Source organism: Dromiciops gliroides, chromosome 2 (genome assembly GCF_019393635.1).
Source record: "Dromiciops gliroides isolate mDroGli1 chromosome 2, mDroGli1.pri, whole genome shotgun sequence".
Taxonomy (NCBI): domain Eukaryota; kingdom Metazoa; phylum Chordata; class Mammalia; order Microbiotheria; family Microbiotheriidae; genus Dromiciops; species Dromiciops gliroides.
In genome coordinates, this window is record NC_057862.1 from 495,416,771 (window position 1) to 495,488,859 (window position 72,089).

The 72,089-nt window shown below is 38.0% G+C and overlaps 1 protein-coding gene and 1 pseudogene across 1 annotated transcript; both read left to right on the forward strand.

The window, feature by feature from the left end:
* The first annotated feature begins 1,620 nt into the window (after positions 1–1,620).
* CMPK2 (cytidine/uridine monophosphate kinase 2) lies at positions 1,621–25,117 on the forward strand. The gene is made up of 5 exons (XM_043980050.1): positions 1,621–2,449; positions 6,297–6,411; positions 6,927–7,128; positions 11,124–11,357; positions 22,838–25,117. Exons 1-5 carry the CDS (start codon positions 1,718–1,720, stop codon positions 22,959–22,961), a joined length of 1,407 nt encoding a protein of 468 aa, XP_043835985.1. The 5' UTR covers positions 1,621–1,717; the 3' UTR covers positions 22,962–25,117.
* Positions 25,118–45,087: 19,970 nt separating this feature from the next.
* LOC122738114 lies at positions 45,088–45,440 on the forward strand (annotated as a pseudogene).
* The last annotated feature ends 26,649 nt before the right edge of the window (positions 45,441–72,089 follow it).

Genomic DNA, 72,089 nt, shown 5'->3' on the forward strand with positions numbered 1-72,089 from the left:
TCACCGTTTCCTTGAACCCAAGTTGGTCAGCAAATCACTCATCATCCTAGTCATGCTCCAGCTTGAGAGTGAACAGGACTGCCATTGAATTGCTGACCTTTGAATTGGTTCAATAAGTAACTGTGGTGACAAATGTCATTTATCCTTCAATCCTTCCTTTAATTCCCCCTGTAGGTAAACTAAAGATATCTTCAGTTTCACTTTTCTGTTTAGGTTTCTATTTCATACCAATTTTTTTCTACAGCTCTTCCCTCTTCCTTTACCTTAATATTTCTCTGTGTAAGCTACTGTTATAGTTTTCTACTTAGTCTTTGAGGGATACAAAAAACTTCCCCATATTAGCCCTTCAAACACTTGAAAACACCTAACTTTTTCCCATGAAATCTTCTCTACCCCAAGCTGTCAGTATTTTAGGATGCTGCAGGGCTAATAAGTGAAAACACAGGCACTGCCACTTTTGCCAGAAGTCTCTCTTCCAATCTTCTGCATTTAAATGTTGATACAGGCACAAGAAGGGGGAAAAAAGTGATTATAAACTAACAGAGGATATGAAGGAACAGGAGGAAGTAGTGTAAGATGTAAATACTTTGGAGGATTGAGATTCTGGTCTGAAGGTTGTGAATGTGGTAGCACATACCAAGGTGCAGTAGTGATGAGGTTCCCAGGTGGACATTTTATAGATGAGGAAACTGAAGTTCAGACTCCTTAAGTAATTTGACCAGAGGCAAACAGGGAATGAGGAAGGACTTTAACCTAGGTCATTAAACTCCAAATTTAGTCTTCTTTCCATTGTACCTTAGTACCTTATATAAGAGAATCCTTAACTTCATTGACTTTACAATCTAATGGTACGGGGTGTGGGTGTGTGGGGGGGGAGAACACCACTATCAATCATAAATTAGAGCCTAGAAGGGAACTTAAGCCCATTTATTTTAATTCCCTTGTTTTACAGATGAGGAAACTGAGACCCAGGAGAGGTAAAATGTATAAGATCATATATATTTTAGCTGAAAGAAATTTCAGAGGTCATCTAGTCCCCCTCTTTATGTAGATGAAGAAACTGAGGTCCAGAGAAATTAAATAATATGCCCTAGGTTATATTAGTAATAAGCGTCAGGGGGCACTTCCTTTGACTCCAATTCCATATGATAATAGTGTAAGGAAAAGTAACCTTAAGACTCAGGGAGTCTTAGTTCTTAGACTAGCTCTGATACAATAGCCTTCTCAGCTCTAAATCATAGGCTTCTAGCTAGTCAGGTCCAGAAATCTCACCTCTGGGCCTAGCAGCTCAAAGCATCCCCTCAAGGGGATACATAGAAGCCATATCCTCCAGCCCCACCCACCTCAGGCTTCCAGGCAACCCAGCTAGGCCTAGGTCCTTGGGTTTCACTGTTTTCAGCATTTGTTTCTATGTCAGAGCCCCAAAAGAAAAAACTCAACACTGCCTGTGCTCCTTTCCCACTGCTCTAAAGGAAAGGGCAGGGCGTCTGAGGCTTCTGCAGCGCGGGACATGTCTGGGAGCTGACCGCGCGGCCCCTGCTGTGCCCAGCCCCCGCCCACCTCCGAGCTTTCGTTTCTTCGCGAGCCGTGCCCGCTCTGGGGCCTCCCCTCCCCCCACGCCCCAACCCCAGTCCCATCGTTAGTTTCGTTTCTGGGTCGGTTTCCTTTTTCCCACTCGGGATTTCGCCCCTCGGGGCGGAGCCAGCGGTCCCTAGAAATGGCCTTTGTCCCGCTTCCGGGCGTCTTCATTCTCAGATTCTTGGAAAGGATGCGGCCGTCGCAGGTGTCAGCTGTCCGTCGCCAGGCCACTTCTATGTGCCAGTCTGACCGGGGCCGAGACCGCTTCTTTGTCCTGGAGCTGCCAGACTTTGGTCTGGCTCATTTCACCCTCTGCGGTGACTGCGGTGACAGCGCACACAGGATCGCCTCGACCCGCAGAGACACCCGCCTTGAGACGTTCCTCCTCGCGCCCGGGCGTAGCTACTCCCTGTACGTGCCCATAGCCCCAGGTTCGGGCTACGGAGGCCGGATCCGCGCTGCGCGTCTGCACCAGCATCTGCTAAAACAACTTAGCCGGGAACCTTTCCAGAAGTGCCAGCTGCGGCGCCTGCTCTCCTACTCCCCTGACAGTCCACCAGGGAGCACGGAGAAGGGCTTCGTCCTGTGGGATCCCCAGGACTGCCTAAAAATACAGAAAGCCTTGGAGGGGCTGCTGGCCGCCTGCAAAGCTCCGCGTCCACATCTGGGCATGTTCGAGGCTGACCACAGTGGTCAGATCTGGCAGAGTCTGTGGGAGCTGCCAGGGGGAGTAGGAGATGAAGGGCGGAAGCTAGTGGGTAAGCTGCGAGTGGTGTCTACTGAGGAGCCTCCTCTGCACCCTTCAGTGCCAGACCTACAGGGCTCTGTGGTTTTTCCCAATTTAGAGGAAGCCCGAGAGGTTATTGTGCAGGTAAGAATTCAGCACCAACCTAGGATGGACAGTCCTAAATGAAAACCAAAACCCCAAATCATAGGGTTTAAGGGATCATAGGTCCATAAATTTAGAATTGGAGGAGACCAGAAGAAAAAACTCATTTTACATATAAGGAACACAGCTTTCCTTACATGTAAAGAAAGCCTTTTATTTATTTATTTTTTAAACATAGAAGCTTAAATGACTTCTCCAAGGTAACACAGGTGGTGAATGCCAAACTTTGGGATTTAGACTCTGAGGCCATTCATTGTTATTTACCAGTTTTCTAGAAATCATCTACAGGTGAGAAAGCCTGGGTCAGGAAAGGTTTGTAGTCCTTGCTGTTGTTCAGTCGTACCCAACTCTATGACCACTATTTGGGGTTTTCTTGGCAATGACACTGGAGTGGTTTGCCATTTCCTTCTCCAGTTCATTTTACAGATGAGGAAGCTGTGATAAATGGAGTTAAGTGATTTGCCGGGAGTCACACAGCTATTAAAGATCTGAGGCCAGAGTTGAACACAGGTGTTCCTGACTCCAGGCCTAGCACTCTATCCACTTTGCCACCTAATTGTCCTATCGGTCATAAGAGAATAAATTTAGATGTAGAAAGGACTTTGTAGATAAAATAGTCAGGTATCCCTTCTCCTTTCTTGTGGAGGAAGAAATTGAGGCCCAAAGAGCTAAAGTGATTTGTCCAGGATCGTATAGGAAGTAAATTGCAGAGGTGGAATTCCAACCCAGCTACCTCTGACTCTAAATCTGGTATCCTTTCCCACTGAACTAGATTTGCTAGGCATTTCACATTTTACCCCCAGAAGCTGGTGGCTGCTTCTTCTTCTTCTTCTTTATTCTTTTTTTTTTTTTTTTGGTGAGGCAATTGGGGTTAAGTGACTTGCCCAGGGCCACACAGCTAGTTAAGTGTTAAGTGTCTGAGGTCCGATTTGAATTCAGGTCCTCCTGACTCCAGGGCCAGTGCTCTATCCACTGTGCCACCTAGGTGCCCCTGGTTGCTTCTTACTAATAATTTTTCTTGGTCTTAGTTTTGATTTTGGTTACCCTACCTGTAACTACTCCGGCCTAATAGATTTCATGCAGAAGGTTATACTTTGGGAAAATGAGATCTCTTTGTTGGTCACAACTATGAGAAATGAAGGTTCTGGAGATTTGGGTTTTAAACAGTGCTCTGGTGGTAATTGATTTTGTGACTTTAGGCCAGGCCCAAGACCTCTTTGTAAATTACTATGTGGGAGGATGAGATCTCAAAGGACCATAGGACAAAAACATGGAACTGGGATGTAACTTTAGAAATGAATTAGTACAATCCCCTAAAGTAAAGACAGAGCATGGAGGAAAAATGACTTACTGAAAATTTACCTCTTCCCTCCACACTTAATAGAAAGAAGAGAAGATCCAGACTCATCTCTCAAGATACTTAGTTTAATAGATTACAAAAGTGACTGATTACCAAGTGCTTTGTGACTGTACCAAATATAGGCCACAATTAGTTTTGCTTTGTGCTTATTATGATCTTGGTCAATTCATTTCACTTTTTTGAGCTTCAATTAATTATTTCACTTGTAAAATGGTGTTAGTAACACATATAGTAATAAGTTGGCAGGCACATTTGTGAGGATCAAAAGGAGATAATTTATATAGTGCATTTTATAACTAAAGCCATTTATCATCAGTCAAACAACTGATCAATCAGCAAACATTTATTAAATACCTATTATGTGTCTGGGGGCAGCTAGACTGCACAGGGAAAATAGAGTGCTGGGTCTGGAGTCTGGAAGATCTGAGTTTAAATCCAGTTTCAGACACTTACCAGCTATGTGACCCTGGACAAGTCAATTAACTCTGCCTCAATTTCCTCATCTGTAAAATGAATGGCAAACCACTCCAGTATCTTTGCCAAGAAAACCCCAAATGGGGTCATGAAGAGTTGGACACACTAACAACAACAGCAAATCATGTGTCCAGCATTGTGCTATGTCCTAGGGATAGAAATACAAAGAATGAAACAATACTTTGAACTAACTTGCATTTCCATGAGGGGAACACACACATATTTGCAAATATACTGAATAAATATAAAGAGAAAAAATACAAATAAATAATAGGTAGTTAGTAGTTAAGTACAATTTATATAAAACATGAAGGGATCTAGGTGTGGACATCACACTCAAATATCATCTATCCATGCCCCTGATTTACCAGAGGAGGAAACCGAGGCCCAGAGGTGTTAAGTGACTCACTCAGGGTTGGGTAGATAGAAAGAAATAGAGCTGTGTGATTTGAATGCTGGTTATCCAACTTTAGAACCACTAACAGATCTCTCACTATGTCTTGCCGATACTTCTGCTTATACAAATATTAGTTGTTTGTAATTTTATTATCTGTTATTATTAATCCTTCATTTTCAAGGAGTAACAGTTTCCATCAGAAAGAAAGGTAACAATTCTAACCTTAGGAGGAATATGTCCCTTCTCCCCAAAGGGAGAACAATTTTAAGTTAAAGTATAAGTTTGGAGGACGTCGAAGCAACATGCCCATTCTAGCCATGCTTTTTGTCTCATTTTGAGATGGTAAACTTCAAGGTAGGCTTTTCCTCTTGAAGGATCTTCCTGAAAAGTTGATGCATTTGGTGACACAGATTTGATCAGTACAAGTCCCCAGATTCATACCATTCTCAGTTTTCATTTCTAAAGCTAGAGTCCTCACATAGATAGTACAAGCATTATTATTCCTATTTTTTCAGATGGGAACACTGAGATGTACAGATGTAAAGTATTTGCCCTGAGTCAGTGAGCGCCATAACCCAGTTATCCTGAACCCATCTAGGACTCTGTCCAGTGTTCCATTGTTGATACCTAAAGTTTTTTGTTTTTTGTTTGTTTTTTTACATTTGTTTGGGTTTGTTTCATAATTGCTGAAAGAAAGGCCAGGGTACTTACTGAAAAATGAACCTAAACAGTCCTACGAAGAAGTTAGGAAAGACAAAAAAAAGGGTGGGGGGAAGAGAAGCCTTTAAACAGGAGTAACCTAGAAAGCTGAGGGGTTTGTTTGTTTTTCTTTTCCAGTTTCCTTTCCCAAGGATGAAAGCCTCACTTGGACCCTGTCATTGATAATAGTAATTACATAGTAACAGAAGGTTTTGATTCATTCCAGAAAAATCTTTCTTCTAAATCTTTCAACAGCCAGAGTTACAATTATAGCTTTGAGTGCCCATTTTGATTGTTCTACTGAAGTACGGAGATGGTGTGACTGTCCTGTGAGGAAACGTCTTAATAACAGTAATGATATTTCAGACCAACCAGAACTCCAAATGTGTGTTGTGCTTCAAAGTTATACATATTTAAGGCTGTACAAAGAAGATTTTTTGAAACTCCCATATAGTAGTTTCCTGTATAAACTCTTTTACTGTAGCCAGAAAAAGATCTTAGAGTCACCATTTTCATTTAAAAATAAGTTTTAATACCATACTCACCATCAACAAACATGACCATTTTGTTATACTAAGAAAATTAATGAAAAAAGAAATTGCATATGAAACTTATCTTCTGTTATGTACACTGTATTATTGCTCTCTTTGGAGTATATACCTAGCAATGAAGTCTGGGTTCAAGAGCATGAACATTTTAGGCACTTTCTTCATATAATCCCCACTTGCTTTCCAGAATGGTTGGACCATTCAGTACATTCAAGACCTGCAGTACTTGTTTATTCTTGGTCTTCATAGGTCTAGATAATATGGTCCTAATAAAACTAAAACATGTTTGATGGGGGTGTTTCAAGGAAGGAGGCTATTTCAAGAACTCATGAATGGAAATTGTCATTACAGTGTACATCTTCAATTCCTGAAGCCCAAGAAGTTCTTAATTTGGTGGATAAATGCCCGAAGAATGCCCAGAAGGGAAAATTCCCTGTCATTGTTATTGAGGGTTTGGATGCTACTGGTAAGCAACTATTCCTTCATTCATAAAGTACAATATTAATTATAGAATTTGAGTTCATTTTCTTTCTTTCTTCCTTTCTTTCTTTCTTTCTTTCTTCCTTTCTTTCTTTCTTTCTTTCTTTCTTTCTTTCTTTCTTTCTTTCTTTCTTTCTTTCTTTCTTTCTTTCTTTCTTTCTTTCTTTCTTTTTTTTTTTTTGCGGGGCAATGGGGGTTAAGTGACTTGCCCAGGGTCACACAGCTAGTAAGTGTCAAGTGTCTGAGGCAGACTTTGAACTCAGGTACTCCTGAATCCAGGGCCGGTGCTTTATCCACTGCGCCACCTAGCCACCCCCATGCCACCTAGCCGCTCCTGTTCATTTTCAACTGATCAAACGTTCATTAAGTAATTTTGTGCAAAGCAGCATAAGTGGACTTTGGAGATAACAAGGATGAAAAATGATATAGTACATTTTAATTTTTGTGCTTTGCCTGATCCCAGGAAATAAAACATTCTTTTGTTTTGTGTTTGAAATACAGGAAAAACTACAGTGACCCAGAGAATTGCAGAAGCACTGAATGCTGTGTTCTTAAAGTCACCTCCACCCTGTGTCATCCAGTGGCGAAAAATATTTGATAATGAGCCAGCAATCATTAGACGGGCATATTACTCCCTAGGAAATTATATCATGGCTTCTGAAATAGCAAAAGAATCTATGCAGGGTCCTGTTATTATAGACAGGTAGGCATAAATCACATATCTTTTTTATTTTATGAACTTTTATTTATGGACAATATTTTTGTTTGTTTCTTTTTTGTGGAGAAATGAGGTTAAGTGACTTGCCCAGGGTCACACAGCTAGTAAGTGCCAAGTATCTGAGGCCAGATTTAAACTCATGTCCTCCTAAATCCAGGGCCGGTGCTTTATCCACTGTACCACCTAGCTGCCCGCCATGGGCAATACTTTTAATGGAATAAAAATTACAATTCACATATGCATAGGAGTTTAAGGTTTTATATATCCCTCTTCACTCAATAACCCAGTCAGGTATAGGGAATGCAAGGAGCAGCAGATAGTATTGAGAGATTTTGATTGAATGATTTCTAAGGTCCCTTCCCACTCTCAGTCTATAAATTATTATTATCCCCATTATACAGATAAAGGAAACTTTCATTTACAGTGAAATGATATGACCTGTCATTCCAGTTCACAGAGTTTATGTGTCAGAACTAAGACTCAAACTCCAGATCCCTAAATTCAAGTCCTTCTTAGCACCTTACCAAATAATGATATTGTTATTATAGCTTGCATTTATATATAGGGCTTTACGGTTTACAAAGCACTTTTATTTGCAGGGCAATGAGGGTTAAGTGACTTGCCCACAATCACACAGTTAGTAAGTGTCAAGTGTCTGAAGTCAGATTTGAACTCAGGTCCTCTTGAATCCAGGACTGGTGCTTTATCCACTGTGCCACCTAGCTGCCCCCTACAAAGCATTTTACAAAATATTATCTTTATTGATCGTCACAATCCTTTGACATATGTGCTACTATTTACTATTACCCCCATTTTACAGATGAGGAAACTGAGATAAACTGAGGTCAAATAACTCACCCAAGCTCACACAGATAGTAAAAATCTGGGGCTGGATTTGAAATCAGATCTTTCTAACTCTAGGTCCAGTTGCTCTATGCATTGTTCCATCTCGCTGTCTTTGAACTCCAGGAGTTGAAGGTATAAGCTTTTAATAACCCATGCCTTTGATGTAATGGATAATTTGATGTTCTGGGAGATATTTAATAAGAATAGGCCTCAAGCAATAAATAATTTACTTTTCTTAAAAGGGATTGAGATTGAGAAAAGAATGAGGCTCCATTAGTCTTTAGGATCTGTTACACTGTTCTCACTTCCCCAGACAGTTTTCCAGTTAGATGGTTTACATAGACTGTATTATTGCTACAGATCTTCGCCATCTGTAGTCAGCAAAGTCAGCTAATATTTATTAAGTGTCTGTTATATGCGAAAGGATTCAAAGAAAGGAAAATTTTAGTCTTTGCTCTCAAAAATGTTTTAGTCTAATGGGGGAGACAACATGCAAATAGCTATATACAAATAAGATATATCTAGGATAAATTGGAGGAGGGGTAATCTTAGAAGGAAGGTAGGAAGATTAAGGAAGACTGGGGGCAGTTAGGTGGTGCAGCAGATAGGGGGCAGCTAGGTGGCATAGTGGATAGAGCACTGGCCTTGGATTTAGGGGGACCTGAGTTCAAATCTGACCTCAGACACTTGACACTTACTAGCTGTGTGACCCTGGACAAGTCACTTAAGCTTCATTGCCCTGGGGGAAAAAAAAAGATTAAGGAAGACTGAGTAGGCTTCTTGAAGAAGATAAGACTTTAGTTGAGAATGAAAATGCTCTCTCTGAAGTTCCAAATGTGTTCTCTTAACAACTCTAATGGCCATTTCGCAATCTATATCCTTCTTGATTGCTGTACAGTCTTTGAAACAATTACCTTCTTCTCTTTGATACTCCCTTCTTTCTAAGTTTTTGTGACTCCACTCTTTCCTGGTTTCCCGACATTTCTAACTGCTCCTCCTAACTCTACTTTGCTAAATCTTCATTCAAGTCATGCCTACTAACTTTGGACACATAACAGGGCTCTATCCTGGGGTTTTTCTCTCTTCTCTCTCTTTACTATTTCCCTTGGTGATATTATCGACTTCCATGGATTCAATGATCATATTTATGCTGATGATTCTCAGCACTACTTATCCAGCCCTAACTTCTCTGCTGACCTTCCAGTCTTGCATTCCGAGTTGCCTATTGGACATTTGGAACTAGATATTTCAGAGACTTTTTAAATCCAACTTTTCCAAATCTGAACTCATTATCTTTCCCTCCAAATCCTTTCCCTTTCCAAACTTTCATATTCCTGTTGAGGGCACCACTGTCCTCCCATTTATCTGGGCTCATAATCTAGGAATCATTCTTGACCTCTCACTCTCTCTTACCTCCCATATCCAATCTATTGGCATGGATTTTTGATTTTACTTTTGGAACCTCTTTTGAATATTCCCCCTTTTCTCATCTTACTCTGCCACCCCCCTGGTCCAGGTACTCATTTCCTTATACCTGGACTATTCCCTTTTGTTTGGTTTTCCTTCTATGCCTCTCTCCACTTCAATCTGTCCTCCACTCAGCTGCCAAAATGATCTTAAAGACCAGGTCTGACCATGTCACATTTCTACTCAAGAAACTCAAGTGGCTCTCTATTACCTACAGTATCAAATAGAAAATCCTTTGTTTGGCATTCTAAGCTCTTCATAACCTGAAACCCTTTCACCTTTCCAGTCTTCTTATATTTTATATTTCTCCATATACTTTGTGATTCAGTGACTATAACTGTTGCTCCAATAATAGACTCCATTTCGCAGTTTCAGATGTTTCCTCCTTATGTCTGTCTCCTGCTTTCCTTCAAGTCCCAGATAAAATCCAACCTTCTACATGAGGGCTGTAGAAGTCTATAGAAATAAGGGCCCCTAATGTCTACATAAGGATCCTTATGGGTTACATATTGACTTTGCTTTAAAATTCAATACTGTCTATGTTTAAATGGATTTTTATTTATTTTGTTAACTATTTCCCAATTATATTTTATTCTGTTCTGGCTGTATCTATGAGTGTTTTAGGCAACATGGGTCCCAAAGTGTGGCACTCACTAATCTGTTCAGCTTTCTTTTTTTGGACTCCTGATTTATTGATAATTGACTTCTTTAAAGAGATAAAAATGTCACCTTGTCAAATGAAAAGATGAAGCACTTACTATTGCTATCTATGCAGTTTGGGTTCATATTCAGAGAGTCTAATGAAATCCATTTTGTTATTGCAAAATCGAGGACACCATGACCTAGCTGAAAAACAAGGGAGCCAAAATTAATCTTGCACATCGAAGTGCTTAAGGTGCACAAGTGCAAAGTATCCATTTTTAAACTAACAATTCCTGCGAAAGGACTAAAATGAAAGTTTATTAAAATCGGCCATTAGCAATACCTGTCCCAGGTGGTTTAGAATCCTCTTCAGCAAATGCTTATCAAGCACCTGCCACATGCATCATCACTGTCACCACCGTCATCACCACCACCACCATCATCATCGATAATCTATGTAGAAAGCTCTCTACACATTAAAGTGCTCTTAATGTGTGAGCTATTAACATTATTGTTGTCATCATAATTTTCATTTAGCACTTTAGAATAAAAAAGGGTTTTGCATGTGTTATGGGACACCTCAACATTGTGGGGACATGGGGGAAGACTCAGGTTTATACCTTAGTTTTGCTACTTACTACTTGAATGAACTTGAATATATGACAATCTATGTTGGCCTTACTTTCTTCATCAGTAAAATGAAAGATGTGGACAATGTGGTGATCTCGAAGGTTTCATCTAGCTATAATTCTTTGATCCTATGATAGTCTGGGCTCTTATTGCTTATAAGTATCAGAGTTGATCCCAGGTTTCCTAAAAAAAATGTCAAATTACTTTCCATTAGAGAGTAGTTCCTCTTCTATTGATAATGCTGACCTTGGAACTCATCCACTCCAGCTTCCCTTCTACTCTAGTCTTTCACCCCCAGTCCTTTGCTTCTAACACTCCCTACAGAAGATCTTTAAGCCTTTACTGCTTAAATATTTCATGTAACAGGGAACTCACTATTCCTTGTATCCTTTCAGGTACTGGCACAGCACAGCTGCTTATGCAATTGCCACTGAAATAAGTGGCTTTCCCCACTACCTACCTCCAGCTCATCACCTTGTGTATCAGTGGCCCAAGGACTTACTCAAACCCGATATTGTACTGCTGCTAACTGTGAATCCTGAGGAGAGGATACATAGGATCCAGGAACGTGGGATGAATAAGACAAAGGAAGAAACTGAGCTGGAAACCAACAAGTTATTTCGTGAAAAGTAAGTCCTAGTTTCTTGGCATGATTAATTGAGGCTGAGACCCAGGAATGGGAGAAACTTATTCCCTGGTAGTTTCATTCATCAGGATAAAGTGATGTCAGTGGGTTAGAAAACCCAGGCAGATGAAAAGGAAATGGAAGGAGGAGGCATGAAATGGGGATTCCAACTATTACAAGATGTCGCTTTAGTTCAATTCACTTCATCAAATCATTATTAAACATATAGTAGTTGTAGTAAGTACTTACATAGCATTTTAATATTTACAAAGCACTTTACCAATATTATTTCATTTGATCATTGTAACAACTCTGGGGGGTAGGTGCTTTTAATATTTCCATTTTACAGAAAAGGAAGCTGAGGCAGGAATAGGTTACGTGATTTGCCCAAGATCACATAGCTAGTGTCTGAGGTCAAATTTGAACTCAGGTCTCATTGACTACAGGCCTATAATCCTATTTCCTGCACTGCCCAGTTGCATCTTCTGTCAGCAGGCACTGGGGTGAGCACTATGAATGAAGAGAATGAAACAGTCACTGCCCTCATGGAGATTACACTCTTCTGGGGGTACAAGATCCCTGGATAAGTAAATACATTGTAATTTGATAAGGGAGGGAGAACTAAAACCTGGAACAAGAAGGAAGGTTTCAAGGAGAGTGGGATACTTGAGCTGATTACTGTGTAATGATTGGAATGATGCCACCAACTGGAGACTTGCTGTGGGAAAGCTCCACCATGAGGAAAATGCCTCAGAGGCATTGTGGCTTTTCCTTGGCGTCAGGAAATGACATTTGCTCATGGGTGTTGTCTATCCAGGCTACCAGCCAATCAACTTGAGGAGCCTCCTATTTTCTGGGAGGAGACAGGAAGGAGGAGAGGGAGCCTGCGCAGAGAGCTCTTGGGCTTTTTGGGTTCCTGACTTGGTGGTGGTGGCGGCAGAGGACTTCACAGGAAATTTGAGGAAAGATAGGAATGCCAGGCTGTTGGAATTCTGTTTCTCAATCTTTTTCTTTCTATTTTCCAATAAATCCTTAAAAACCTAAACTCATTTTATCAGTGATTTTAGTCAGTTTCCCCCCAAAACTGGGGGAACAGATTAGAATCCACATTTAGAATCTTAAATTACACAACTGAATGAAAAGATTTTGAGAAAAGGAACAGAGGAGGGAAAAGAGGTTCTGAAAATGGGGGCCAATGGCTTGTACAAAAGTACTGTGGTGCGAGATTGAATGGGGAATCCTAGAAATGGTTACCAGTATAGTGTGTCTAGAATGCAGAATTCCTAGAGTGGGGTCATATGAAATAAATCAGGACAGGTGAGCTGGAGCTCAATTATGCACAACTTTAAAGTCAAGGTCAAGGTGTTAGTATTTTATTCTTTTTTTTTAATTTTTAAATTTTTTATTTTACCTATAAGGTATTTTATTTTTTCCACTACATGTAAAGATAGTTCTCAACTTTTGTTTATACAAGCTTTACAATTTCAGATTTTTCTCCCTCCCTCCCCTCCCTCCCCTCCCTCACCCCTCCCCTAGACAGCAGGTAATCTGATATAGGTTATATCTATCTATCTATCTATCTATATACATATACATATAGATATAGATATATATATATACACACACATATATAGAAATAATAACATTAATTCTATTTCTGCATTATTCCTGTTATAAGAGAAAAAATCAGAGCAATGATGAAAAACCTCAAAATAGAAAAAAAAACAACAGCACCAAAAACAAAAGAAATAGTATGGTTCATTCAGCATCAATACTCCACAGTTCTTTTTTTTTTTCTTGGATTTGGAGATCCTCTTCTATCATGAGTTCCCTGGAACTCTTCTGTACCATTGCATTGGTGAGAAGAATATAGTCCATCACAGTAGATCAACACTCAATGTTGATGATACTGTGTACAATGTTCTTCTGGTTCTGCTCGTCTCACTCATCATCAGCTCACGTAAGACCCTCCAGGTTTCTCTGAACTCCTCCTGCTCATCATTTCTTACAGCACAATAGTATTCCATTGTATTCATATACCACAACTTGTCCGGCCATTCCCCAATTGATGGGCACTCCCTCAACTTCCAATTCCTCGCTACCACGTAAAGAGCAGCTATAAATATTTTTGTACATGTGGGTCCCTTTCCCCTTTCCATGATTTCTTTGGGAAAAAGACCTAAAAGTGGTATTGCTGGGTCAAAGGGTATGCACAGCTTTATCACCCTTTGGGCATAATTCCAAATTGCTCTCCAGAATGGTTGGATCAGTTCACAGCTCCACCAACAATGAATTAGTGTTCCAATTTTCCCACAGCTTCTCCAACATTTATTATTTTCCTTTTTTGTCATTTTAGCCAATCTGATAGGTGTCAGGTGGTACCTCAGAGTTGTTTTAATTTGCATCTCTCTAATCATTAGAGATTTAGAGAATTTTTTCATATGGGAATAGATAGCTTTGGTTTCTTCATCAGAAAACTGCCTGTTCATAACCTTTGACCATTTCTCAATTGGGGAATGACTTGGATTCTTATAAATTTGATTTAGTTCCCTATATATTTTAGAGATGAGGCCTTTATCAGAAGTACTGGCCTCAAAAATTGTTTCCCAGCTTTCTGCCTCCCTTCCAATCTTGGATGCATTGCTTCTGTTTGTACAAAAAATTTTTAATTTAATATAATCAAAATCATCCATTTTGCTTTTTATAATATACTCTATCTCTTGTTTGGTCATAAACTGTTTTCCTTTCCAAAGATCTGATAGGTAGACTATTCCTTTCTCTCCTAATTTACCTATGGTATCACCTCTTATGTCTAAATCGTGTATCCATTTTGACTTTATTTTAGTATAAGGTGTCAGATGTTGGTCTATGCCTAATTTCTGCCATACTATCTTCCAGTTTTCCCAGCAGTTTTTGTCAAATACTGAGTTCCTATCCCAGAAGCTGGAGTCTTTGGGTTTATCAAACACTACATTACTAGTGTCATTTACTACTATATTTCCTGAGCCTAGCCTATTCCATTGATCTACCACTCTATTTTTTAGCCAGTACCAGATGGTTTTGATGACTGCCGCTTAATAGTAAAGCTCCAGGTTTGGTACAGCTAACCCACCTTCCTGTGAATTTTTTTCATTATTTCCCTGGATATTCTTGATTTTTGTTTTTCCAGATGAATTTTGTTATTATTTTTTCTAGCTCTATAAAATAATTTTGAGGTAGTCTGATTGGTATGGCACTGAATAAGTAAATTAATTTAGGCAGTATTGTCATTTTTACTATATTAGCTCTGCCTATCCATGAGCAATTGATATCTTTCCAATTATTTAGATCTGATTTGATTTGTGTGAAGAGTGTTTGGGAGTTGTGTTCATAGAGTTCCTGGGTTTGTCTTGGCAAGTAGACTCCCAAGTATTTTATATTATCTACTGTTACTTGAAATGGAATTTCTCTTTCTATCTCTTGCTGCTGGACTTTGTTGGTCATGTATAGAAATGCTGATGATTTATGTGGATTTATTTTATATCCTGCTACTTTGCTAAAGTTGTTAATTGTTTCAAGTAATTTTTGAGTTGATTCTCTAGGATTCTTTAAGTATACCATCATATCATCTGCAAAGAGTGATAGTTTTGTTTCCTCCTTGCCTATTCTAATTCCTTTAATTCCTTTCTCTTCTCTGATTGCTAAAGCTAACATTTCTAGGACAATATTAAATAATAGGGGTGATAATGGTCATCCCTGTTTCATCCCTGATCTTATTGGGAAGGCCTCTAATAATTTTTCTCCATTGCATATAATACTTGCTGATGGCTTTAGGTAGATACTGTTTATTATTCTAAGGAAAGCTCCACCTATTCCTAAACTCTCTAGTGTTTTTATTAGGAATGGGTGTTGTACTTTGTCAAAAGCTTTCTCTGCATCTGTTGAGATAATCATATGATTTTGGTTGGTTTTCTTATTGATGTGGTTGATTATGTTAATAGTTTTCCTAATGTTGAACCAGCCCTGCATTCCTGGTATAAATCCCACCTGGTCATAGTGTATTATCCTGGTGATCACTTGCTGTAATCTGCTTGCTAATATCTTATTTAAGATTTTAGCATCAATATTCATTAGGCAAATTGGTCTATAATTTTCTTTCTCTGTTTTTGCTTTGCCTGGTTTTGGTATCACTACCATATTTGTGTCATAAAACGAATTTGGTAGAACTCCTTCTTCACCTATTTTTCCAAATAATTTGTATAATATTGGAATTAATTGTTCTTTAAATGTTTGGTAAAATTCACCCGTAAACCCATCTGGCTCTGGGGATTTTTTCTTAGGGAGTTCATTAATGGCTTGTTCAATTTCTTTTTCTAATATGGATTTATTTAAGGATTTTATTTCTTCTTCAGTTAACCTGGGTACTTTGTATTTTTGTAAATATTCATCCATTTCATTTAGATTGTCAAATTTATAGGCATACAGTTGGGCAAAGTAATTCCTAATTATTGATTTAATTTCCACTTCATTGGTGGTAACATCACCCTTTTCATTTTTGATACTTGTAATTTGGTTTTCTTCTTTCTTTTTTTTAATCAAATTAACCAATATTTTATCTATTTTATTGTTTTTTTCATAAAACCAGCTCTTAGTTTTATTGATTAATTCTATAGTTTTTTTTGCTTTCAATCTTATTAATTTCTCCTTTAATTTTCAGGATCTCTAATTTAGTGTCTAATTGGGGATTTCTAATTTGTTCTTTTTCTAGCTTTTTAAATTGGATGCCCAATTCATTAATCTCCTCTTTCTCTTTTTTATTCATGTAAGCATTTAGAGCTATAAATTTTCCCCTAAGTACTGCTTTGGCTGCATCCCATAGATTTTGGTATGTTGTCTCATTATTGTCATTCTCTTGGATATAGTTATTGATTGTTTCTATGATTTCTTGTTTGGCCCATTCATTCTTAGAATGAAATGATTTAGTTTCCAATTGATTTTCATTCTACTTTTCCCTGGCTCTTTCTTACATGTAATTTTTATTGCATCATGATCTGAAAAGGATGCATTTACTATTTCTGCCTTTCTACATTTGACTATGATGTTTTTGTGCCCTAATACATGGTCAATTTTTGAAAATATGCCATGTACTGCTCAGAAAAAGGTATATTCCTTTCTATCCCCATTCAATGTTCTCCAGACATCTATCATGTCTAACTTTTCTAGTAATCTATTCACCTCTTTCACTTCTTTCTTATTTATTTTTCAGCTAGATTTATCTAATTCTGAGAGGGGGAGATTCAGATCCCCCACTAGTATAGTATTACTGTCTAATTCCTCTTGTAACTCATTTAACTTCTCCTCTAAGAATTTGAATGCTATACCACTTGGCGCATACATATTTAATATTGATATTACTTCATTATCTATAGTACCTTTAAGCAAGATGTAATTTCCTTCTTTATCTCTTTTAATGAGATCTATTTTTGCCTGCACTTTGTCTGAGATAAGGATTGCTACCCCTGCTTTTTTTTCTTTAGCTGAGGCATAATATATTCTGCTCCAGCCTTTTACCTTTACTCTGTGTGTATCTCTCTGCTTCAAACGTGTTTCTTGTAAACAGCATATTGTAGGATTCTGGTTTTTAATCCACTCTGCAATTCGCTTCCATTTTATAGCAGAGTTCATCCCATTCACATTCACAGTTATTATTACTGACTGTCTATTCCCCTCCATTCTATTTACCCCCTTTGTACTTTTCCCCCCTTCTTTCACCCTATTTCTCCTCACCGACGTTTTACTTCTTACCCCTGCCTCCCCCAATCTGCCCTCCCTTTTTATCACCCCCCTCTCTTTTCTTTACCCTTTTTTCCCTTGCTTTTGTCCTCCCTTCTATCAGTCCACGCCCCTTTCCCTTCCCCTTTTGCTTCCCTAAAGAATGAGTTAAGTTTCTTTATCCCAATGAACGTATGTTATTCCCTCTTTGAATCAAATCTAATGAGAATAGGTTTTTTTTCACCTCTTCATATGATATAATTCATCCCATTCCACCTCCCCTTTCCTCTCCTCCCCATAGACTACCTTTATAACCCCTTAATTCTTTTTTGTATCATCACATCAAAGACAATTTATATTTATACCCTCTATGTAAAGTCCTTCTCTCTGCCCAAATACATTTACAGTTCTTAAGAGTTATGAGTATTCTCTTCCTGTGTAGGGATATAAACAGTTTAACCTAATAGGGTAACCTTTTTTTTTTCCCCCTCTGTTTACCTTTTTAAACTTCTCTTGAGTCTTGTATGTTGAGATCGAATTTTTTATTCAGTTCTGGTGTTTTCACCAGGAAAGATTGAAAGTCCCCAATGTCATTAAATGTCCATCTTTTCCTCTGAAAGAAAATGCACATTTTTGCTGGGTAATAGATTCTCGGCTGCAATCCAAGCTCCTTTGCCTTCCGGAATATCATATTCCAAGCCTTGTGGTCCTTTAATGTTGAAGCTGCCAGGTCCTGAGCAATCCTGACTGTGGCTCCATGATATTTAAATTGCTTCTTTCTGGCTGCTTGGAGTATTTTCTCCTTCACCTGCTAATTCTGGAATTTGGCTACAATATTCCTTGGAGTAGTATTTTATTATTAACGCAAGTAGAAGTACTTGAATTCAACTGAGATATGGAGAGGAGGGGGAAGCATAAAACCAGAAAGAGTATTTTGAAGCCCAAATCTCCAGCTAACTTCATGGTATCTCTCTTGCCTCTTAGTGAGCTCTCCAGCTTCTGGGTCCCTGAGAGTTCTGTATAAGGAACCCTAATAAGATCCTTCATGATGCTTCTTTTCAGCATGACCCACATTCTCTTTCTGCATCTTGCCTTTTCCTGCCCTGATCTCTCCATGGCATTCACCCTCCATCTCTAAATTTGGAAACACTAATTAAATCACTGCTCCAATCCTTAGAACTAGCTAAAAGGGCTTTACAGATATTTTAATTGTTCTTCACAACAACTCTCAGTGATAGGAAATAGCCACTAGTAAAGTGTGTCCAGATTGCAGGTGAGGAAAGTGAGGTAGGCAGACCTTTTAGTGATTTGGTCAGAGTCACACAGCTAGTATAACGTCTGAAGCTGGATTTCAAGTCAGGTCTTGTTGACTCCATGTCTAGCACTATCCACTGCTAATACCAGTCATATGTCCTATGGCTCCACTAGCCACTCCTATGACTTCCCAATTTGAAATATACCTTTCTGGCCACCATTCTCATATATGTGTTGTTTTCCTCCTCTCCTCCTCCTTCTTCTTGTTCTTGTTGTTCTTGTTCTAGTTCTTATTCTTCTTTTATTGTTTGTTTTTTTTTTTTGGCAGGGCAATGAGAGTTAAGTGACTTGCCCAGGGTCACACAGCTAGTAAGTGTCAAGTGTCTGAGGCCAGATTTGAACTGAGGTCCTCCTGAATCCAGGGCCAGTGCTTTATCCACTGCGCCACCTAGCTGCTCCCTTGTTGTTCTTCTTGTTCTTGTTCTTATTCTTTTTTGTTCTTGTTCTTTTTCTTGTTCTTCTTGTTTTAGTTCTTGTTCTTGTTCTTCTTGTTCTTCCTGTTCTTCTTGCTCTTCTTGTTCTAGCTCTTGTTCTTCCTGTTCTTGTTCCTGTTCTTGTTCTTGTTCTTGTTCTTGTTCTTGTTCTTGTTCTTGTTCTTGTTCTTGTTCTTGTTGTTCTTGTTCTTGTTGTTCTTGTTCTTGTTCTTGTTCTTGTTCTTGTTCTTGTTCTTGTTCTTGTTCTTGTTCTTGTTCTTGTTCTTGTTCTTGTTCTTGTTCTTGTTCTTGTTCTTGTTGTTCTTGTTCTTCTTCTTTTTGTTCTTCTTGTTCTTCTTCTTGATGGCAGGAACAGCCTTTCTTTTGTGTTTTTATCTTCAGAACTTTTCTTAGTGCCTGGAACATCCTTTTTATTCATTGATTTTTCATTCATAGGTAAGAACTAGGGAATTGAGGAGTTGTAGGGACATGGATTTGGGCAAATTACTTAAACTGTCTGTATGTCGTCAGTTTTATAGAAATATGGATTTAGAACTGGAATCTAGCTCACCTATTCCAACCCTCTCATTTTACACATGAGCAACATGATCTGACTCTAAATCCAGTATGCTTTACACTGTACCATATTGCCCTAAATATTTCTACAACTGTAAGATAGGGGATTAAACTTAGGGTTTTTTAAGAAAAAAATTCTTCTATCTCTAAATCTTATGCACCCATGAACAGGGACAAGATGACAAGGAAGGAAACTAAGAATGATGATAACTGAAATTGTTTCAGCTTCAGGATTCTAGGATTTATATATTGTTCCCATGTGACTAGACACAGTCACTGTTAATTATGCTCTACAGGGGAACACAGGAAATTGTCCATGAGGAAGTTCTGTTGCATCCCATTCTTCCCCACCCTTCTATGGACACAAGTAGGGTGGAAGGATAGACAGGACTGGCTAGTGTGTGTGCTGAGAAGCCCTCTATTGTGGGGTAAGGCAATGGATAAAGAAAGAGAAGTACAAATAATCAAAAAGCATTTTTTTAAAAAGCACCTAACATAAGCCGGGCATTGTACTATTCATTGGAGATCCAAAGCTAGACAGGAATTGATTTATACTTTTAAGGACTTTCCACTCTAAAGGGAGAATACAAACTATTCCTAAATAAATAAACATTAGACGCATGCAAAAGAAATAGAAAATTATTTTGGTGCAGACACAAAATTAACTGCTAAAGAAACACTAACTGGGAGGAGAAAGGAAAAGATTCATATAGGAGGTGGCATTTGAGCTGAGTGTTGAAGTGAGCTAGGGGTTCCAGAAAATAGAAGTAAGGAAGGAGATGTTCATGTATAGAAGACAGTCTGTGAAAAGATAGTAAGAGGGAGATATCCAGGCAACATCAAGTTGCCCAGTTTTATTGAAATGTAGAGAATAATGTGTTGTCATCCTAGAAAGACAGGTTGGAGCCAGATTGTGAAGGGTTTAAAATGCCAAGTAAAGGATTTAATACTTTATCCCATGGGCAATAGGAAGTTACTTGGAACTTCTTGAGGAGGAAAATGGCGAGGTCAGACCTGTACTTTAGAAATACTGATGTCTGCGCCACAGGGAATGTGGATTTGAAAGGGAGAAGCTGCATGCAGGGAGATCAGCTAGGAGAAAGCCATTGTGTTCTGGAGTCAGGAGGCAATGAAAGCTTGAACTAGGCTGTATAAGATGAGAGAGGGAACAGGATGAATGTGAACTACTATGGCAGGAGATTCGAAAAGATAAGGTAAATGATTGCATATAAAGGGTGAGTGTGAAGAATCAAGGATCAATCAACATTTAGTAAGCACCTACTATGTGCCAGGTACTGTGCTAAGCATTGGGGATACAAAAAAGGCGATATGTTTACAATCTAATGGAGGATCTCATAGCCCCTGGCTTACAAGCCTATATGGCTGTAGGAATAATGGTACTCTTAACAGAAGTAAGAAAGTTAAGAGGCAAGTTGGATTTAGGGAGAAAGTTAATGAATTCCATTTTGGTCGATTTTTAGGGACCTTTGGGACAACCAAGTGAGAAGTCAAGCAGTCAGAGATGAAGGACTGGAACTTTTTTTTAGTACTTTTGGTAAAATTTATCTTGGAAGAGGGAGGTCAAAATAATGGCTAGAGTGAGCTTTCTTCCTTCCTTCCTTCCTTCCTTCCTTCCTTCCTTCCTTCCTTCCTTCCTTCCTTCCTTCCTTCCTTCCTTCCTTCCTTCCTTCCTTCCTTCCTTCCTTCCTTCCTTCCTTCCTCCCTCCCTCCCTCCCTCCCTCCCTCCCTCCCTTCTTTCTTTCTTTCTTTCTTTCTTTCTTTCTTTCTTTCTTTCTTTCTTTCTTTCTTTCTTTCTTTCTTTCTTTCTTTCTTTCTTTCTTTCTTTCTTTCTTTCTTTCTTCTTCCTTCTTCCTTCCTTCCTTCCTTCCTTCCTTCCTTCCTTCCTTCCTTCCTTCCTTCCTTCCTTCCTTCCTTCCTTCCTTCCTTTCTGCAGGGCAATGAGGGTTAAGTGACTTGCCCAGGGTCCCACAGCAATTAAGTGTCAAGTGTCTGAGGTCGGATTTGAACTCAGGTTCTCCTGAATCCAGGGCCAGTGCTTTATCCAATGTGCCACCTAGCTTTTTTAAACAACGTGTGGGTTTTATTCAGTCTCTTGCTGTCTGTCATGAAGACATATTGTTAAGAATTAAAGGTGGTTGGTCTGTCCACACAAGCAAAGTGAAGTACAAACGTGTCAATAAGGTCTGACCAATGCCCCATCCTGATATGGAGGTAATAGTGGGTACTCAAAAGTTATACTGTTGGGGCATGTACCTTTCTACTTCCAGAGCCTTAAAGAATACCCCACCCCACCCCACCCCTACCCCCACCCAACACATCAAATCCTCATCTGTTAATTTATAACCTGACTATGTTTGTCGAGGTTCATTACCAGAAAATTTACCACCAGGTGATGACATTTTTTAATCACATAAGTCCCAGCAAGGTGCTGTGGATGGGATACTGCACCTGAAGTTGGGGAACTCTATCTTTGAATCTTGACAGTCATTGTCTAGACATTGGGAAGTCATATAGCCCTGAACTCTCAATTACCTTATACATACAGTGGGGTTAATAATGTAGTACTTACCTTCTGGAATCATATAACTCTCAAATGAGAAAATGTATATAAGGTACTTTATAAGCCTAAAAGCTGTGTGTGTGTATGCACATGAGTATATGTGTATATATGTGCATGCATATGTGTACTTGCAGTGCATGTGTACATGTACATTTATATGTATGTAGATATAGGGCAGCGAGGTGGCTCAGTGGATAGAGTACCAGACCTGAAATCAGAAGATTCATATACATGACTTCAAATCTGACCTCAGACAAAAGCTGTGTGGCCCTGGGCAAGTCACTTAACTCTGCTTCAATTTCTTCATCTTTAAAACAGGCTGGAGAAGGAAATGGTGAATTATTTTAGTATCTTTGCCAAGAGAACCCCAAATGGGGTCATGAAGAAAAAGACATTACTGAAAAAGACTCATCAATAACATATTTGCATAAATATTTGGCTATAGATATATATACATATGTTTATGTGTATATGTATGTATACACAAATATAAAAATATACATATAATACATATATAATATAATAAATTTATATATACATGCATACACACATATATATGTATATGTGTGTATGTATATATGTATATATATATATATATAATCTCATAAACCTTTTGTATTAAAGTGCTTAGCAATCCTGAGCTGCATTGGTGGAAAGGGCACTGTGGCCATTACAATTATGACTCTTCGAAGTATTCCAATAGATGGATTATTGAAGTAAGTTGATAATAAGGAATGATGTAAAAATGAGATAGTTAATGCCAGAATGGTGTGTTTTCTAGTTGTTGGTCAAAATGAGCCCTATTCAGGCTCTTCCAGATTACTCACTCTTCTTTGTTCTGCTTTTCAGGGTGGAAATATCCTATCAGAGGATGGAGAACCCTGCATGTCATATAGTGGATGCCAACCCAGACAGGGAAGAAGTCATCCAGACTGTTTTAAGTGTAATTAAAAAGTATTGTACCTCATTGTAGTCACTCCTGGGAAGTGACAGACTTTGCCTAATTATACATTAATAAACCTCACCCCAAAATCTATCCCAATATTTTTCTAGATCCCTGTTAGATATTTACAGTAGGAGGAAAGGAAGGAACTTAATATGCATCATACAAACATGGCTGTGGGGCTAGAAGACCTAGGTTCAAATCCTACCTCTGATGTTTATTACTGGGGGACTCTAGACAAGTCACTTAACTGCCTTGGGCCTCAGTTTCCCTTTTTTATAAAATGAGAGGTTGGGACTCAGCTTCAGATATCCCTTCAAGCTTTAGACTAGTGATCCTATGATCTGTGTGGCAAGTACAAGTTAATGAAAAGAGCATTGTATTTGAAGTCAGAAAACCCAGACCAGAATTCTGACTCTGCTACTTACTAGCTAAGACCATGAACAAATTGTTTCTACCACTGTCCTCTCAGTTACCTTCCAACTCTTTATCTGGTAATCCTCTTTTATGCATGTTTGTTCAAATACATACATGTGTGTATATGTACATATATGCACACATACATGAGTGCACATAAACACATACATTCCCATCTGGATAATGCTTGCATTATATACTGTCTTTTATCCAGATATTCTCTTCTGTGGTGTCATGACACCACAGATATGATGTACCCCAGCAGTGGGTTAATCAAGGAACTGTTTTCCTATCTTCTTTATTTAAAAAAAAATTCTGGAACAAAGTGCGACTTCAAACTCCAAACAATCCAGAACTATTTTCCTATCTTCTTTGTTAAAAACAAATTCTGGAACAATAGGTCTGTATGACTTTCCATGTCTTCCTAAGCACTCATTACTTCACTCCTGTGCCACCTTTAGCATCCCTTTGAATAAATATCATTACTTTTTTAGGGGGACAACAAGCATCTAGCAGCAGCCCTGAGAGTTTTCTGGCTTCATTGAGATCATAGTTATCTTCTGCCAGCCCTCATACTATGTATTATAATCACTGACATGTTTTTGATATGATTATGAAGATGACTATTTCTCTAAGTGGATGTCTTTCTTGAGGTTGGCCCCCACAATGTTTCCTATGAAGAATGACTTCCTTGCTTAGAAAGCTTAGGATTCATTATTGGGCAAGGGAACAAACTATATCTGGGAGAAAGTAGCAAAGGACACATTTCTCCTTCCTGTAGTTAAATTTTTCAATGTCTTAGCAGGCCCTGGACTTGCATTTTACAATTGGCAAGGTAAGACTTAAATGCAAAATGCTCTGATAAATGAACATTAGCATTTTTACAATTGCACAACACCCTTCTGTACCTCCCAATTGCCTTCAGAATAAAGTACAAGTTCCTAAGCCTGGAATCCATGTCTCTCTTTTTATTCCCAAACACGAGCAGTTTGCTCAACACTTGCCTATTACTGTTTGTTGAGATTTGTGTCATCTGCATTTTTGCCTCTGTACATACCATTCCCTTTGGGCAAAATACCAATCTCCTGACCCCAGTCCCACATTCTACCTATCTTACCCATTACTTATCTTATGAATCAGCTCAAGTACCATCTCCTCTAGAAAATCTCCCTTGGATTCATCTTTGAACTCATGGCCCTTATCATCTATGTTTCACTGATTCTTAATGGTGTATTATGACACTGAAGTTCCCTGGATCTGAAATCAGCCCTGCATATTACTGTATATGTGAACCTAAGCAAGTAATTTTATTTCTCTAGGACCTCAGCTTGTTTTTTTGCTTGTTTTTTTGAAATCTTTTAAACAAGTGAGTTGGACTAGAAATTACAGAAGTTTCTTCTAGCACTAAATCCTCTGATAGCATGAGCTATTTAAATATTGCAGCTCTGTAACTTTTTTTACATCTTGTTTCTAACCTTTGTAGATTTTGATTCCCTTGATCAGAAGGACCCTGCAAATCATAAAACAATAATATGCACATAATAGAAGCTTAAGAAATATTTGGTGAATCATGAATAGTTGACATTTATAGACTTCCTTCCAATCATGTTTTTATTTAGTCATGATCTTCCCCCCTCCAAAAAAAAATGTGTGGCACTGAAAACATAAACCTCTTACACTGAACTGGGAACTTAGCTGTCTCAACACTTTGTTTATGTGGGTGTTTATATGTTTTTTCCCATGTAGGTATTCTGATAAACTAATTAAAATTCGTGCTGAATGAAATATTAGTTGAGTTTTATTGTGGTATAGACTTGATTCATCTTGCTCAACAGAGTTGTTTGATAAATGTGATTTTTCAGGAATTCTTCTACTATTTGAATATTTACAATTTTATGTCTTTAACTGCACTATCCTTTTCTATGTGCCTAACAAAAAGTGGTTAAAAATACCATTAGGGGGGCAGCTAGGTGGCACAGTGGATAAAGCACCGGCCCTGGATTCAGGAGTACCTGAGTTCAAATCCGGCCTCAGACACTTGACACTTACTAGCTGTGTGAACATGGGCAAATCACTTAACCCCCATTGCCCTGCAAAAAAAAAAAAAAATACCATTAGCCTGAGATTGTGAGTTTTGGTAAGTCATTCATCTTCTTTGGGCCTTACTTGCTTCATCTGTTAAATGGGAATAATAATACTTTGCCTTCCTAAAGGTGGAGGACTGGACTAAATCATCTCTCATGGTCCATTCATTTATAAGACCATTATGTTACAATTTTTATCCTCTCTATCTGATTTTTGAGTGGGAAGCATTAACTCCCACCCTTTCAAGAAAAAATTCTCTGGCTTATCTTAAATTCTGTCTAAAATTTCAGTTATCCATAATTTCAATTCAACATGTTACAACAGTGAGAATCTTGTTCTGTGGAAACAAGGTAGTATACTAGATAGAGCGTTGGACCGGAGTCAGGAAGATCCTAATTCAAATCTGGCCTCAGATATTTACTAGCTGTGTGACCCTAAGTATATTATTTACCCTTTGTTTGCCTCAGTTTCCTCAGCTGTAAAATTAGAATAATAATAGCACCTACCTCTAAGGATTGTAGTGAGGATAAAATGAGATACTTTTTTTTTTAATTTTTTTTTTTTTTTTTAGTGAGGCAATTGGGGTTAAGTGACTTGCCCAGGGTCACACAGCTAGTAAGTGTTAAGTGTCTGAGGCCGGATTTGAACTCAGGTACTCCTGACTCCAGGGCTGGTGCTCTATCCACTGTGCCACCTAGCTGCCCCAAAATGAGATATTTATAAAACACTTTGCAAACCTTAAAATATATAAATGTTAGCTATTATTATTATATTAGGGCAGCAAGGTGGCACAGTGGATAGAGTGCCAGGCACAGCATCAGGAAGAACAGAATTCACATCCAGCCTCAGACATTTACTACCTTGTGATCCTGGGCAAGTCACTTAACCCTATTTACTTCAGTTCCTCATCTGTAAAATGATCTGGAGAAGGAAATGGTGAACCACTCCAGTATCTTTACCAAGAAAACCCCAAAATGGGGTCACAAGAGCTGAACATGACTGAATCAACTAAACAACAAAATTATTATTCTCATTTATAGGAATAATCAGTACTTCAAAGAACTGTAAAATAATTGTTGGGTGTTGAAACTCCCTTCCCCTAATGAGATGATGATAGCTTATCTGGAAATGATACTTCTCAGTGTTGCCTAAGGCTCAGAGGTCAAATTGAAATTCAAGTCTTACTGATTCTAATTCAAACACTCTATGTCCTAGACCTCGCTCCCCCTCCCCGCCATGCATGTGTGCATATATATTTAACCATACCTTTGTGTGAACACACACATTTGAATGTACACAAACAAAAAAGCAAATAAATAAATGAATATATATATATATATATACATACATATATATTCATGTGTGTATATATGTATATGTGTATCTATATACTTATCTATCCTATTTGGGAAATAGGATCTTACAATGAGAACTGGAAGGAACCTTGGAGAGGTCATCTGGTCCAATCTCTTTTTTTCAGATGAGGAACTGAGGCCCAGAGAAGTTGAACGATAATAAACATCATGCCATCAGTAAGTGGTAGAGGAGGCATGATCTACTCCCAGAGCTGTTGACTCTAAATCCAGGAATTTTCCGGGATTTTCCCTCTGAATTTTGAAGTGTGTTATGTGTGTGTGTGTATTTCTATTTGATGTTCTTTTGCTGAAGTTGTATTTCTTTTGAAACAGTCGACACATGGCAAGAGGGTATTTTGTTAATGGAATGCCTAATTATATTCCTTGCTTTGTTTACTTTAAACATTTTGACAAGCTTAAGATGACAGCATATAAGAACAATTAAACTTTTAATGTCTTTTTATTGTCAAGATAACCAAATAAATGTTCTTGTTTCTGAGTTTCAGATTAATATAGGCTAAAACTTTTATAGTTTGTGGTATGGGACTGATGCAGTCTTTATTATTTTTTGTTTGTTTGTTTTGTTTTTTTGCAGAGCAATGAGGGTTAAGTGACTTGCCCAGGGTCACACAGCTAGTTAAGTGTCAAGTGTCTGAGGCAGACTTTGAACTCAGGTACTCCTGAATCCAGGGCCGGTGCTTTATCCACTGTGCCACCTAGCTGCCCCCTGATGCAGTCTTTAAATATTTAATGCCTCTTTTTACCTGAAGTGGAAATGTATGGGCCTAAAGGACAAAGGACTTCAGCTTGAATCAGGTTTTGAAGTCTGAACAATACTTGGAGAATATGAAGTTTTTGTTTGTTTGTTTTGTGAGGCAATTGGGGTTAAGTGACTTGCCCAGGGTCACACAGCTAGTAAGTGTCAAGTGTCTGAGGCTGGATTTGAACTCAGGTCCTCCTGAATCCAGGGCTGGTGCTCTATCCACTGTGGCACCTAGCTGTCCCCAAGAATATGAAGTTTTAAAGTAAATGCTGTCATTTAAGAAACGTGTACTTGTTCTTCATATGGAATATCATAGGGTTTGCAGCTGTAAGGATCATAGGGTAGTAGTTTAAAACTGGGGGGCAGCTAGATGGCGCAGTGGATAGAGCACCGGCCCTGGAGTCAGGAGTACCTGAGTTCAAAACCGGCCTCAGACACTTAACACTTACTAGCTGTGTGACCCTGGGCAAGTCACTTAACCTCAATTGCCTCACTAAAAAAACAAAAAACAAAAAACAAAAAACAAAACAAAACTGGAAGGGTCTTTGAGGTCATCATATCCAAACCTGTCATTTTTTAGATGGTGAAAGAGTTCCAGAGTTCCAACATCCCCTTCTACTCCCCCACCCTGGCTATTTTATAGATGGGGAAACTGAAGCCCAAAGTTTAAGTTATGGGACTTGTGTCAAGTCACAAAGAAAGTGAGTGGCAGAATCCAAATGAAACCAAGTCCTCTGACTCCCAGTTCATTGCTCAATCAGGAGATTTCTCTGTACTTTCCATGGAATGATTCCACTGATGTATATAAGCTGTGTCCATGCTAGCACAGGAAACATTTATTTTGCAGAATATCATAGAACATGATGGTGTCAACTCAGGAATGAAAGATTATTTTCAGAGATATAACTAATAATTACAAGGTCAATTTAAACATATCTTCTGAGCAGAAATGCTGACACTTTGACCATGGAGAAATTATGGATGCCTCATGTTTAGATAGGGTAATGAAGGTATAGGTTAAAAAAATACCAGCTAACCTTAAGGTTTGCAAAGTGTTTTACATGTTATTTCACTTGAGCCTCACAACAGCTTTGTGAGGTGGGTGTTATTTTTATTTTACAGATGAGAATACTCAGATAGATTGACTTGCCCAGGGTCATGCAGCTAGTTAATATCTGAGGCAGAACTTGAACTCATAATGTACAAATTATAGATAAAAAATAACTAAAAACAAAAAATGCATTTACTGCCATTGTATTTGCAAAAACCCCCCAAATTATGTGATCTCAATAATAACTCAAATTTATATAGTGTTTTATGGCGACAAGACATCTCCTTAGGTCTTACAATAACACTGTGAAATGGGCAATTCAAGTGTTATTGTGCCCATATTACAGATGAATGTCTTGAAGTTCATATAAATTGCCTAAAGAAGCATGATGTAGGGGAATGAGTTCTGGACTTGGAATCAAAAGAGCTAGGTTCAAGTCCCAGCTCTGCCATACACTAGCTGCATTAATGTTGGACTACTGCCTCCCATTCCTGGGTCTCAGCTTAATTTTCTGAAAAATGATAGAGTGGAAATAGATGAACAATAAGGTTCTTTCCAACTCTAATAGCAGATTAGTGACATAACGAAGATCCAAGATTCAAAACCAAGTATCCCCAGTCCAGTGCATTTTTTCACTGTAGGCTATTAAATTGCCAAACCAATTTCTTCTGTTTCACATTTAAAGCTCCTCACAACCTGACCCCTTCATATCTTTCCAGTCTTCTTACAATCTTACAATACATTCCCTGCTCCCCACTCCTATCCATCCCCTCCATCCATCCCAGTCTTCCAAGTACTTTGCGATCCACCTATACTTGCATACTTTAAATTCCTCTTTCCTAACTCCATACCAGGTTGTCCCCATGCCTGGAATTCTCTCACTGCTCACTACTGCCTCCTGCCTTACCTTCCTTCAATACTCAGCTCAGATCCCAATTTCTACAAGAAGTTTCTCTAGCATTATTTGTTTTTTTCTAATATTAATCCAATTACTCTCTATTCCTTGTATGTATGTATGTATATAAGTGTGTATATACACATGTACACACATACAACACTAATACACAAGTACATATATGCGCATACATACACATATGTATACACATGTGTATATATATAGTTATTTGCACATTGTCTCCATCATTAGACTGTGAGCCCCATGAGGAAAGGAAACATGCTTGCCTTTCTTTGTATCCTTAGGACTCAACACAGTGCCTGGAACATAGTAAGTACTTAATAAATGCTTATTGATTTTTTAAAATTCTGTAAACAGTAGACTTAGAATTGTCACTTTTATTATCAAATTCTTTTTCCTGTATTACCATGACCTTAAACTTCAGCTGCATTGTGAATATGGTGGAAAAAGGTTTCCTTTCCCTTCTTTTGCCCATAATGTTATTGTTGACACTGGGAATTATGAAGAGACAAAATGTTCTGTCAAGTTCCTCATCAGTTCTATGTTTTTGTTACCTGGTTACCCCTCACGCTAACCCACCCTGACCCTTCTCAAGTCATCGACTAAGAAGCATTTATTCAGTTTCTACTAGATACAATATATTTTATTGTTTTTGGTGGGAGGGTGCACGATAGACAGTCTAGTTGGAGAAATAAATGACATCCATCTAAAGATGACTAGTAATAGGAGCTCCCAGGTGCCAAAAATGTACAGGCAAAGGGAGAAGTAAGAGTTTAGAAAAAAGAGATGGATCCCTGAGAATTGAGATGATCTTATTCTGTGGTAAAACAAGGAGGGTGAGTAACCCATTATTTCTGCCCTGTTCATACTGCAATAAGTATCAAGACCTGAATAGCACATGTTTTGTAAGACAACTAAATGAGTTGGAATATGCCTAAAGGAGGATTAGAAGAATAGTGAAAGTACTTGAAACTGTACCATTCAAGTATATAATTTGAAAGATCTGAGGATGTTTAGCTTGAAAAAGAGAAACCTGGGGAAGGGTGAGGATAGCGGCAGAATAATAGCGGTCTTCAAACATTTGAATGTTTGTTACAGAGTAGATGTACAAGATATATACTGCTTGGCCCTACATGGTTTGGAGTAGGAGCAAAAGGTGGACATTACAGAGACACAGAATTGAGATCAATATAAGGAAAAGCTTTATAACACTGAGCTGTCCAAAAATATAACAGACTACTTTAGGAAGTGTTGGGGTTTTCTCACTTGAAGTTTACAAACAGATGACCACTGGATGACCAATTTTTTGATTCTCTTGTCAGGTATGGGTTGGACTAGATGACCCATGAGTTCCAATCCCAGCTTTAAGGTTCTATCTATGTTTTCCTGAAAGTTATAGTTGAAATTAATGAAATATAGTCGGTCTTTATAAAAAAGTTTTTGATTCTTTTGAGTCAAAATTACTTTTGATTCTTGAAATTGTATCATACAGTCTCCACACTATTCCCATTTATGCAACATTTCTTTTTCTCTCAGAAAGACCCAGTGACCCAGTGTAGGAGTTAGAAGATTTGGATTCTTTTCTCAGATATGTTATTATTAACAATATGACCTTGGATAGGGTATTTCCTTTTCATGGACCCCAACTTTCTCACTTTTACAATGAGGTTGTACCAGGTAATATCTTAAAATTCCCTCAAGTTCTAGTATTCAAATTTTCCTCACTAAAGTAGAAGGGAGAACAGAGCAATTAAATAATTTTTTTCATTAGTGATGAATTTTGTCAAAAGAAACTTTCAGCATTTCAAAATATATTGCCAAATGTTATTTTCTCTTCTTTTGGGGGATACTTGCATTTTAGGTTGTGACTTACAAATACTGATTTTTATTTTTTTCCCTAGCTTAAATCATTTCCTTTGAAACCAGAATCCCTAAGGATTTAGAGGAAGACATTTTTAAACAATGAGTAAATCCATATGTTTCATCAAATGTGTGACATTCTCAGCTGAGGCCGGGGATTCTGTCTGCTTTGATGTTTTAAGTGGAAAAGTATACCTTCAAAATCATCTCTTTGGTAAGGGTTCACCCTCTGGCTTTATTTTCTGAGACAGATGTTGAATTTATTTCAAAGTATCCTGAATACAAAAGTAGGAAAATGTGAAAAATATGAAAATGTCTAAAGGAGCTATTAATAGATCTACAAATTCGAAAATTGTAACGATTGCTTCTCATCCTTGAAGTAGAACACACACATTACATTACAAGGATATAGTATATTATCCATGTTTATTATGTTTAATTCTACTTAAATACTTTGTTAAGGTTATAGTTGAATTACTGTGATACTCTCTCTACCAATGCAGATAATAGACACCTCATCCATGAAATTCTTGTTGAGATTTTTCCATAAATCTTCTAAAGATAAACCTCCCAGCTTACTGGAATCATTCCTGTGGTTCTTTTAATATCTTGGAGGGACTAGTGTAGAAATTGCAGGGGAGGCATCTTTTGTCTCAAACAAACAAACAAAAAAACCCTAGTCCGATTGATTTTTTTTTTTGATTACACATACTTGATGCCTTATATGTCACTTAACACTCATATGTTATAATTAATAACACGGTACCGATGCTTATATTTGCTGTCCTTCCATCTTGCATTTCATAGTTTAGGTCCCAGAGAAGGATTATATTCTGTCTTTCGTTGTTTCTGTCTCTCTGTTTCTCTCCTTTTTTCCTCATTCCCTCTAATCATCTCTCCCTTCTTCCTTCCCTTCTCTATCATCCTTTTTTTCAATGCCTCTCCCTCCCTTCCTCCTTCCCCCTAACCCCTTGCCTTATTGACTGAAAGTCTTAATTGACACTGCTTCATGGTATCACTGTTTCCTTTTCTTGATCATGACATTTTGAATCTTCTCTTTGAATTTTCTTGGAAATCAAATCATAAGCACCTTTAAGAGTATGAGGTTTCCATATGGATTTCTTTTATTTGTATTTGATCAGTCCCACTATATCTTCCTTATATCATCTTTTTAAGTACTATTTCCTCATTGGATATTGAGGTGATAAAATTCAAATGTAGTAGTTCCACTCCCATGACTAATGTTTTTTTTTTAGCTTTGAAGAACACACATACACTATATATATATGTATATATATGTATATATACATATATATATATACATACACACACACACACACACACACACATATATATATATATATATATATATATATATTTGGTGGGGCAATGAGTTAAGTGACTTGTCCAGGGTCATACAGCTAGTAAGTGTCAAGTGTCTGAGGTCCGATTTGAACTCAGGTCCTCCTGAATCCAGGACCAGTGCTTTATCCACTGAACCACCTAGCTGCCCCATACACCAATTATATCTTATCTCTGTTTTAAACATGCTTCCACTTTCCATGTTTTAGTGTTGTACTTGGACCTCTTTTTTTTGAGGGTTAAGTGACTTGCCCAGGGTTACACAGGTAGTAAGTGTCAAGTGTCTGAGGCTGGATTTGAATCCAAGTTCTCCTGAATCCAGGACCAGTGATTTATCCACTGCACCACCTAGCTGCCCCTGTACCTCTTTTTCAAATGTAGATCATATCTCATACATACTCTCTCATCTACTGTATGCAATTCTTGTCCATATCTTTCCCTATACCCTTGTGACCCAGTGGATTTTTTCTTATGGCTCTTTTACTATTTCAGAGTTATTAAATAGGCTATCCTAAAGTGCCTGAAGATCTTTTCCATTTTACCTCTGTTTGCTGTCCTTCTTCTTGTTTCATCTATAAATGCTCTTGGTACAATCTAACTTGGTTAGGTCTCATGCCAAGATCTCTGCAGGATAGTTTTCTCTTCAATTTCATTTTGTGATTTTGTAAAAGAGTAATATTTATATCAAAAAAACATTTTCCTCCTCATTTTATGTAATGTTTGATTGATATACTTGTACTGTAAACCAATGTTGCACTTAGCTCCCATATCAGCCACTTCGGCAAGAAGATTATTATTTTTTAACTGAGTTGTGTCCTCAGTTCTTTTGGACCTTCTAGGCATGACAATTCTTTTTACATTGGTTAATATTCTCTAAGAATAGATAAGTTTTTAAAAAACTTTTTCCTAGTTTCTACTTTCTAGAGCTGACAGCTTATTTAAACAGTTTAGATGGGAGCTGAAAAATTACACATGGTATCTAATTTTTATCTTAATCCTATCCATTAATTTAGTATTTACTTTGACTTTTGTTCTCACCATTCAATGATGTAAGTACATAAAGAAAGCCAATTCAAAAACAACTATTTCTGTAACCAGTTGTTTACTGTAACTTTTACTTTTAATGGTACTGTTTGGTGCTTATCCAATACTTTCTTACTTTCATCTTGAAAAACAAATAGTATTCATGACATAGAGTTATGAGGCATCTGAGTAAGTATCAACCCTTTTGTTAATAGGAATAGAGCACATGGATTTTGGGAATATATTATCCACATTCTTCCACCAAGAATCTCTTAATAAGACTTCAATGCCCTAAATATGTTAAAGGTTACTACTCTGTCCTCTTAGGGACCTTTTTTTTTTTGGCAATGAGCATATTATGTCTTTGGCAGTATGAACCTGAAGTATGAGAGAGAAAAAAAGGGAGAATGAGGAGAATAAAGGGAAAAGACAGATGAGATAGACAGGAAGAAAGTATCCATATTATCTTTTAAATGGACTGCCTTATCTTAAATGTGTAGAGGGCCAATACTCAAGTATCTTTTGAGGCACTTAGCAATAGAACAGAGAGGGATAGTATTTCATGAGGACTATTATGCACATACCTCCCCAAGCCCCATTCCAAACAGCTACAAGTGGAAATTAATGAATCCACGAAATACCAAGAAACAGTAAAACAAGATCAAAATAATGAAAAAAAATAGAAGAAAATCTGAAACATCTCATCGGAAAAACAACTGATCTAGTAAATAAATTGAGGAGATATAATTCAAGAATTATTGGACTATTTCAAAGCTATAATCAAAGAAAGTGCCTATACAACATCTTTCATGAAATTATCAAGGAAAATTTCCCTAATATTCCAGAACCAGAGGGTAAAATAGAAATTGAAAGCTTCCACCTATCCCCTCCTGAGATTTCAAAATGAAAATTCTCAGGGATATTATAACCAAATTCCAGAACTCCTAAGTCAAGGAGAAAATAGTCAAAGTATCCATAAAGAAACAAAATATTATGGAGCCATAGTCAGGATCACATAAAATATAGCAGCTTCTACATTAAAGTATTGAAGGGCTTGGAATATTATACTCTGAAAGACAAAGGAGCTAGTATTACAACAACAACAAAAAATCAGTCCAGCAAAACTGTGTATAATCCTTCAGGGGAAAAATAGATATTTAATAGAATAGAGGACTTTTAAACATTCCTTATGAAAAGACAAGCTAAATAGAAAATTTGACTTTCAAACACAAAACTCAAGAAAAGAATATAAAAGGAAAACATGAAAGAGAAAATATAAGGGAATCAATAAGGTTAAAATGTTTTCATTCCTATATGGGACTATGAAAATAGTAACTCCTAACAATTTTATCATTTTTTTTTTTTGTGGGGCAATGAGGGTTACATGACTTGCCCAGGGTCACACAGCTAGTAAGTGTCAAGTGTCTGAGGCCGGATTTGAATTCAGGTCCTCCTGAATCCAGGGCTGGTGCTTTATCCACTGCGCCACCTAGCTGTCCCCCAATTTTATCATTATTAATGCTGTTAGGAGGAGTATATACCACTAATGAAAATGACATTAAAACAATTATTATGAGGTATTTTGCCCCATTATATGCCAATCTGGCAATCTAAGTGAAATGGATGATTATTTACAAAATATATAAATTGCCCAGATTAACAGAAGAGGAAATATAATACTTAAATACCTCTATCTTAGGAAAAGAAATTGCATGTCAAAATGAATTCCCTAAGGAAAAAATCTCTAGGACCAGATGATTCACAAGTAAATTCTACTAAACATTTAAAGAATTCATTCCAATACCATACAGACTATTTTGGGGAAAAAAGACAAAGTAGTACTACCAAATTCTTTTTACAACACAAATATAGTGCTGATACCTAAACTAGGAAGAGTGAAAATAAAACTATAGATCAATTTTTCAAATGAATATTAATGCAAGAACGTAAAAGAAAATATTAGCAAGGAAATTAAAACAATATATCACAAACCTAATACATTGTGACCAGGTGTGGTTTATACCAGGAATGCAGGGTTAGTTCAATATTAGGAAAACTATCAGTATAATTGACCATATCAGTAAGAAAAACAACAAAAATCATATGATTATCTCAATAGATGCAAAAAAAGGCTTTGACAAAATACAACATTCATTCCTATTAAACACACTAGAAAGTATAGGAACAAATGGGACTTTCCTTAAAATAAGTAGTATCTATCTAAAACAATCAGAGAACATAATCTGTAATGGGGAGAAGCAAGAAGCCTTCCCAAAACAATAAGAGTTCAAGAAGCAAATATGCCCCCTATGATTATTATTCAGTACTGTATTAGAAATACTAGCTATACAAATGAGAAGAAAAAGAAATTGAAGCAATTAGTACAGGAAATAAGGAAACAAAAATATCACTCTTTGCAGATGATATCCTGAAATACTGAGAGAATACAAGAAAATCAACTAAAAAACTAGGTGAAACAATAACCAGAAAATTGTAGGATATAAAATAAATCCACACAAATCATCAGCATTTCTCTATATTACCAACAAAGCTCAGCAGCAAGAGATAGAAAGAAATTAGATTTGAAATAACTGCAGACAACATAAAATACTTAGGAGCTTATGTGTCAAGAAAATCCCAGGAATTACATGAAAACAATTACAAAACACATTGCACACAAAGACAGTTAAATAAATGGAGAAATATCAATTGTTCATGGATAGGTCAAGCCAATATAATAAAAATAAGAATTCTATCTGTTTATTTATTCAGTGCCATGCAAATCAAACCAGCAAAGAATTATTTTATAAAGCTAGAAAAATAATAAAATTCATCTGGAAGAACAAGAAGTCAAGGAAATCAAGGCAATCAATAAAAAAAATGAAGGAAGTTGGCCTAAAAGTACCAGATTTAAAACCTACAAAGTGCTAATTAGCAAAGCAATATTGTATTGGCTAAGAAATAGAGTAGTGAAAAAGCAAAATAAATCAGGTGTAGAATACACAGTAGTAAATGACCATAGTAAGCTAGTGTTTGATAAACCCAAAGATTCAAGCTTTGGGAGCAAGAACTCACCATCTGACAAATATTTGTTGGGAAAACTGGAAAGCAGCTTGGCAGCAACTAGGTATAACCAACATCTCACACCACATGCCAAGATAAGATCAAAATGGATAAATGATTTAGAAATAAAGGGTGATATCACAAACATGTTAGGGAAGCATGAAAAAATGTACTTGTTATATTTAGGATAAGGGAACAGTTTATGACCAAATTAGATAGGGAGAATTACAGGAAGTAAAAAGATATTTCTGGGTACAAGAAATTAAAAAGGTTTTGAACAAACAAAACCAATGCAACTAAAACTAGAAGGAAAACATGGAACTGAGGAAAAATTATATCTTAACTATATTTGTAACTGAACCAAATTTATAAAATATAAAAGCTATTCCCCAGTTGATAAATGGTCAAAGGATATAAAAATTGCAGTTTTGAGAGGAAGAAATCATAGCTATCAATAGTCACATAAAACATGGTCTAAATCACTACTGATTAGAGAAATGCAAATTACAACAGCCCTGAGATACCGTGTCACATTTATCAGTTTGTCTAACATTACAGAAAAGAAAAATAATTAATATTGGAGTAGGTGTAGAAAAAGTAGACTGTTAATAGAGCTGTGAACCCATCAAATCATTCTGGAGAACAATTTGAAAACACATCCAAAGAGCTATAAAACTGTGTAAAACTTTTGACTCACAAATACTACTAGATATACTGCTGCTATTCCAAAGAGATCAAAGAAAAGGGAAAAGGACCTATTTTTACAGAAATATTTGTATTAACTCTGTGTTGGCAAAGAATTGTAAAACAAGGAAATTCCCATCAATCAGGGAATGGCTGAACAGGTTGTGGTACATGATTATGATAGAATACTATTGTGGTATAAGAAATGATGATTGGGATGCTTTCAGTAAAATCTGAGAAGACTTATATGAACTGGTGTAAAGTGAAGTGAGCAGAACCAGGAGAACATTAAACATAGTAACAGCAATATTGTAAGGATTATCAACTCCAATTTAGTTTTTTGGTCAAAGTATAAAGGAAAAAAATGTTTTCTTCATGGGAAGATAACTTGTCAGTACAGGTGGTCAACTTATGGCTTTGGTCTGATTACATATGATTTCTTTCTTTTTTTTTTTTGCAGGGCAATGGGGGTTAAGTGACTTGCCCAAGGTCACACAGCTAGTAAGTGTCAAATGTCTGAGGCCGGAATTGAACTCAGGTACTCCTGAATCCAGGGCCGGTGTTTAATCCACTGCGCCACCTAGCTGCCCCTCTATATATGATTTCTTAAAAAATTAGATGACTGTCTATCCATCTATCTATCTATCATCTATCTATCTATCTATCTATCTATCTATCTATCTATCTATCTATCTATCTATCTATCTATCTATCCATCTATCTATCTATCCATCTATCTATCCATCTATCTATCCATCTATCTATCTATCTATCTATCTATCTATCTATCTATCTATCTATCTATCTATCTATCTATCTATTTATTTATCTATCTAATCTATCATCTATCTACCTATCTACTCTAGTCTCCTATCTCTAGCTGCCTATTGGATGTTTGCAACTAGATGTTCTGTAGGTATCTCTAACTAACTAACTGTGTGTGTGTGTGTGTGTGTATGTGTATATGAATCAGAACTCACTCTCCTCCCTAAATCAAGCTTCCTTTCTAATTTCCCTATTGGTATTATGGCTGCCATCACCCTGTTAATCAACAGTATTTGGAATCTTGGAGTCATCTTTAGCTCTTTACATTTCCTCACCCTCCATATCACAATGATAACTAATATTTATATGGCACTTTAAGGTTTGCAAATCACTTTACAAATATGATCTTTTACCCCCATTTTATATATGAAGAAACTGAGGCAGATAGGAGCTAACCTGCCCAGCATCACACAGTTAATAAATGGCTGAGGTAATGTATAAACTCAGATCTCCCTAGGTCTAGGTCTTGCACCATAGCCATTGAAACATCTATTTGCCCCTGCCACCATATCCAAACAGTTGCTAAGTATTGTTGATTCTATCTTTAAGAGTCTATCTGACTCCTTTCTATTCTCACTACAACCATCTTAATTCAAGCCCTCATCACCTCTTACCTAGATCAGTTGTCTCCAAAATGTCCTCCCAAGGGGCTGTGGTGTGGTCTTGAGGATATGATCACCCACTTAGAAGGTGCAAAGAAACATCACATCCCATCCTACCCATAGTAACTAATAACAGGATGGCTTATCTTTATCATGACTCTTAGTCCTCTATTCTGCCCCTTCCACTGCTGGCTTCCTACAGTTGTGAACACCCCCAACCGCTTTCCTTTGGAACTAATTTAGCCCTATCTGGGCACTGGCATTAGCAGCTGTGCAAGAAAAATTTATCCCTCAGATTACCTCATGATTATGGCAAGCAGGCTCTTTTCTCAGGGCAGGTGTGTGTGGGAGAAGTTGGGGTCATTGGTCAGTGCGTAAGAGTCCCAACTCTTCTGCTTTTCATTTCTATCAGTCAGTCAACAAATACAAAGTACTTATTATAGGCAGGTAGGTGGTATAGTGGAGAGAGCACCAGGCATGGAGTCAGAAAGACCTGAGTTCAAATGTGGCCTCAGACACTAACTAGTTGTGTGGCCCCGGGCAAATCACTTATTCCTATTTGCCTCAGTTTCTTAATCAGTATAATGAGCTAGGTACATGAATGACAAACGACTTCAGTATCTTTGCTAAGAAAACCCCAAATGGGGTCATGAAGAGTCAGGAATGAGTGATCAACAACAATAACACTAGCTAAATGCTAAATAAACAAAGAATAGGAAAAAATGTTCCTTGCCCTCAAGGAACTCACATTCTAATGAGAGAGACAGCATGCAATTAGTTAGATACGTAAGAGATGTACACTGTACAGGATAAATGATAAGTAATTGTAGAGGGCAGGCATTAACAGCAAAGGCTAGTGGGGAGAGAGGTTGAGGCACCAGCAACGGCCCTTGCAGAAGGGAAGACTTGACCTGAGTATTGAAAGACAAAGCTTTGGTGGGAGAGTGAATCCTACAGTATGAATAGGCAAAGGTGGATTGCAATCAGCATCACAAATCTCATTCTAAAATCATTACTAGTCCTTCTCATTCCACCATTTTCTCAAACTTCCCTATTTCTCTAGAGAAAATAGGGTTATCACAATCATTCCAGGCACTCAACTTCAAAACCTTTATCTTTACTCATCCCACATATCCAATTATTTACCAAATTCTGCCATTACTACCTTCACGATATCTCAGGATGAATCTCCTCTCTGTTCATATAGCCAGCACCCTAAATTCAAGCCTGCAGTTTTTCTTCCTTTGACAATTTCAATAATCACCAAATTGTTCTTCCTATCTCTAATCTCAACCCTCTCTAATCCATTTTCCAAATAGCTGCCAAAGCAATATTTTGTGAAACATGGGTTTATCACTACCCTGATGAAAACCTGTTACCTCTAGGATAAAACACACACCTATCTCAAGGGCATTTTAAGCCCTTGACATTCTGGCTCCAGCCTATATTTCTGACTTTTTTTTTAATATACTATGTGACTGGTACATAGTAAGTGCTTAATAAACTTCTTGAAAGAGTGATTAATTTATGCATTCTTTATTCTTTGAAAAATAGACCTCTCTGCTATTCCTCACAATATCCCAAGCCTTACCTTTTTGTCCTTGCTCACTGTTCCCTTAGGCCTAGAATGTCCTCCCCTTTCACTTTTTATCCCCCCACTTACATGTAAAGATAATGCTAACATCCATATTTAAAAATTTTTGAATTCCAAATTTCCTCTCTCCTTCACCTCCCCCTTCCAAGAGACAATATGAGATTTGATATGTTTTACATGTTCAACCATGAAAAATATATTTCCATATTAGTCATGTTGTGAAACATGACACATACCCAAAGGGAAAAACAATAAAAAATAAAGTGAAAATATCAAATGCTTTGATCTGAATTCGGACTCCATCAGTTCTTTCTGTGGAGATAGCTAGCATTTTTCATCATGAGTCCTTTGGAATTGAGTGAGACTTTTCAATAACTCCCTATACTCTAACTCACTTTAAATTAGATATCTTTTACCTTTCCTTCTCCCAAATTCCAACCTGAATATAAGAAACTTGCACCTTAATGTTAGCTGGAGGGAGTGGGGAGAGAAAAGATTTGTATGTTGAGATCTCCAATTTCTTCTGGAACAGAAGTCTTCCTTAAAGGCCTTTCTTGGATGCCAGTTTATAGAAGCTGCAAGGTCCTCAGGGATCATCTATGCCTGGCAAAAATCCCTTGTACATCCTTTGGGAATCACTGCATTAGATGATCTCTAAGGCAACTTTTAGGTCTAGAACATATTAAAAATCTCTGATTCTAATGTATCACTGATAGTTCTAGAAATATGAGATTTCATATGTTTACAAATAAGTAAAGAAAAAATTAAATTAAATATAAAGTACTTTGGGATACTGTTTCTACTTTTGTTTTTATTTTTTTGAGGTTTTTTCCTTTTGTTCTGATTTTTCTTTCACAACATGCTAATGCAGAAATATATCTAATGTGATTGGCCATATATAACCTATGTCAGATTGCTTCTGTCTTCGGGGGGGGGGGGGAAGGAAGAGAGAGAGGGAGAAAAATTTAGAACTAAAAATCTTACGAAAAAAATGTTGAAAACTGTCTTTACATGTAACTGGAAAATAATAAAATACTTTTATGATAAAAATAAAGTACTTTGGCAGTGGGGTAGAGCACAAATAATTAGGAGAATTAGAAAAAGCCTCTTGAAGGAGATTATACTTTAGATGTACCTTGAAAAAGCTTGGTGTGAGAAAGGGTTGTATTTTTTACCCCTAGATTTAGTGTGAATTTGAAAATTAATAGCTTGAACATGTAAGACCCTAAAGACCAGGGGAAATAGCCTTATAGGGCACAACATTATATTGATTTGTAGAGTCCTAGTATGTTAATTTGGACGGTATATTTATTCCTAAAGGGACAGTGGAAAATGGGGAACTGGGTTCTAGGCTCCTCTAGCTTTGTCACTAATTCTCCACTTAGGCTATTTCCTCCTCTATACAATGAGAGGAGTATACTGGATCAGTGGTTCCCAATCTTTGTTTTTCTTCCCCCTCACAAAAAGTATTCTTTGCCATGAGGAACTTTAGTTGGCTTAGGAGAATAGAAAGACTCAAGCATGTGAAAACAAGTGTGATTTTGATTACAAATGCAATGTCAGGAAATGATTGAAAAAATAATTAGAGAATGAGTAGAAAAATAAATATGGGTTAACATGGATATCTATAACAGTGTTTCTGCAAGAGAGGAAGGAAGAAAGGAAAGAAGGAAGGAAAGAAGGAAGAAAGGAGGGAAGGAAGGAAGGAAGGAAAGGAAAGGAGGGAGGGAGAAAAGAAGGGAAGATTGAATGATGGGAAGAAAGGAGAGTGGGAGGAAGGTAGGCAAGAAGGAAGAGAGGGTAGAAGGAAAGAAGGAAGGAATGAAGGAGGGAAGGAGGAAAACACATCTTCCTTTTTCTGAAAGCTAATGCTTCTTTTAAAAAAAGGTTGAGGAAAAAAGAAAATTAGGAAGATGAGGGGAAAAACAGAAAAATGATCAATACATAAAATAAATGAGATGTTATATACAATATACCACACTCATGGATCTCTTCTCATAGTTCTTCTTTGGGGCCAAGGTCATTCTTTATAATTTCTCAACATTTAATTTCAATGGTTTTGTGGTGATTATTCTTTCTAATTTACATTGTTTTGGTTTCAGTTTCTGTTGTTTTCCTTGCTCTGCTTAGTTCACTTTGCATAAATTCATCTAAGTTGTTTTTTTTTTTCCCCAGGAAGCATGGAACTTCAGCAATTACTCACTTTGAAATAAAACAACATTTGCCTGCTAGAATAGCCTTCCTTACAGAAAGAATATCCATTAACTAAAATAAATTTTTGCTTTTTTAAAAAAATGGTAGTCCTATGTTGGATCAACTCAAACCAAATATATTAAGTACTTACTCTGTGCAATGCACAATGCTTGGTGCTAGAGATACTGACCTCGAGAAGTTTAAACTATAATAGGAGAAGAAAGACTATAAACAGAGATGAATATATTGCAAGGTGTAAAGGGTTAGAGGTAGGGGTAAAGTGAGGTCTAGAGAAAGCATTCTAAGAAAATGAGGAGGGAGAGCTCAATTTTTCCTTGTTATAGCTGACTTTGATAAACTAAGAACTTTGAATTTGATGTGAGAGACAAGTGTTTGCAAAGATCCAGTCACAGAGCTAACTATTCCCTGGGTACAGTCAATCAAGGTGATGATCCCTAGCCCTAAGTTATGTATGAGGGGATCAGAAGATGTAGGGCTGAAGGAACTAGGACTCGACAGGCTGAACCATACAAGGGACAGTAGGGGCAGGAGGTCTAGTTGAGCTGATGCTCTAAGCAATAAAAAAAGACTCTCAGGGCTTTTAGATAATCAGCTTAGCTAGTGCTAGCTGTCTGCCTTCATAGACCCTTCAGGCTACAGTTGATTTATGGCATCTCTTCCTTCTCTTCAAGGTTTCCCCTGATGTTCATTTTGTTGACTTATGTTGTGGATCAAGCTTGAGATGAAAGGAGGATGGGGAATCTGACTGACAGGAGAGACAATTGGTCTGAAGTAGTTAACAAATTTGCAAGAGAAGCTACAAAAGGGGAAGTCTCAAGGATAGTTTGGTTACAGATAAACATAATAACACAAAGTTAGAGCAGTATGGTTAAAGCACTGGCCCTGGATTCAGGAGGACCTGAGTTCAAATTTGACCCCAGACACTTGACACTAGCTGTGTGACCCTGGCAAGTCACTTAACCCTCATTGCCCTGCCCCCCCCCAAAAAAAAACAACAGCAGTAAATGACCCTGTGTCTGACATTGTGTCTGACCTCCTTATAGCTGAGGAAACTGAAGTCTAGAGCCTGGGACTGAACTTCCTGAGGTTACACAGATGTTAAGTATTAAGCAGTCGGAGTCCAGGTCCTGTGTTCTCTCCCATAAGACAAGCTTCCTTGAGCTATACCGCAGGTCCAGGTGACTAGCTAGATTAGCTAATTAATATTCGGGGTAACATTTTTTTCAATGATATGAGAAAGCACGGCCACTAAATAATTCATAAGGTATTTTGGATAGCTAAGTTAAGATGTTAATTGAAAGGTGCAAATCCTGTATAAATTTTGTATTTCTTTGTCTAACCAAATGATTTGTTGTCACTTCAGTCATGTCCAACTCTTTGTGACCCCCATTTGGGGTTTTCTTGACAAAGATACTGAAGTGGTTTGCCATTTCCTTACATTTTACATTTCCTCATTTTAAAGATGAGGAAACAGGCAAACAGGGTTAAATGATTTGCCCAGGTTCGAATAGCTAGTAAGTGTCTGAGGCTGAATTTGAACTAAGGTCTTCCTGTCTCCAGGCCTGCCATTCTATCCACTGTGCCACCTAGCTGCCTCTGATGCCCAAATGATTTAGCTCTATATACCTTTTTTGACATGTGTTGGAATATGTTATTTAGGGCATCTGTATCCTTCAACCTGTTATGTCTCTGAATCCATGCCTCCACCTTCACTCCAGAATTTAAATTCCTACCACTTGACTCCAACTCCAGTGACTTCTTTTACTATGCAAGTAATCGCAGAGGAAAAGTTGCTAGCAGTTAGGGGGACAGGGAAAGGCCATTTACCAGAAGGTAAGATTTAAAGCTGAACCTTGAGAAGAATCAGAGAAGCTAGGAAAAAGAGGTGAGGATGGAGGGAGTTGTAGTCATGGAGGACAGCCAGTGCAGAGGCCTGGTTTTGGGAGATGGCATGTTATGTTTGAGAAAGAGCAAATGGATCAGTGTAGCCTGTTTATAAAGTGCAAGTAGAAGAATAAAGTAGAAAAAGACTAGAAAAGTAGAAAAAGGTTAGGTTGTGAAGGACTTTAATTGCCAGCAGACTTTATATTTCTTTCTAGAGGTAATAGGAAACCACCGGAAGTTATTGAGTGAGAAAAAGGGGAAGCAACATAATCAGACAAACTTTAGGAAAATCCTTCTATCAGATAAGTAGAGGACAGATTTGCATTTGAAGAGACTTGATACAGGGAAACAGGTTAGAAGGTTATTTCAATAAATAATGACCTGCAGTGAAGGCGGCTCAAGGAAGTAGTGGTGGCGCCATCCGCAGCAGCGGCTGTGGCAGCAGCGGTGGGGGTGTGATGGAGCCGGAGGAGCACATGAACGAGCTAGTGTCAGCCAAGGGCTGGAACAGCACTGTGGATCACGGATGCTGCAGCCCAGGGCCACTCTCTTCTCATGTTGACAGCTGTTCCTTCCCTCCATGAGGAAGAAGCCAGCTCTGGCTGATGGCAGCAACCCAGAGGGTGACTTCCTTCAAGAACACTGGCTGGTGGATGACATGTTCACCTTTGAAAATGTGGGCTTCACCAAAGATGTGGGAAACGTCAAATTTCTGGTCTGCACAGATTGTGAGATTGGACCCATCGGCTGGCACTGCCTGGATGACAAAAACAGTTTCTATGTGGCTTTGGAGAGGGTTTCCCATGAGTGACTAAGGGACCTTCCGTAGCAGCTTCCTTCCCATGGTGGAAGCATCTTCCCCAAACAGCAGGCATTCTAACCTGATCTAACTGTTCTGAAGCTTTCTTCTCTATACTAATGTAAAGTGGTGAGTACCACAATGTCTACTTGAACATACAAAGGGTATTTACCCTAACTCGCTTCCTTGAAACCTCAAGTGCACATGTCTCACATAGTTCTCCCTGTAGTGCAACACTTCCTCCTCTTCCCCTCTCTGGTTTGAGTGATGTGGGGAGCCTGGTGCCTCCCAGAATTCATCCACTGGCCTGGCTGTGCATGTGTGTCTTTTATCCAGGTGCTACGTTTTGTTTCCTGCTCTGGGCTGACAGTCAGATTTTTACTGTTCTGACTTTGTTTGTCCCTTTTAGCATTTGAAATTCTCATGTGGCTTTTCATCAATGGTCTACTTACAATATATGAGTAGAGAGTTACGTTTTTAGCACTTTGTGGTGGTTCTTGCAACCACCCCAAAGAAAAGTAATTCACTAGATGTGTCTAAGATTCTCCTTTTAGAATCAGGGTGGAGGAACCACTGCTAACTTGCATGTGAAGTTTACAGGCTTGGCTCATGTCTGAACAGATGACTGCCTGTGTCCCTTCTTCATGCGAAGAATTGTATCTAAAGAAAGCATCATCAGCACAAAGTTATTGAACCTAATGGACATAATGCAGGCAAGAATTCTTGGTGAGATGGGAATTTTCCTTATCTTTACCACTCACCATCCTAACAAATTCCAGAATGCAAACTTTCTGTCCACTTATATGTATTCCTATTCAAGTGAATTCATGTTTCCTGACTGGTAGGAAAACCCTTAGTCCTTCTGGTTTGGTGCTGATCCAAGAGGGCATTAAATATGAATGAGTCGGCAAAAAAATAGATAATGACCTATTTGGGGGTATTAAGTGTGAGTACAGAGAATTAAATATATAGATGAGATGTTTTGAAGGTAGAAATAACAAGATATGATGATGGACTGGATATGTGGAATGAATATAAAGGACAAGTCAGGGGTGATAAGGATGACATTGAGTTTTCAAGGCGAGGTGACTAGGAGAATGGTAGTAACCTTGAGAGCCATAGGAAAGTTCAGAAGGCAAGAGAGTATTGGGGAAAAGGCAATGAGTTTTCTTTCATAGGTGTTTAATGTGCGAAGTCCTCAGGACATCCAATTCAAAATGTCCAAAGGGCAGTTGGTAATGTTGGACTAGAATTCAGGAGAGAGGCTAGGCCTAGATATATAGATTTGGCAATCATCTGAAAAGAGGCGATCTATGGGAGCTCACCAAGTGAGATAGTTTTGAGAAAAATGAGAAAGAAAAACCAAGACAGAGCCTTGGTGGAAACCCATGGATAGTGGATATGATCTAGATGAATATTTAGCAAAGGAACCTGAGTGGTCAGGATGGTAGGAGGAGAAGCAGTAGCGATTAGTGCCATGAAAAACTAGAAAGGAGTGAGTGTCTAGAAGGAGACGGTTATCACCAGTGTAAAAAATTATAAAGTCAAGAAGAATTGAGAAAAGGGTATTAGACTTGGCAATTAAGGGAGCATTGCTAACTTTGGAGAGAGAAGTTTCAGCTGAATGATGAAATTGGAAGCCAGATTGGAGATGGGTTAGAAGCGAGTGAGAGGAGAAATGTAGATACTGTAGATTGTTGTTTTTTTTTTTTTTTAAAGAAATTTAGTCCAGAAGGGAAGGAAATTTACTAGATGAAATGATTTTTTTGTTTGTTTTTATTTTGATTTTTGATTATTTTTTGTTTTTGTTTTTATGATGAGGGAGACATAGATAGTGTGCTTAGTCACAATGACCTAGACTGAAATCCAGCCTTTGGCACTGTGGAAATTTATTTTGATTTGGGGACCCTACCTTTAGGCTGAGATTAGAAAGCCTTAGGCCCTCAGGGTCTCCCCCCCTCCTCCTTAGCTTCAGCTGAGTGAAAAAGCCCCATGGGCTATACAAGACACCAGGTCAGATAGCTGGGGGAAAAAAAAGCCCCAGCTCCCTCCGACCTGAGCGGAGCTATCTGAAAGATCCCAGATAGCCTGTGCTGAGGCACGTGAAGTGGGAGTGCACCCCCCCCCACCCCCAAACCAGCTGCAGCCCTGGCTGTGGATTAGCTTGGTCTGTGGGGGCAAAGGAAGCCCCGAGATTTGAGTGGAGAAGAAAAGGTATATATAGACCTGGGAGTTAGACAGCAAGGGAGGAGAGGGGCTGACTAGAGGGGAGTGCGGACAAGGACGGAGGAGAGTTCGGTTCAGACAGACGAGAAGATTGGAGACTAGAGACGGGACTACAAGGACGCAGAAGACGAGAAGGACTAGGAGCAGGCAAAAGAGAGGCCGAAGGGCAAACTGACAGAGCAGAAAGACCGAAGGTCAGTGAGAGAGAAACACAGGGGTTCAACAGTGGCAGTAAGGAAAGGAAAGTTAGAAGTTAGGACTTACAAAGTGAAAGGGCCTCGGAGTTAGAATAAAGGACCTGAGTGCCCTGAGGCGGGAGCAGCTAAGGCCCTTATTGTATTCAAGAAGTTTGAAGTGCAGCAGGTGGGAAAGAGACACAGTGGAAAGCAGTCAGGTTGTACATTTTATTTCCCTGTATGCTTAATTTTCAATAGTATCTCATAAATAAACTCTGCTTTGATTATTTGGTTAAGAGACTTCTTAATCTTTATTCTATCAGTTTGGGAGCAGTGTGGTGGAACTTTATAAATGGCCCACATTAAATTAACGAAGTCAGATAGCCAAATAGTCAAAAGTCCCCAGTTTAGTCATCCGTAGTTTAGCCCCCCAAAATTAGCCCTAGTTATCAAAATATTTTACAGCACTTAATACTAGTGTTACCCCAAGCAATTTGCTTAACCTCTGTATGTATGAAGCAACTCCTTAGAACAGATATTAAGAAGCAGATAAGGGGCAGCTAGGTGGCGTAGTGGATAGAGCACCAGCCTTGAAGTCAGGAGTACCTGAGTTCAAAGCTGACCTCAGACACTTAACACTTACTAGCTGTGTGACCCTGGGCAAGTCATTTAACCCCAATTGCCTCACTTAAAAAAAAAAAAGAAGCAGATAGGTAAAATTCTACATTGGTGAAGGAAGTTCTCATGACAAATGGGACATGGTGAAGAAATTGGGTAGTCACATTTGAACATAGTTCATTTCATATTCCTTGTGCATATTAGTTGCATAACAGAGAATGATGTAAGTAAGGAAAAACAGACCCTTACATGACTCTTTCCATTTTAACCAGATTATACCTGTATATAGATATTAGGGGACAATCAAATGGAGCTCATGGCAGAAGAGAAGCAGCACAGTCCAGGAAATCACCCTGGGCCTGAATTCAAATTCTGACCCTGATTCGATCTAGCCATAGGACCTGGGACAAGTAACCTAATTTCTTTGAGTGTCAATTTCCATCAAAATGAAGCAATAATTTGTTGTTCAGTCATTCTAGTTGTGTCTGATACTTCACAACCCCATATTTTCTTGGCAAAGATACTAGAGAGGTTTTCCATTTCCTTCTCCAGCTCATTTTACAGATGAAATTGAGGCAAACAGGGTTAAGTGACTTGTTCAGGTTCCTAAACCTAGTAAATGTTTGAGGCCAGATTTGAATTCAGGTCTTCCTGACTTGAGGCCTGGCATTTTATCCACTGCCAAATCTAGATTCCTGGAACTAGTAATAATTAGTCCTATGTATCTTGCTGGGATATTTTGAGGAAAATAATTTGTAAATGTTTAAGTTACTTAGAAATGAAGGCTTTTGATCTGTTCTCTCTTCATATCCTTGTGGGTTTGTCTTTGTCCATCTACAAAGTATATTTTTTAAATAAAAAGAATAGAGGCTCCACACAGATGAGATTTGGTATTCTCTTAAGGTAGAATTAATTTTAAAATTGCATAAAATATTTATGTTGAATATTGTAAGCAGTGACTCTATGATCATAATGCCATGATTTGATTACTTTGCAGACAGCAAAAATTCAATCATCTTATTTCATATCCAACCATAATTGAAATTCCCTCCCAGAAGATAATTTCCTTATTTGGCCCTGCATATTTGAGCTGGGCAACTCCAGGGACAGAAAGTGAAGACTTTTGACTTAGGAAAATTAAAATCTCCTCAGAAGAATAATGTTGGCCCATTAAAAACATAGAAAGAACAAAACTGAACTCTAAAACTGTGTATCTAGTAAATGGTGTCAAAGGGGAAATTTGTCCTTAAACAGGGAAGATCATGGTACAGTGGAAAGATGGTTATACTTGGAGTCACAGGATTCATGCTCAAATTCTGACCCTGTCACTCACCTACTACCCATGTGATCTTGCACACTTCTCTGGACTCAGTTTCTTCATTTATAAAATGAAGGGGTTACACTAGGTGACCTCCAAGGCTCATTTGAGATCCAGGTCTATGATTCTATGAAAAAAAAGAGGGGGAGAGGGAATGACTAGAATTGTGCAGGAGGTTTGTAGTTGTAACCTATCTCTAGAGATATACAGTTTCCTATCAATGGAAGTTTTTGAGATTAGATGTTCAGTGGGTAGTTGGGTGTATTGCAAATAGTATTCTGTCCAGTATGCCTTGCACTAAGTGATCTCTGAGGTTCCTTCTATATTCTTTTTAAAATAATATATATTTTTAAATTTTATTTCATTTTTATTTTTTTAAATCATAAAAGTATTTTATTATTTTCCAGTTACATGTAAAGATAATTTCTAATATTTGTTTTCATAAGATTTTTAATTCCAAATTTTTCTCCCTTCCTCCCTTCCCTCCCCCCTCCCCAAGAAAGAAAGCAATCTTATATAGGTTATATATGTACAATCACATTAAACATACTTCTGCATTAGTCATTTTGTGAAAGAAGAATGAGAACAAAAGGGGAAAACCTCAAAAAACGTAGAAACAGTGTGGCTCAATCTGCATTCAGAACCACAGTTCTTTTTTCTGGATGTGGAGAACATTTTCTTTCTTTTTTTCCCTTCTGTGGTAAAAATTATTTGTGGTAAAGTTTAATATCGAAAATTTTAGCTGAATCATTTGGGAGGGGCCACACTTGCCTCACCCTGAGACTGCACATGCTACTAGGCAGCTTTTGAAGGACCTCCCCTTTGGGGGAGGAAAAAACGCCAGCTCCACCAGAAGGCAAGGCAACTTCTGGTGGGAAGGGCATTCAAAAGGTCATGCTCTTTTGGGCTAGAGAGCAGTCCCTAACAGTGCTTGGCTTGTGGTGGCAGTTTGGGAGCACGTGCTTCGTGCTCGGTCTTGGGCGTGCTGGTTCTCAGCCTGGCAGGCAGTTTGGAATTTGGTGAGTTTTATGAAGGAATATCCTAAATTCCTTTGAACTAGTTTAATCTTTGGGATCACATAGACTAAGCTTAGAGCTAAGACTATTCATTTGTATTTCAACTTCCTTATTTCCCTAATTGGTTTCACCTTTGTGGTATAATTAATTCCCAAGCAATAAAACCTGATCCTTTATGAACTAAAGCTCAGAGGTTCCTTTTCTTATTGGCCTGGGCGGTACATATAAAAGGGAAAGTTTAAAGGGGGAGATTAATGTTCTGTATATTCAATTTTGGCCCTCACACTTCTTTTTTTTCTTTTCCGTTTTTTTTTGGGGGGGGGAGAGGGGCAATGATGGTTAAGTGATTTGCCCAGGGTCACACAGCTAGTAAGTGTCAAGTGTCTAAGACTGCTTTTGAACTGAGGTCCTCCTGACTCCAGGGCCAGTGCTTTATCCACTGGGCCACCTAGCTGCCGCCTGGAGAGCATTTTCTATCATGAATTCTTTGGAATTTTCTTGGATTATTGTATTGCTGAGAAGAGCTAAATCTATCAAAGTTGATCATCACACAATGTTGCTGTTACTGTGTACAATGTTCTCTTAGTTCTGCTCGTTTCATTAAACATTAGTCCACTTAAGTCTTTCCGGCCTGCTCATTGTTTCTTACAGCACAATAGCATTCCATTCCATTCATTTACCACAACTTGTTCAATCATTCCCCACTTGATGGGCATTCCCTCTGAGATTCCTTCTAGCTTGACCTTCTGTGGCTAGTCATCAAAGTCCCAAATCTGATTAGAAAGCAGGCTAGTTGGTAGCACAGTATAATAGAGGCTGACACATAGTAGCAAGCATCATAAATATTTATTGATTGACTGATTGATCTCATATATTATTGAAGCTCTGATGCTTTTGGCACCTTTACTCTCCTTCTTTTCTTTCAAAAGCCTGATTTATCATCATTTTAGCACAATTTTTTTCTTGGGAGTGATAGGTTATCATTATTTTTTCAATCAAAAACCTTTGTTGTTTGGTGATGCACAACTATCATTATAGACTTACTTTGCCTTTCATTTTCTGCTAATTTTCCTGCCTAGCTCAAATCATTTAATTTAACTGAATATTTAACAAATACTAATAATACCACTAATAATGAATAATAATAAAACACCTACTATGTATAAGAAAGATAGCATGGCATAGTGGATAGAATGTTGGATTTAGAGTTAGGAACTGACTGATTTTATATCCCATCGCTGGCATATTAGCACTATGATGATAGGCAAATAACTTTACTCTCTCAGGGCCTCATGCAACTTTCTAATATTTATCTACTAAGTTATACAGAGCTTGCCATCTGTGTTGGCCTAAGGGAAGCCTCACCTATACTCACAATATTAGAGATTCTTAGAGTATTGAGATGTTAGCTGTGTGTAAGGCTCTATGCTAGGTATCCAGAATACTGAAATGAGAAATGACAAACTTGTTGTCTTTAGTCTAATACAAGGTAGGATTTGATGGGAGTAAAGTCAGGACTTGGAACAACATCACTATGGAAATTAAAAAAATGTTTTTAAATTAAAAAAATTTTACTATGGAAATTTAAGAAGAGAGAGAGATCACTTTCAACTTCAAGAGATTCAAGGAATGACAACCACATTGCGTTTGTGTGATTATTGCATAAGTGAGTGAGCTGATTTCTAACTCACTCATTAGCACATACATTGAATCTGAAACATCTAATTGCTTCTGAAATTATGTTCCAATCTAAAGTCAGTTTGGTCTTCCCCATCCCTACCCCTGTCAATCATGATTATAAAGAAAGCAAGAAATTAAGAATTTAAGAGAGTTATGTGTAGAAAATCCGGGGCATTGTATTTGACCAAATCTATGGAAATGGCTTGGCTATGCTGGATTTCAGTCTCTGACTTCAAAACAAAACAAATATTCTTAACAAGAGTAGAAGTAAAGGATAGTACCACTAGGGGGAGGAAAAGTGTTAATTTCTAAAATGAAGAGGGACCTTCACATTCAGTACACGGATGGGAAGCCAAGGGAACACAAGCAAAGAAAAAGAGAAAGGAAATAGCCTCCCTCTCCCTCTTTTCCTTCCTTCCTTCCTTCCTTCCTTCCTTCCTTCCTTCCTTTCTTCCTTCCTTCTCAGAACATTAAAACCTCTGTGTTTTGATATGATGGCCTATAAACAGAGTTCCTTTTGAGAGTGGTAGTAAGCCATAAAATATATCTAATCCATTGCTCCAGAATTCCCAAATGAATAATCCAACTCCTTCTGTGGTTTGTAACTTGGGATGAAATGTCAATAAGAATCCCTAGGATAGCCTATCCTCTGATTTTTTCTCATTTGAATAAAATGAAGAAAAGAAAAGAAAAAAAGATAAAGCCACGAAAATGAATTTCTAAATGTCACATATTGGTAGTTTCCTCTGAAAAAGAAATGCTATTGTGCAGCTGGTTTAAAATGCAAGGTCTAAGGGAGCTGAGGATAGAAATAGATTTACAAATACTCCTTGAGGGTTGCCAAAATATTTTTAAAGTTTCTTTCATTATTAAGAATTCATATTCACTTTGCTATAACTAAATATAGGTCCAGTTTTCTTTTACTCTTTTAGTTTTCAAGGAAGCTATCAAGTCTTCTTTTTGGCTAAATCTGGCAGAAATGAAGTTGCAGTCACAAAGTACTGTGCCATTATATTTGAAATATTTCCCATCCTTCCCCAAGATATCTTTCTTGCCCTTTCCTAAGTTGGGCCTCAAAATCATAGAATCAGAGCTGGAGACAACCTTAGACAAAGTCTAGTCTACCCTAACAAAACCTAATCCCATCATTTTGCAAAGGAGGAAAGTGAGGCCTACTCCATTTCAAATGACTTACCCAAAGTCAAACAACTAGTTAAGGGCACATGGGATTTGAACCCATGTCTCCTTGATTCCAGGACAGTCTTCTTCCTACTGTACCTTCTTCCTTTACTTTACTACTGTAAAGAATTAATTGTTATTTGAGGTTTTTATGCCTCGGCACGCACTGGCCTGGGGCTTCGCAAACCGCACGGTGTTCCACCCACTGGTTGTAGCCATTGCCATGGTGCTGGCACCTCACATCTTCACCACTCGCCAAGGCCTACATGGGTCTGGCAAAATTATAATGATTGGAAGCCTAGTGAGGGAAGTCATGTGACTGTTAGAGCAGCCATCCCATTGGCTGGGGCTGTGTGGGGTTTTTCTGGGATTGGGGGAGGAGAATTGGGCATTCTAGCTGGACATTGGAAGGTGACAGGAGTGCTGCTGCGTATTTTCAGCTGATTCCTGGGTGGCGGTATCTTTTCAGGTTGTATAATTTCCCTTTCCCCATTTTATTTCCTTTCTCTTGATTCTACTGATACTGTTTGTGTGTGTGTTTTAAAGTTCATTCTTGTTAAAATAAATCCTGTTCTGTTTTGAGAGAGGCTGCCAGTTTCCTTCCTTGCCCCAATATTGTGGTGAGCCGCTTAGCTAACACTCCCCAATTAAAAATCTGTCCCCACACTACATTGTTCTTATTGCTGGTTGTCATTTGTTTGAGTTGGATCATGGAATCATGGGCTTACTAAAGTGTTAATAATAATAGCTAGCATTTATATATCACATATAGGCTTGAAAAGGACTTCACAAATGTTATCTCATTTGATCCTCACAAATCCCTGTAAAATAATGCTTTTTTGTCATTCCCATTTTCTAGATGAAGAAACTAAAGATGAGAAAGGTTAAATGTTGTTCAGACATCAAAAAAGGGAAAGGACCTATTTGTACAAAAATATTTATAGCAGCTCTTTTTTGTGGTGCCTAAGAATTGAAAATCAAAGGGATGCCCATCAGCTGAAGAATGGCTAAACAACCTGTGGTATATGATTTTAATGTGATATTATGGTTCAGGAAGATTTTTGAAAAGACCTGGAAAGACTTATATGAATTGATGCATAGTGAAGTGAACAGAACCAGGATAACGTACACAGTAACAGCAATATTGTTTGATGAAGAACTGTGAATGACTTAACTATTCTCAGCAATACAGTGATCCAAGACAATCCCAAAGGATTAATGATGAAGCATACTATTCACCTCCAAAGAAAGAACTGATATTGATTGAACACAGATTGAAGCATGCTTTTTTTTTTACTTTCGTTTTGTCTTTTATTCAAGTCTTCTTATACAACATGACTAATGTGGTAATGTTTTATATAACTGTACATTCATAGCATATATCTGATTGCTTACCACCTCAGGGAGTGGAGGGATAGAATTTGGAACTCAAAATTTTAAATAAAAATGTTTATAAAAAATAAAGAATATTGATAGAACTGGAAAAAATGTTCAGGACCACACAGCTAGTAAGTCTCTAGGGTGGGATTCAAGCTTAGGTCTTGACTGTAAGTCCAGTCCTATTTCTATTATACAGCCTAGCATCACTAAGGCTTGAAGGTATCAGAAATTCCCCAGGGACAAATTATCAGGATGAAAGCCCTGGCTGGTCCTACCAAGCACAAAAGACAAAGTACTTTCTCTGTGTTACTTCATTTGATCCTCACAATAATCCCTTGTGTTTGTGTTAGCAACCAGCTGTGCAATTTTGGGTAATATTTGACACAGAGTGAGTACTGATTTCCTCCTTTGCCAAGTGAGGGAACTAGATTTTGTTAGGCTAGACTAGGTAGGTGATACTATCATTTCACTTTTACAGATGAGAAAAACCAAGGCTGAGCGAGGTTAAGTGACTTGCATGTGGTTGCAAAGATAGTAATTGTACGAAGAAGCACTCAGAAGGGCATCTAGGTGGCACAGTGGATAAAACATTGGCCCTGTATTCAGGAGGACCTGAGTTCAAATCCAGCCTCAAACACTTGCTAGTTGTGTGACCCAGGGCAAGTCACAACCCTCATTGCCCTGAAAAAAAAGAAGCACTCAAACCTGTCTTCTTAGTTCAAACTCGAGAGCCATTATTTCTCATCTGAATATAATGCTGGATTTCATCATGCTCTCTGGAATCTCATCATCCTGCAAAATCAAATCAGATCTCCAGTTGATAAATGGTCAAAGAATATGAACCAGCATTTTTCCAATAAAGAAATAAAAATAATTTATAGTCATGAAATGCTCTAAATCATTATTGATTAGAGAAACACAAATTAAAACAATCTTGAAATATCATTCTACACCCACCAGATTAGATAAAAATGATTGAAGGGGAAAGCAACAAATGTTCAAGGAGATGTGGAAAAATTGGGACACATTCATTGTTGGTGGAATTGTGAACTGATCCAACTTTTTTGGAGAGCAATCTAGAATTATGCCAAAAGACTTATTAAACTGCCTATAACCTTTCCCAGTAGTAATACTACTAAGTCTATTTCTAACGATAATTAGGGAAAAAGGAAAAGAACCTGTATTTTCTAAAATGTTTCTAACAGCTCTCAATTGGGGAATGGCTGAAAAAGTTGTGGTATATGATTGTGATGGAATACTACTGTGTTATAATAAATGACGAGCTTGATGATCTTGGAAAAACATGGATAGACTTGTTCAAAATAATGAAGAGTGAAATGAGCAGAACCAAGAAAACATTATAGACAGTAACAACAATATTGTTTTAAGGATGACTCTGTGTGGCAGCTAGGTGGCACAGTAGATAAAGCACAGGCACTGGATTCAGGAGGACCTGAGTTCAAATCCAGCCTCAGACACTTGACACTTAGTAGCTGTGTGACCCTAGGCAAGTCACTTAACTCTCATTGTCCCACAAAAACGAAAAACAATAACAAAAAAGTGACTGAGTAAATAAGTCATTTTGGCTATTATAAATACCCAAATTTACTACAAAGGACATATGAAGAAAAATTCTTTCTGCATCCAGAGAAAGAACCGATAAGTAGATGTATATATAGGATAATTTTCGCACACACACACATTTGTCTAATGGTAACCATTTCTAGGGTGGGGGAAAGGAAGAAAGAAAGAAATTTACATGATACCTTTTTATATATTTAAAAGGAATTGGAAGTTTTACACAACAGATTTGCAGTTTTATGTGCAATCTTTTTTTATTATACTGTTATGGAAATGCTTGTTTTATCCTGTAAACTAAAAATAAAATAAAGAAAATTAAAGAAAAGCAGATTAGCAACGAAACTCTCACTTCCTCAGCATCTTCTTTCCCTGTGACTCTTCCTTCCATCTTATGGGAGAGGGTAGAATGAAGAGAGTGGAGAGTTTTTCCCAGATGTTTCATTTAAGGACAGTTCCAGGCTTCACTCATCCGGGCATCTAATTTGATCATATCCCTGGCCCACATACTCCACCTCCCTTGTTCCCCCAACTTCTAGCTTTTTTTTTTTGTGGTGCAATGAGGGTTAATTGACTTGCCCAGGGTCATACAGCTAAGGAAGTGTCAAGTGTCTGAGGGTTAGGGTCCTCCTGAATCCAGGGCCAGTGCTTTATCCACTGTGCCACCTAGCTGCCCCCAAACTTCTAACTTTTTTATGTATTGTCTTCCTTGTTAGGTTGTGAGATCCTTGAGGATAGGGACTGTCTTTTACCTTTCTCTTTATAGCCAGAGCTTAGCACAATGCCTGACATATAGCAAACATTTAAATATTTTTGACTGACTAATGAACTGATTATGTCACCTAGTTGCTCATGAGTGTCAGAAGTGGAGCTCAAGTCCAAGGTTCCTGACTCCAGGTCCTGTGCTCTGCCAACTACATTTGAATCAGAATATCTCTCTGAAAGAAGCAAACTTTAGTAATCCCCTTTCCTCACAAAGCCCTTGCATCATCAGCATGGGAAACTTTAGCAATAACCCTTCCCAAGCTCTTCCTTCTATGTCTGTAAATCTTCAGTTTACCCTGATGAAGAACTCATTTTTGGATTTTGCTTTAACAGTCCTAATCACACTGGAGCTTCATTTGATGACTTCCATTCTTCCTTTCTGATGGATACAATGTAGCAGATTTAATTTATTTATTTAAGATCAGTTAAGATAAGGAACTCCACTACCACCTATTGTCAATATGACCTCTTGGGGTCCTCTCACATCTGGCCTCTTTAAACCATCTTCTCTCCTCCCTCTTCTAAACTCCTGCTGATTTCCCCCTTCTAACACATGTAACAATGGACATAAATGATTTTTGCTCCAATTCATCCACATTTCCTGTCCTGACTTTGGTAGGGATAGAAACGGAGTCTCAGAACAATGGATTCTACTATTTACACTCCCTTGCAATTGGCCTCTGTTTCCTCTTCTTTAAACTTAGGAACATGAATTGTATCAATTCAAAGCTCAATTCTGATTCTAAATCTACTATTCTAGGCAATTTCCAGTTGGGAAGATTGTGATCTCAGGAGAAGGAGAGGCTGCAAAGTATCACCTCTTCCTTCTCATTCTGGTCTGAAATTTTCCCATAAGAACTTCATTTTTCAGTTTAAGACTTTGCTCCCTTGAAAGCATGAAATCCATCAAGAAATAAAAAGCATTAAGATGCCAAAAGTATTTGACTACTCAGTGAAAATAAATTGCAATTCTATTTTGGGGGGGGATAGGTTCGAATAGCCACAAAGAAGAAAAAGCTGGGCATCTGAGAAAAGGGGACTAGTATTCTAAAAGAGGGGTAAAGGGTCAGAACTAAAAGTCTGGACATTTCCAATTTTTCTGAGTATTTGGAAGGGGTCCTCTGTATTTTGTAATGTAATTATGAGACCAGTTAAAAATCATGTAGTCCAATCCCCTCATTTTGTAGATAAAGAAAGACTAGAAAAATCCAGACGACTAGAAGCAAGAACACGTGGGTTTAGTAAATTATCTAACTTTATCTCAATTTTCTCATTCATTAAATGATGTTCAAATCATTTCAGCCTTACAGTGACCTTGTGAGACTGGTGATACAAGTGGTATTGTGTTTATTTTACAGATGGGAAACTGAGACTGAAAGAGGTTAAGTGACTCTCAAATATTGAGGAAGCTAGTCAGCATCAGTGGCAGGATTTGAACCTAGGTCATCCTGAGTCCAAACCAAACACTTTATTCACTATGCCCTGTGGACTTTCCCAAAGTCACACATAGTGAAATAATGGCTGACCTTTCCATAGGTTTTTATAGCATTTTACATATATATATGCTAACTTCATAAAACCCCTGAGAGGTAGGCACTATAAAAGATCATAGTAGAGGCAGCTGGGTGATGCAGTGGATAAAGTACCCGCCCTGGATTCAGGAAGATCTGAGTTCAAATATGTCCTCAGACACTTGATACTTACTAGCTGTGTGATCCTGGGCAAGTCACTTAACCCCCATTGTCCCACCAAAAAAAAAAAAAGATCATATTAGCCTGACTTTACCGAGACTCAGTGCTTATGTAACTTTATCATGGTTACATAATCAATAAGTATTGAAGGTCAGAGATTTGTAAAAAAAAAATGAGTAAAATGGTAAAACCAGAACCAGAATCCAAATCTTGATCCTCCTGGTCCAGTCTTCTTTCCACAATGCCATGCTTCCAATACTGTCAGGCACTATTGAACTATCAGAGTTGTAAGTGACCTGTGCAGGTGAAGAAATAAGGAGAGAAGATCAAAATAAATCATGTCCAATTACACATATCCTAAAATAAGATTCCTTCCTTCTAAACTGGGAAGGAGATGAGTTTTCAGGCATTCCATTTGGTTGTCAGTTTTAAATTAGCCAGATTAAAGGGAGGCTTGATGATTGAGCCTAATGAAGAGTACAAAACATGAACTATTAAAGAAAAGAAAACAAAAACAGTTGACACAGTATATTTTGTACATTAGAAAGCATTAAGTGCCTTGTTATGCATTACATGTGTTAAATGTGCTTGAAAGAGTTAATTTGTCTTGAAGCCTTATCCTTCTTGTAGACAGTCTAAAATCTTCCTGACAGATATCACCCATTTCATATTCTTATTTCCCAGAAGACCTCTGCTTCCCCGGGTCCATATAAGTGAATTATCTAGAGTGCAGCTAAGTGTCAGCAAGTCACACAAGCCTTTTTAATTAATGGAATTCATAAGTGCTAACTGGAACTTAGTATTATGGAGCCCACTTCTTTTTACCTGACATTTATATGATGCTTTTAACTTTTCAGGGTGGAATCGCATACATTATTCCATTTTATACCCCCAGTGAACCTTGAGGAAGTTAGAATAGGTGTATTAGCATCATTATTTAAAATGAGGAAACTGAGGAATGGTGAAATGGGGGGCCCAGTGCAATGAAAAGAACACAGGACTGGAAATTATGACTCCTGGATTCTAGGCCTGTTGTTTACATGACGTGTGACCTGTGCAAGTCATTTCACCTCTGACCTTCATTTCCTCATCTCTTAAATGAGGGCATCCTGGAATTATTGAACTTTAGTATTGCAAGTGGGGTTAGAGATCCTTTAATCCAATCCCCCAGTTTAACAATCTCCTTTGACAAGCTGGAAGACTTCTGAATGAACAGAAAAACATATGAAAACATGGCAGAAGAGCTTTGATGGAAGGAATCGGGAATATTTTGCCCTAAGGACCATGGGAATTTTCCATCTGATTTGTGGCTGAAACCTTCCAAATATGTCATATCCTCTACTAGATTGTGAACTCTGAGCTTTTCTATACGTAGTTCTACCACTTAACACAATACTTTGTATAGCATAAACACTTAAAAGCTTTTTCATTCATTCATTCATATTTGTTGCTGTCATTGTTCAATCATTTCAATTATGTCTGACTCTTTACAACCTCATTTAGGGTTTTCTTGGCAGAGATATTAGAGTGGTTTGCCATTTCCTTCTCCAGCTCATGTTATAGATGAGGAAACTGAGGCAAACAGGGTTAAGTCACTTGCCCAGGATCACAAACTAGTAAGTGTCTGAGGCCAGATTTGAATTCAGGAAGATGATTCTTCCTGACTCCAGGCTTGGCTCTCTACGCACTGCAACACCTAGCTGCTCTTTCATTCATAAGTGGTAAACTTAAAGGAGGGTATTATTGTAGTGTCCTAATGTGTGAAGGGCTTTCACATAGAAGAGAGGTTAGAGCTCTCTTGTTTGCTTGTCCCCAGAGGACAAACTAGTGGATGTTCAAGGAAGATTTCAGGTTGATATAATGTCAAATTTCCTTTTAATTGAAAACTTTCTGGAAGTAGAATAGGATCGCTTGGGAGGTAGTAGCTTCCTTATCCTTGTAAGGTTGTTTTTTTTTTAAATTTAATTTTATTTTTGGTGAGGCAATTGGGGTTAAGTGACTTGCCCAGGGTCACACAGCTATTAAGTTTTAAATGTCTGAGGCCGAATTTGAACTCAGGTCCTCCTGACTCCGGGGCTGGTGCTCTATCCACTGCGCCACCTAGCTGCCCCTCCCTGTAAGTTTTTAAGTGAAGGTTGAAGGATTATTTGGGGAGGTTGACGAGGAGATTCCTAGTCAGGTATGGATTGAACTAGGAAATGCTTGAAGTGCCTTAGTTAGCTTAAACTCAACAATATAAAAAAAAACCCAATAAATTCACCCCTCATCTTACCTAACCCAAATATTATTATTGTTATTATTTTGGTCCAGGACACAACAATCCTCTAAATAATGTAGGTTCACAACCATTAAAGCATCCTCAACTTTTAACATTTCCTCAAGTCTGAAGTCCCATATCTAATCAATTAGTAATTTTTGTTGTGTTTGTCTCTCCTGCCTCTGCTGCTGACTCCCTAGACTTTGCCACCATTACTCATCTGCCTTCTCATCTTGTAACTTCCCTCAGGACCTGGGACCTTCTTACCCTATAGCATTTCTTTACCTTTGTGGGCCCCTTCTCCCATTGGTGAATTTCTCCACAGTGGGGAGGAGCCAAGGCCAGCTATGCTTCTTTCTCTCCTAGATCTGCTTCTTTCTGGATTTTACCACCATACTCTCTCATGGTTCTAACTGTCACCCCCCCTAATCCCTCCCAACCTTTTCAGTTCCCTTGTATATGCTATCTTCCTGATTAGAATGTAAGTTCCTTGAGGTCAGGGGCCAATTTTCTTTTTTATTGTATTAATATCTCTAGCACTTAGCATAATACCTGGCATATACTAAGCACTTAATAAATCCTTTTTGATTGAGTAACTGTTCCCTTCTTTTTACTCACATGGCTAGGACCTTAGTTCAGGAGCTCTCTCTTGGACTATTGTCTCTCCATTTTGTACTCCCTATTGCTGCCAAAATAATTTCCCCAAATATTAGTCTGGTCATGTCATTTCCCTGCTTCAGTGATTTCTTCCATATCCTTCTTTGGCTTTGTGATAAAATATACAAACTCCTTTACTTGGCATGTAAAGTCCTTCATGACCTTGCTCCATGCTACATCTACAGAATTACTAAGCATTACTTCCCTTCACATACTACATTTCAGCCAAACTAGCTTATTCGCTGTTCCCTAGACTTGGCTTTCAATCTTCCTTGATGCTAACCTTTGCACAGGCTGCATTCCATGACTGGAATTTATGGTCTCCTTACTTTTTCTCTTAGAATCAATCATTTCTTCAAGGTTCACTTCTTGTTCCATCTCCTGATGAAGCTTTTCTTTATCCTCCTAGTTAATGCTATTTCTCCCCTGTCTCTGAGTATCTGCCTTCTATGTTCAATCAACCAAAGGCTGCTGCTGACTGACCACTAGCCTAATTTCCATTAAACAATGAGGACCAAATTCTGAACAGTCCCATACTCTCCCAAGCAGAGGTTGCTTACGGAAAAGTATCAGTATTTCTGTGGTTCTCAGAGAGCTGGTGATATCTTTTTGCTAGTTATGTTTGTTCCTTTTGTGGATGTCAGTGATTATCATTTTAGTTTAGGGGACTGGATTTTCTGGATTTATCCAAATAGTCATTTAAGGCACATCCCTTAACCCAAGAAGAAAGCTTCACTTTCTTCTCTTCACTGTTACATTTCAATGCAACTTCGATTCAATTTAATTTCAAATATATAAGCATGGTTTAGCTATAAATAATCTTTGCATAGGCCTGTAGGAAGCAAAAGGAATAAAATAAATTATATTAAAATAAACAGTGTGTGGGTTATATGGAATCAACTAGATTTCCAAACTGAGGCAGCCCACAGGGGTGTATTGGAGCCAGCTCTAAATCTGCCTTTAAAAGCCAGTCCTTAAATTTCCAATGTGTGCATTCACACCTCAGAAATTGGCAATCACTACAAATCAGGGTTCGATTGATGTTTTTGTTTACTGACCGCCCTTAAGAAAGTGTTAATAATATAGATTAAACTTAAAATTTTTATATATACATTTTTCGCTCAGAGTCCTGTTGTTAAATATTTTATCAGTACTCTCCTGTATGACTCTAAAAATATTGCTTGAGCTCAGCAGTTTAGCACAAGGTTCAGGGAATGAAGTCATCAGCAGACTGGAGGCCTAGTGACTATAAACTAATAATTATCATAATAAAAATAATAATTACCATAACTTAGATACCACTTTAATGTTTGTGAAATGTTTTATATGCATTATCTTATTTGGGCCTCCCAAAAGCCCTGGCCCTTAACCAATCTGTAGACACCTTTCAAACACAATAGTTCAAGAAAAAAGTATATTATTTTGGGGCTGCAACAAAACCTTAAACACAGTGCCTGGCACATAGTAGGATCTTAATAAATACTTATTGGGAGTAGTTAGGTGGCACAGTGGATAAAGCACTGGCCCTGAATTCAGGAGGACCGGAGTTCAAATTCGACCTCAGACACTTGACACTTACTAGCTGTATGACCTTGGGCAAGTCACTTAACACTCATTGCCCAACCAAAAACCAAACAAACAAACAAAAAAGAAACAAATACTTATTGACTAACTGATTGTGACTTTATTTACAATCCCACTGGGAGCTTGCATGTATCCCTAGTATTGAATATTAGCAGGAATCCCTAAATAATTTTTTCTACTTATAGCATCCAGAAGGGGCAATGTCTATCTCTTCAGCATTTAGGACAATCAGGGAAATCAGGACCTGGAGGGCAGATTCTTCTTCTGGATATTTTCCCTTGATTATCTGGATATTTTCCCTTGCTTATGTAGGCATTCAGTCTGACCCTCTGGCTTCATCTTGGTACAACTGGGTCATTAGTTGGATTCTATAGGGTTTCTTTAACTCTTTATGTTTTTTCTTCCTTCCTTCCTTCCTTCCTTCCTTCCTTCCTTCCTTCCTTCCTTCCTTCCTTCCTTCCTTCCTTCCTTCCTTCCTTCCTTCCTTCCTTCCTTCCTTCCTTCCTTCCTTCCCTCCCTCCCTCCCTCCTTCCTTCCTTTCCTTCTTTCTTTCTTCTTAGCAGTGTAGCGGAATAAAGACAAGTTGCCTTTCCTTTCTCTAAACAATAAACCACCACTTCTGGAATCTACATTAGATCACACTTGCTATTAATGGCCCTGGGCCATCACTTGACTGTTTTTGTATCATCTTAGTCATACAGGGCTGACCTGAGCCAGGGGTCTGTGCAGCTTTAATTCTGGCTGCATATGTACACTGATAGTGTTCTCCATTCTGCTCTGCTCACTTTTCCTTGATGGGCTTCAGTTTTCTCATTTGTAAAGTGAGATAATTGGACAAAATGATCTTTAAGGTCACTTCTAATGCTAAGATTCTAATCAGTACAACTGTGCTAAGAGCTGTTTATGTTTTTTTTTTTCTTCAAATTCAAGTAACAATTCAAGTGCCATGGTGGTTTAATCTAGACAGAGAGTTAGGCTTATTGTCAGGAATTTCTTAGTTCAAGTCCAACATATTATCTGTGTGACCATGAGAAGATATTTTCCTGTCAATGTCCCCAAGTCACTCCAAAATTATAGGCCAACATTTTATTGGTAATTTAAACAGTTGGATAGATAGCATTTATATACCATAAATTTAGTTGTCCCTACATCACAGGCCTGGATCTATTTCTTTAAATCTTTTTTATTGGTTGGGCAATAAGGGTTAAGTGACTTGTCCAGGGTCACACAGCTAGTAAGTGTCAAGTGTCTGAGGTCAGATTTGAACTCAGGTCCTCCCGAATCCAGGACCAGTGCTTTATCTACTGTACAACCTAGCTGCCCCCCTGCCCTGTCTACTCCTCCCAAATATGTACTTTCTCACTTTAAAAAAATATATCCCTAGTACTTAGGACAGTGTTTGGCATATGACACTGTAAGTGTTTCATAAATGTTTTTTTTTTTCATTCATTCATTCACTCCAAGTAAATTCAAAGTAAATACCATGTAATTTAGGAGGACATCCCAGCAGTTGGCAATTCAGGGAGTACCTTATCTGAGCTATGAAGAGAGAAAAAGATTCTATGAGGCAGGGGTAAAGTGAGAGTCCATTCCAGGGACAGGGGGTGCAAAGGCACAGAGACAAAATATGGATGGTTATATGTAAGGGACAGCAAGTATGCTTGTTTTGCTAAAATACAAAGTGCATGACCTCCTCCATGAAGCCATCTGTAACTCTAGCCAGCTCTGATCTCTCTCCCATTTCTCTCAACTTCATTGCTCTTAGGATCAATACCAATGTAATCATCATTTATTAGTACCTCCTATGTCCAGTGCCTTGTTCTAGGAGCTCAGCTTATTTCAAAATTATTCTCTATCTATTCCACAAGTTGTAATTTTATCTTCTCATGACACTTGTAAGTTCTTTAAGGGTGGGAGCAATGTTTATTTTTTTGAAGATATCATTACTAATACCTAGAATGGCCTGGGGACATTTATGTAAAATAATAAATTACTTAATGATTGATTAATACAAATTATTAAATAATATTAAATACTTAATAATTGATTGCTATCCAACAAGGCCCCAATAAATACCTCAAGTAGGACAACTTTTGAGACCAAGCATTAAGCCCTAAAACAATTTAGCACTGAAAATCAGGGAAAGTGTTGAATAATGCAAAAACGTGACCTTTCTCTAGTATGCCATCAGTAATTTATAATCCTAAAAGTATGCTCTTTACAACAAATATTTCATTGTGTTTGGTTCAAGTGTTCCTAACATCTATAGGATCTGATAAAGTAAAATACAGAAAATGTTCTGTTTTGACTTTTTCTTCCAGATTTAGGTTCTTTACAAGGAGAATTCTCTCTTAATTTGTTGTAACTAATGCATTGCTATTAGAGTTTTTCACTTACTAAAATGTACCTTAGCAAATGAGCCATGTTCTCCATCTAAATGTAAATGTACATACATTTTAGAACAGCTAGTGGGTAAGTGGCCTTACTAGAATAGGTTGTGTGACTTAAGAATTGACCAGGTGAACCACTAGTTCTCTGATCTAGTAGCTATTCTCTATTCATTTGGTTTGAAGCAGGTTGATGTAGTGAGAAGAACCTGGGACTCCTGACTAGGAGTCAGGAGACCTCTGCTCACATTCTAGCTATGTCACTAACCAGCTGCTTACCCTTAGAGAAGTCTCTTTAATTCTCTGGGTCCCAATCCATTGTCAGTAAAATAGTGGCAGTTGAATAGGTGACTTCTAGATTTCACAGTCTGAAGGACATCCATTTATTCTTTATTTATTTTTTATTTTTATTTTTTGGTGAGGCAATTGGGGTTAAGTGACTTGCCCAGGGTCACACAGCTAGTTAAGTGTCAAGTGTCTGAGACCGAATTTGTACTCAGGTCCTCCTGACTCTCGGGCTGGTGCTTTATCCACTGTGCCACCTAGCTGCTCCGGGACGTCCATTTATGATTAAGCTTCCACCATAACATGGCACTGAACTGATATGTGAAAGACTGAATTTATAGCTTTGAGGCAGGATGCGTGATCCTTGCTCAAATTCCATCTTGAATGTGTTCTGTGTACTGTACAGCATCAGATTATGTATTATACATATCCCATATGGAAAAGCAGATACTTTATGAGCTCCTGACTGGCTACTCTCTCCAAAGGGAGAGTAGCCAAAGCCACATGCATCACCACCAAGGAAAGCAGACAGGGAATATCCTGGGCATAGCAAAGTCACCATAAGCTTATCAGAGATGTTCCCTTTATCTCATACAACACCAAGCAACTTGCTTAAGAATGTAGCTGGTCTGACCAGGATATACTAACAGTGAAGGTAGTGACAGGCAGGCATAAATACCTATTTTTGTCTACCTAGATATAGGTAAAAGCTCTGATCCTCATCGCAAATGAATAGCCGCTGGTGATATAGCTGACTAGCTCCTCTGCCCCTGAACTCCTTGCTGACGTGGTGTTGCTTGTCTCTGCTGTTGATTATCAGCAGAGCTCCTGTATCCTTCATCCTTACATTAACCCTAAGGTTTCTTATAGCTCGTACATGATTCTATTGTAGCAGTGTTTTAATTCCCAACTGCCACAGAATATCTATAGTGCCCCATATGGGGGAAAATTGCCCTGGTGATGGGTTAACACTTGAAAAAGGGGGTTTGCATCCCCTCTGTAATTTTCTAGGCTCTCCTCACTCCAGAACTGGGATAAAATGGGTGAGAAAGTTTGAAAGAAAAGAGACCCTTTGAAAAAGGCGATGATCTTGGCACTGCACAGTAGCAAATAAAGAAAACAACATCATAGCAGCCAGTCTTCATTGAAAGGAGCTAATGTAGCAGAGGATAACACAAGACATCTGTGTTCATCTGTGTAGCTTTCAGCTTTGGCAAGAGATGATGACATGTGGAGCTCCCGCCTGACCCATCTGGCTGACTCGGGGCAACACTGATGGGAGCCATAGACAGCTTTGCTGGTTCCGAAGCTCATCCAATTCATTGGTGATAGGAGAAGGGGGTATTGGGGAGGGGAAAGTTGGCAAGAGAAAAGACATATTGGGGCTTTGAGATGACAAGCATAAAGTGTCAGAGTCATCTTTTCCTTTCTTTTAGCAAAAGAAAATCAACTAATATTTTCTGCTCTTTCTGATTTCCCTTGTAGTGAGTAGAAACCAATTTTTTTTAGTTGTTTAGAAGTTCCCATAGTTTTGATAAAAATGGTCAAATAATTTCATCAAATATTCCTTATAAGGTAAAGTTCAACTATAATATTGGCTTTGGGAGATACAGGAGAATCACATTTAAACTCAGAAGATGAGACTTATAAAATATATGAATTTATAAAATAAGATTCTACTCTTATTAGTGTGTGATGATCAGAGTGTTAGAGAATCCTCCTTTGGGGGGACAGGAAAGCAAAGAAATAAAGGGTGATTAGTCTCGGTAAGGGGGAAAAATGGTCTCTATCTCCTTTTCTTCTACTTGACATTTTGTTTCTTCAATGGAACCCTTTACAAAGAAGTGAGGAGGTATAGATTGAAAATCAGGAGATTTGAGATCAACTCAATTCAAAAAACATTTGTTAATCACCTACTATGTACAAAGGAAAAAGCATTATGTAGTAGTATCAGAGGATGAACTTTAGGGTCACCAAGACCTAAGTAGGTAGTACAAGTAAATAATATTATCCTCATTTTGTAGATGAAGAAAGTGAGACCCAGAGAGGTGAGGTAATATACCCAGAGTCACACAGCCAGTACATAGCAGGGCTGGGAATCAAATCCAGGTTTCCTTGTTTCAGTATCAGATCTCATGCTCATATCATGTTCTAACTTTATATATATATATATATGTATATATATATATGTATATATATGTATATATGTGTGTGTATATATATATATATGTGTGTATATATATATATATATAGTCTCTCATGCACCTTCTAATCGGTGGACAGTGTGATTTGGGGGTTGATCTCTGTCTACCTGGATGATATGGTCCATTCTGCCAGGAGAAATTTAGCCTTTTGATTTAAATATTTGATCTCTCTTAAAATGCTAATTTTTGTGGAGGACTGACATTTCAAGCAGTTATAAGAACCATCACTGGAGGTGCTTTTTTTTTTTTAATGGAGGCTGAATTACTATTTTGCCAGGGATTTTGAATTCAGCAAGCACTTATTAATCATCTACAATAGCCCAGGCAATGTGCTATTTGGGATTTTAAGACAACATTCTAACAGGATAAATAACACACAAATAAATAACATACAAACATGTACGTATATCTGTGCATATACAGAGAGATGGGGAGGGAGAGAGGGAAGAAGGGAGAGAAACAGAGAGACAGTGGCAGAGAGAGGGAGAAAGAGAGGCAAATATAGAGGCAGAGAGAGTGAGGGAGAGAGAGAAATAGCGAGAGAGACAGAGATACAGAGACAGAGAGAGAGAGAGAGAGAGAATGAACGAACTTTGGGAGGGAGGGTAGGGTGCTAGCAACTCAGGAGATTGGGAATATTCATGTAACAGACAGAAGTTAGCTGAGCTTTGAAGTATGCTAGGGATTCTATGAGGTAAGGTTGAAGGGGTATTTTATTTTTAATATGGGGACTGTATGAAATGGTACCAAAATAAGAGAGAGAATGTTTTGTGTGAGCAACAAGAGGAAAAGTGAATTGCACTGTTAAACAAGTAGTAAGAAGGTATGGGATTTGAATCCAGGTCCATTGATTCCAAATCTAGTCTTCATTTCACTCTATGGATCAATTGAGTCTTATTTGGAACCAAGTCCATTTTGAGTTCTGAATTGTCTCTTCCACAGGCTCCTGTGAATGCTCCCTACCTTTTGTTCACTAAGGTCCACTTTCCTCCAGTTTTCTCTCAGTAATTTTTTGGAGAATCTTGGTATTCCCCATGTTTGCTCCATGAACTGCCATACAGCACCTGTAAGTCCAGACCAATTTTCAGAGTTAGGATTTCCCAGCAAATAGCGTTCTGCCCCAGTATAATATTATCTAACCAGATTCCCCCGGTTGGCAGGCATTTAGATAATCTGCTTTCTAAATTTTTTCCCCTTCTGGAGGATTAATCCTTTGGGTCTCTCCAGCCTGCTGTGGAGCTGCAGGGAGTGAGCCAAGTTTGAGGAAATGAAAGGGTGAAATGTGGTCTCTGCTGTTGTGCCAAGGACTGAGCATATGAGAAAGTGAAATTGGTTAATAGATGAGGACAGGTTGGGTGTACTCTAGTGATAAATTGTTTCTCTCTTCCAGACCAGGGAGCAGCAGTGCTGCACATATGGTACACTGACATATTTGTCCCTTCTGTGCTCCACGTTTGGGAGCTGAAAGTCAGGGATCTGATAGCTATTCATAATTTATAAGGTGAGGTCTGTTAATATAGGCTTTGGAAAAAACACACAAAACAACATGCCTTTGACCTACATTTGCTGAGGTCTCTGTTGAGTGGAGAGGAGGCTTCCATTTTATACACAGTAGCACCTTTCAAACAGCGAATATCCAAGCTGCTCCACAAGCATCTCAAAAAGTTCCAGGTGCTTCCCTATGCATAGAAACAAAGCCAGAAGTCTTTTTCCTAATGAAATTCTACTTGATGAAAACTTTCTGGGACCATAGGAGAAAACTAGCTCTATTTCCTTTCTCCAGAAGCATGAAAGTCTCTTAAATTTGAAGCAATGGTATTTATAATTTATGTCCCAGAACTGCAAGTGCTGGGCGTATATGGACTAGGTCCAATCTCACGGGCAGTCCACCAAAATTCACTTTATTTTTTGCTCATTATGAACCCACCTAGATTTCCTTCTGGGAAATTTCTGGATATAGTTATGGAAAATAGGATTCCTAAATTTTTTAGATCCTGGACAAGCACTCAAGGTAACTAATACATGTATGGTATGGATAGGACAATCTGGTCCATCTAATAGAAAATTCAGAAAAATGTAAAGGGTTTATAACAAGCCAAACCAAAAGATACAATTCTTCACCCTTCCAAAGGAGTTTCACCTTCCCAAGGGCCCCTACGCCCTCTAGTTTCATAGTACCACCTTGTGGTTTGAGCTTTCCTTGGGGGGAAAATGAACTTTGATTGCTAGCAAAGCAAACCTCTCAATATTTTAGTAAGTCCCTCAGAAAACCATACAGGTTTCTAAACATATGACATGACCCTATGGTTTGGAGTCCCCTCAAAAGAGAAACAACCCTGTGGGTTCTAGATGCAATCCTTGAAATCTACAGTCTAAATAATGCACACCAATATGAAAGGGAAAAGTACAATTTTCTTCTTCCTCTTCTCTGCCTCCAACCATGGCTTTAGTTCTTTGCCACTCCACCATCCTCAGGGACAATATATATAAGCCACTTCTCCCCAAGATGCTGGTACTGCCCAGGTAATTCCCCCTTTCCCAATAGACACCTGTATTCTAAGAGTCTCTAACTTGCCATTGACTACAATATGAACAAAAACATCAGAAAGGCAGCCAGACTGAGCAATTTTAATGACAAACCTTATCCTCAGAGAACAGATGATGAAGCACACTTCCCTCCTCTTGGTAAAGAGATGGGGACAGGTGGTGGGGAAAAGTTTTGATATGATATAAAGCAGAAGGTGTTCGGTACATTTATTTCCTTGTGTAGTGATTGGTTTGCTTATTTTTTTCCTTTAATATTACAGGGAAAGTTTGATTGAGTGTAGGTTATAATGGGAAAATAATAATACAAAAATAAAAATAAAGGACCATAAAATTTATTCAAATTTTTAAACAAATTGATGACCTCAATGATGCAGATATCCCTCCCAATAATGTAGACTGCAATCTATTCTTGTTTGTCTTTCTTTTACAACCATTCCCAAGAAATCCATTTCTTCCCATGAGATCAACACAGGGGAACTACCTGCCATGCTAGGAACCGCACATGACTTTTGACATTTCAAGGATAATAGCAAAGCTAAGGGTTTGGGAGGCAGTTGGTGGTTTAGTAGCTAGACCACTGGGCCTGAAAGACCTTTGTTAAAATTCAGCATCAAATGAAAGCCACTTAATTTCTGATGTAGTTTCTTTGATGATAAAATGGAAATCACAATAGCACCTAACTTGCAAGGTTGTTATGGGGATCAAATGAGATGATATCTGTAAGAAGTGCTTCACGTGAAATTTGGCACATAGAAGGTGTTATTTCAATCCATAAATAAACATGAATTAAGAACCTATGACATGCCAGGCCCAGTGTAAAGCACTGTGAGGGCAGCAGGGGTGTGTGTGTACAAAAAGAGACAAAAGACAGTCTCTGCTCTCAAGGAGCTTGCAATCTGATGGGAAAGAAAGTGTGCAAATTTATGCATCCACCCACCCATCCATCTATCTATCTATCTATCTATCTATCTATCTATCTATCTATCTATCTATCTATCTATCCACACACAAAAGGTAAGCTATATACAGGATAAATCATAAATAATTAACAGAGAAGGCACTGAAATAAAAAAGAATTGGGGAAGGCTTCCTGTTTAAGGTAAAATTTTAGTT

Excerpts from the sequence above, each read along its gene's own strand:
- CMPK2 (XM_043980050.1), top strand. The coding sequence starts at position 1,718 with ATGGCCTTTGTCCCGCTTCCGGGCGTCTTCATTCTCAGATTCTTGGAA. Across the intron at positions 2,450-6,296 it reads CCCGAGAGGTTATTGTGCAG|TGTACATCTTCAATTCCTGA; the intron begins GTAAGAATTCAG and ends TTGTCATTACAG. Across the intron at positions 7,129-11,123 it reads GGTCCTGTTATTATAGACAG|GTACTGGCACAGCACAGCTG; the intron begins GTAGGCATAAAT and ends GTATCCTTTCAG.